Source organism: Triplophysa dalaica, chromosome 2 (assembly GCF_015846415.1).
Source record: "Triplophysa dalaica isolate WHDGS20190420 chromosome 2, ASM1584641v1, whole genome shotgun sequence".
NCBI lineage: Eukaryota > Metazoa > Chordata > Actinopteri > Cypriniformes > Nemacheilidae > Triplophysa > Triplophysa dalaica.
This window is the reverse complement of record NC_079543.1, coordinates 12596847-12668935: the sequence shown is the minus strand read 5'-3', so window position 1 is coordinate 12668935 and position 72089 is coordinate 12596847. Positions and strand designations below refer to the sequence as shown.

General features: G+C 38.7%; 1 protein-coding gene across 1 annotated transcript; it reads left to right on the top strand.

Annotated features, from left to right (window-relative positions):
- Positions 1 to 30586: 30586 nt before the first annotated feature.
- hhip (hedgehog interacting protein) lies at positions 30587 to 64395 on the top strand. The gene is made up of 13 exons (XM_056735695.1): positions 30587 to 31369; positions 33680 to 33872; positions 37186 to 37327; positions 38945 to 39146; positions 43965 to 44116; positions 44792 to 44965; positions 45153 to 45296; positions 45402 to 45523; positions 47166 to 47289; positions 47972 to 48102; positions 49062 to 49146; positions 61693 to 61841; positions 61964 to 64395. Exons 1-13 carry the CDS (start codon positions 31100 to 31102, stop codon positions 62158 to 62160), a joined length of 2085 nt encoding a protein of 694 aa, XP_056591673.1. The 5' UTR covers positions 30587 to 31099; the 3' UTR covers positions 62161 to 64395.
- The last annotated feature ends 7694 nt before the right edge of the window (positions 64396 to 72089 follow it).

Genomic DNA, 72089 nt, shown 5'->3' with positions numbered 1-72089 from the left:
TCAAAAATACATTACAATGCTTGCTTCATTAATTTTACCTCGAGTAGATGCAGAGGCATGTTGAATTAGCACTTTACAGCAAAAACAACAGCTTTAAACAGCAGTTCAAGTGCTACAATAGAAACTTAATTTGTACATGGCTCGTCGGAAGAGAGAGAGGGACTCACAAGCGCTTGCTGCTCCCGCTCTGTGTTTGAGCTGCCCCTCACGTGCCTGAGTTACATCGACCAATGTTAAATAAACAATAATTTAATTAGTCTTCAAATTGAAGTCTAGAATTGGAGATAAACTCTGTTAGACAGTGGCTCACTAGGACTTGGCCATACCAGACGTAGTGGGTATTACATTCTCATATCACCTATGAATCTGGTGGCATGCTAAACGACCAGTGCGGAAGCATATCCATAGTATCAACACCGTGATACAACATTATATTCCTTCTCTGAGACGTTCCTCAGCACAAAAATGCTGTCCAGAGGTATATAGCACTTTACAATATATTTTGTCATAATATTATATGTAATGTGTTCAGCTGTTCAGCTATTGCTCGGTGGCTTTTGGGTGGGGTCACTGAGTGCAGCTATGACATGTCAGAGGTGAACTGGCCCTCGCGGCTGAGCCTAGTTTCTCCCGAGTTTTTTTTCTCTATTAATCAATCATTGGAGCTTGGGTTCCTCGCCACAGCAGGGCAGTGTTGGCTTGCTCACCAGTAGACTGCATTTATTTATTTAACTAATTATTTATTAGACATGATTTACTAGAATGATCCTGCTTGTTCTATAAAACCATGCACTGTGCTGTGTTTTTCTGTTTTTCTTATTTAATCCTGTAAAGCTGCTTTTTAACAATGCACCTTGTGAAAAGCACTGAATAAAGTCGAATTGAATTGTTCACAATTCCAGTAAGATAAAAAGTATTTTGATGCTACCTTTCTATAGTATAATAAACTATACTTTTGATTGGTTTGCTTTGACACCTGTCTATGCTTGGAAGGAGCTGATTTACAGACATTCACTAAAAATTCTTAAGACAATATGGTTAAAAGTAATTCTGGAAAAAGTATCAGTTGTTTGCAGATGCCACTTGTTTTATTATTTAATATCTAATGCAATAACTTTCTAGGGTGACATCGTTATTCAAAAACTTTGTGGGATGCTGTAAGCAAAAACATGGCAACCTTGCCATTAAACTTTATTTATTGGTATATTCAGAAATAGTTCAGTGAATAGTTTGTGTCTACATTAAAATATTTTAGCCTCTTAAATATTAACATATCGATTTCACAAGAAACTTGTTGCATATTGGAGTCAGTGGGGTCTACAATTCATGTTTTAACTAAAAGCTGTGACTACGCTAGATATTAAATTGTTACTCCACATTCTGTAACTGGCAGCCAGTATCTCTGCTGAACACTGACGATAAGTTCATTCATTAAGATTGAAAGTCTAAAAAAGTTATTTGGTCTCAAAGGGAGTCCACCTGCTGAAAAACACACACACAGACTGAGATCCACAGGAGGTACACAGATGTTGCACAAGCTTTTTAATGTGAGGTTGGTCTTGGACTTGCATATGGCACTAATGCTGCAACCTGACATCATTTCCAGTCTGAAATATGTGTGGCCAGAGGAAGGAGACAGGTCGATTTGTCAAAAACAAGAATCCAACTCACCACTGAATCTTTGAAAACTCTGCCTAAAATGCGCTTTGTGCACACAAAAATATGTATATGTTTTGTGCACAGCGTATTTTTTTGTGTGTCTCAGTGTTTACTATGTCTTCTGTACCAAATTCAACTTTGAACAGTCATGTCTGATAATCCTTGTCGATAATCCCAATAAAATGATATGTGTATGTCTGGAAAATCAAACATTTCTCAAAGACAATTGTTTGGGGCTTTGTTTGTCTTGAGCAGAAGAAGAGTGGTGGGTCATGCCATGTGGGGTGGATTGGCTGTGTGAATGTGTGTGTAATGTTTTTGTTATGACAAAACTTTCTAATGACCAACTCACTCTTGCAGCCGATGCAGGGTTGAACTTTGATTGGTTAGTAACTGGTTGTTTGTTATGTTAATTCCTCGTTCATCAGTCGGAATGAGTATATAAATTGTGGCCTAAGAACAGAAGCAACGTTTTTGCTTTTGTGCTCTTCTAACCTTTATTCTACCTCTTATGTGTTCTGTTGTCTTCAAGTATCAAGTTATCAAATGTATAACTTAACCAATACATGATTTATAAAGAATGTACTATTGACTCCCGGAGAATAATTGGAAACACTTCTTATAATGACCAAATTTTTTTAACACAATTTTTTCTTTTTTTAAAGTTTCGTATTCAAAGGCAGTTCAAGTACAGTAGTTAAAGCAATATGTAGCGTGAACTCATTGTATGTATGTCTAAAACCTTGTTACCCAATAATGTGTTGTTAATTCCTACTATAAACTTTTAAACGAGTCTGAAGGAGATAATGTGTCAAATACCGTAAAGAATAGAACACAGCAGTGCAAGCAAAGGCACTTTGCCACCACGTCATCGGTTCCTTGAGTCCTGTGATCTCTAAGATAAGTGCCATACCTAATCAATTTAAAGCACCGCATGCCACAGAGGAAGGAAATTCCACTCATAATGGCAACGTATCTGTTCCGCTGTTATGCGTCACATTCCTTGGGCTAATTAGGAGTAAATATCTGACCCAAGGACCGTCCGCATTATCTCCCACCAGTGTGGTCCATCTGTTCCACTCGCTTAGTTTTTTTCCGCTCCTAATTTGCAACACAGATGACACAAAACATAAGGAAGCTCTCCATGGATTGATCTCTCTCTCTCTCTCTGTACCTCCCTTCTTTTCCATAACGTTTATTCGCTTTCATGCTGGCCTCTTATTCTTCACAGCTTTTTTCATTCTATGATATCAGTCTCATCACTTCAGTCTATAATTTATTATTTAACTCCAATAATCTACTACCATTTACCCAAAGTTTCAGTTTAGTATGTGGGCCAAAATACATTTTACATCCTGCAACATATTTGGGATCAGTGACTCATTATTATATACAATATATATTATTTTAGTAGAATATCCCCATAATAACGGTATTGTGGATTTTTGCCACGGTAATCATGCATTGAAGGTCTGATATTGTGACAGCCCCAATCTAAACCAAACCACGACCCAAAACTGATATTTAATGTTTTTTTTTTTTTTTTTTAATTGTAATTATTTTAAGGTATGAAACATTGTTATACATACATAATAGCTGGTCCACACAAAAGCAGAATAATCTGATTATGTTCCTCTAGTTTTAGAGGACTTGCCATTGTTCAGGTCATTATTTAGTCATTGAAAGTTATGATATTGTACAGTAGTACTGTCAAAAATTAAAATCACATTAGAACGTCTTAAAAAAAACTTCATCTTATATTGTGACATCATATTGCGTAACGCACAGTCCAACTGTAAAGCTTTATTCTAGTGTTTTCTGATTAAGCTCAGTACCAAAGCATAACTGCTTATGAAAATTGTAAGCAAAATTCAAGTTTGCTGAATCAATTCATTTTTATAATTTATCATGACGCGTGTGGAAAAACATAAGCGTTCTCCCATAATCCCATTTTACTTTAAGGTTAGTCAAATGTCTTTTCAGTGTATTCTGGTTTCATTCTACTAGCCCTACAAAGATTAATCATAAGAACAATGTCTTATACAAAAAGACTGAAAATAATGCATCTATATGTGTTTAAAACGGTTTACACTTTGTAAAAGAGGCCGCAATGTCACAGTGGCTAATGATTCCGACCTGTATACTGGTAGATATCAATAATGTTTTTCCAGTTGGATCCTGCTCAAGACCAACACTATTTGAGGCTTGGACCGTGACTCAAAGAGTGCAATTGAGGCAAAGTGGGCAGTAAGGATGAATGGAGGCAGGCTTATGTAAAATGAATTCACCGCACAATGATTTGTTACCCTGTATTTATGAAGCAGTCATAATTTATGTGGCATTCCTAATACTGCTGCAGTAGACTTTTTGACAGCTGGCTGTGTATGAGTGATGGACCTGGTGAGAGCTGAATGTTACATCATGCAATATACCGCTTCATGGGAAATCTTAAGAACCGTGGTAAGAAGTTCAAAGTATGCAATAAATTATATTGAGCTGGATGCTGTGGATGCCTCTTTAACTTCTACAGTATAATTTATTTTCAGTGAAGGAAACAGAATGGACATCACTTGTAAGTATGAAATCAATCAATGCTTCTTAAAAGAGGAGTTTGAGCACCTCTTAAAGAGCTAAAGAAGTGTATGGTCATTGGATCATAAATAAAATGGCAACGATCCATCTTGAATATACAGTTATTTCTAAATAAGTATATTTGGTTGCAGCTCGGCCAGTCTTTTAATCTGTGTTCAGATATTTGATCATGAAAATGTATTTTTATATATACAGATCAAGAAACATCTATTTGAAAATGTTGTAATTTAAATAAAGTATAAATATTAATTGGGATTTAGAATATTTTGAGAAACATATTTTAAATTTCTCTATTTAATATATTATCCTATAATATAATCTTAAAATTTGATATTACTTTGAATATTTGGACATTCAGACACCTAATTTTGAATTAATGGCTTGGCTCTTTAGTCGATGTGTGTGGGCAGTGCTGCTAGTCTTTATCTTCTGAATATGCTCTTGACTTGTAAATAGGGGAATGCTCCTGCATGGAACATTTTCGTTCTGTTTCTATTTAGGACATCAAAAATGTGTTGAACACAGGCCAAAAGAACACACAAGGCTGACAATCAGGCTGTAGCAGTTATGCTGGCATTCCTATCAAAATCAGTAAAGCCATGTTTATTAATTTATGAATAATTATATTGTAATCATTTAAAAATATACATATATAAATGTTGATGTATAAATGTCAAGTAGCTGCTGCATGCAAGACCTTCATATGTCCTGGATTTTTTACAAGTCTTACAATAACGCAGAAGTGCTGAAAAAGTGCGTCACTCATCTAAATAACATTCCCACTGATATCTTCATAACCTTGCTGACATTATTAGTTTCCCAGTAGGTCCCCGTGCATCAAAATTGCCACCATCATTGCGGAACGGCACAGGCAACATGCCTGAATGAATATTGCCCTTTTGCACTCACCCCTGCCACAGTGAAGTGCCTCAAGCAGCAGGTCATGACCCACATCAAGACTTCCATCCCACCCACATTGGACCCCTTATTCACAATGAAGTTTGCTTACAGGCAAACCATCCCACAATGGATGCCATGTCATTGGTCACACGCTTGGCTGTCTCCTGTCCATATAATTTGAAACACTAACGTTGGAATGCATTAGTGTAGTTTCAGTTTAGCATTCAACATTACCTCACCAAGGACGCTTACTAACAAAGCAAATGTTTTTGGACTGTGCACCAAACTTTGCAACAAGATCCTTTACTTCCTGACTAACAAACCTCAGGCAGTAGGGATCTATGACCAGACCTCCCAGACCATCGTCAAGATACAGGTGTCCCCCAGGGCTCCTTCCTTAGCCATCTACTGTTCAAACTGCAGACACACAACTGTTGCCAGGGACCTTGAAAACCATATCATCAGGTTCAGTGATGTCATCGCAGTGGCAGGGCTCATCAATGATAATGATGAAATAGTGGACATAGAGGAGGTACTTAAAGAAATTTGAACTCCATTTATGACAACAAGACAAAAGAGATAATAGCTGACTCCAGGATATCTCCCCTCTGAATGTCACCAGGGCAAAGGTGAAAGAAGCCCACCATCAAGTTTTCACCTCAAAGTCTTTTAGATGCTGGGATGATTTCAACCAAAATCCTTAAAGAGATAGTTCGGCCATCACTGAACCATCTGAATTGAGATTATTTTCTGCATGAAAGACGAAAAGTAAATTTTGTATGGTTTTGAGAAGGATGTGGGTGTTATGAACATTCGTGTAATTGCTTAGAAAAAATACATTTGTTTCTACGTCAATATCAGTTACGCTTTATTGATTTGTGGCGTAATGTTGAACACAAAGGGAACCAAAAAAATCTCCCTTTGTGTGTAATGGAAAACAGAAAGAGACACATTGGTTTGGAACAATGAAGACATTATGGTTTTAAAAGCATTTCCAAAAGACAAAAACAGAGATGAATTTGAATAAGTTGATAAAAATAAGTGACAATTAAGAATAAATACATTTTATAACCTCCATTCTTCCTGTCACGTAATTGTCTCTATGTATGACTTAGTCAACCTGAATCTTTTTCAAGTTGTCCTTACTGGAATCAAAAGGTTTTCAATGTAAACTGAGTGTACCTAAACAGACCTTTGGAAATAATCATCACCCTAACAGTATGAAGTGTTGCGCACACAGGAAACTGCCCTGTGGTACCGAGTGAGGCATGAAGAGCAGCGGTGTGAGGAAACGTAAAGAAGGAGGGCTTGGGGGCATTGATCTGTGACTGCAGATAGCAGAGGGGCTGTGAGGGGTCAAGCAGCCTGCCAGCCGGATGACACCCACTGCATTCATCCAACACACACAAACCTGCCCACTGCAGACATGGGTCAATGGCAGGAGCACATCTACTCATTATAGGGTGGTTTGTTTGACTGATACACCCGGCGAGTGTGTCAGTTAGTTTGTGTGTGTAAGAGTGATTGTGTGTGAGAGTTATGCATGTTGTGTGTGGTTGTCGGTAGTGTGTATATGAACATGATGTGTGGCCCTGTGTATTAATGTGGGTAATGTGAAAGGAAAAAGTGTGTGCACAGAGTTCAGATTTGGCTGTACTTCAATGGGTACCTTTCAAATACTCATAAACTGCCCAAATCATGTTTTACTGTCAACAAGTTTGTCTTATCTCAGTATTAGAGTTATCTTAGTCTGAAGATAATTGCACCTATGAGAGGGCCTCACTAACATGGCTTCAAAGTTGAGTGTGAGCTTGTGTATGCGAAACATGGTACTCCACAGGGAGATAAGCATCCCAGGTGGTCCGGTGTGGGCTGAAACATGAACGTCCCCAGTGTCAGTGGCATACCTGTGAAGCATAGCCCTTAGACTGGCAGTCTCCATGTTGAGAGGAAACTCTACACTTCACACCCAGTGCTTGCAGCTGGTCCTGTACTCCCATAGGAGCTCTGTCTGTCTTTACATGCTCTCTGCTTCTTTACCCAACACGAGCAATGTTAATACCATCACAACCTTTCCGGATCCCCCTTTTCTGTCTAGGTGGTACAAGGATGGATGGATGAATTTGGCAAACTTTGCCCTATTGTGTGTCACAACCCAATCTGTTTCATCCCTTGACCTCATCCCCACAGACATAATGGTTTATGGGTGAGTGCATCACAGTAGTGTTGTTTTAACTAGTGTTGCACGGCACGTAGCTAATAACAGATTTATTTTCTACTATATTTCTTCTTAGTGAATGCTTATTGTAAAGTAGGCACACAATGCAACATACAGCTGAATAATATGCTATGCTTAAAATTAATTCATCTTATTATTTTCATTTAGCTTACTGCATTTTCTGAAGAATTTACAAATTGTTTTGCTTCGATCACAAGATGTTTAATGAGTAAAAGAGGGGCAATGATAAGCCAGATGCTAAAGCAGGGGAGATGTGTTCACGCGCAATAAAATATGTTCCTGCATTACACTTGAAGGGATAGGTTACCCAAAAATGAAAATTCTGTCAACATTTACTCGCCCTCTTGTCAATTCAAACCTGTATGACTCACCTTTTCCGAAAGAACAAAAAAGAATGTTGGTAACAGAACAACAGCTGTACTGATTGACTTGCATTGGTTTTGTGTCCATACAATAGAAGTCAATGGGTGCCACCCTTGTTCAGTTACCAACATTCTTTAAAATATCTTCTTTTGGGTTCTACGGGAAAAATTAAAGTCATACAGGTTTGAAATGACAAATAGGTAAATAAATATTGAGTTAATTTCATTTTTGGGTGAACTATCCCTTTAACAGAGAGAATAACAGGTTAAAAATACTTCATAAAAAGTAAAATATTCATATTTATTAATCCATCTATTCTTTAAACATTGCCAATAAACCTAACACTGAAGAGAGCTAGACATTAAACTGTGAATGAGATTGGTGGCAACAGCAATACTAAAAGCCGGATGTGCTCAAAAATTCCATGCAGACATAAAGCTCTTATGGGATATGCATGTACACGGGTGGAATGAAAACTAGAAGAGGATGCTGACATACATCATCATAAGGTCCAAAAGAGTGCTGTTAGTATACTGAAACTGATTCAACAGCACCAGCACAAGATGATTTAATTACAGATAACCAGTACAGGGGCACTGAAAGCTGAATGCATTACAGATTTTACTAACTGATGAGTGAGATGACAAGAAAAAGAACAACAATAGAATGAAATGAAAACCGAGATAGCATTAAAGGTATAGTTTACCTAACAATGTCAGTTCTGTCATCATTTACTCACCCTCATGTTGTTAACACAAAAGGTACATTTTTGAAAAGTATCCTTGCCAGTCTTCTCTCTAAAATGAAAGTATGTGAGGACTAGTCTTGTTGAGAGCCAAAATGACAAAAGAAATGCCATAATAGTATTATAAATGTGAAGCACATACGCCACTATGTATGGATCATTATGTTTAATATATAAAGGTGCTGAGTATAATTTTTTGGAGGATCTATTGTCAGAAAGTGCTATATAATATACATAACAGTCTTAAGAGGTGTATAAAGACCTTACACAATGAAGCATTATGTTTTTATTACCTTAAAATTTGCTATTTCTATCAACATACACTGTGGATCCCCTTACGTTGAATTCGCCATGTTGTTTCTACAATAGCCCTAAATGCACAACTTGCTCTACAGAGCACGTTTCGTAAATGAATTATCTCCTTCGTCAAAGAAGTGAAGATGTCTCACTTCAATGTCAGCGCTTCGAAAGGGAGGGGTGGAGTGAGCAGTTGGTTGCAATTCATTTACATTTATGCATTTGGCAGACGCTTTTATCACAAGCGAATTACATTGCATTATCCTATATATTTATACATAGGTATGTGCAATACCCTGGGATTGAACCCACAACCTTGCGCAATGCTCTTACCACTGAGCTAAAGGAAAGCACAATCTCACCGCTAGATGCCGCAACATTTTACATTGGAGATTTAATGAAAAATAGGCCAGATGTTAAGATCTTTAGTGAATACCAAATTATGTTTTTTGTATGGCTTCTCAACACTTTAATGATATTGCTCATATCCTTCTGAAACATTGGATCTCCATATTTCGTGATTTTTATTTCTTGCGATTATTCATTATTGTAAGTCACCATTTACTTTTGTCACTGCAGGTTTTGCAAATGTCTAACCAATAAAAGGTATTAAAAAAGTACTTGTCAATTTAGATTAAAGACTATGTATTCATTTTAAAACACAGTATTTCATCCATTTCCTAAAATACAGCTAATTTTGAAATCTGAGGTTTTAGAAGGACAGTGGCGATATATCATCGCCTTGGAATTATAAGGTTCTATCTGCGGTCTGAGTAGTTTCGAGATATTGAACTTTAAAGTTTTTGTTGTAAATGTATTCCATCAACATTTTCTGAAATTTGTAAATGTTTTTTTTTGGAACGGGTCAAACTCAGATAGAAACTTCTGATTCTTAAAAATCACCTTCGGTTTAGAATTATAAGGTTCTACCTGCAAAACATTCATTAAATAAATACATTTTCAAGCAACACAAACAATTTACATTGAACTCTTGTTAAAACATGAAATCAAATCAAATCACTTTTATTGTCACATTACCACAGGGCAAGTGCCTTGGTGAGTGAAATTCTTGTGAGCGTGCTCCAGAAAGTGAAGAAATAATTTACATATGGACAGTACTATTTATATACGTACAGACTTATACAGATGACAGTGTGCAATGTACACATACATATACTCAATACACACTGTGTACTATTAGACATACTTACAGTTATCAATACACATTATACACCATATGTAGACATTCTGCATTATGTACACACAATAACATACGAAGGTGCAGCAGATTATACATAAACTGGATATGCATTGGATGGTATTCAGTGGTACCAGATAGATTGTTTTATTAGTACATGTGTACGTGTAGTCCAATTTGAACAGTGCTAAGAGTTAAAGTGCAGTGTGTGGCATACCGTAAAGAGGGAGTGTGCTGTAGGGTGTGTTAGTTCTGACTGTTAATTAGCCAAATTAGTGTATAATAATGTATAAAAAAGGAACATTTACATGGTTTTTATAACACTTATTTCATATTTTAGGATGCTTTTTTTCTTATTCAAGTTAAGCATAAAAGGTTGTGCTAATTATTGTATCGGTGTTTTATCCACAGATGGTGCGACCGATGTAATTACTTTTTAGAGATGAGTATGGTTGAAATAACATAATAATGTTTATTGTTGTGGTCAAGACTATTGACGTTGTTGACTTTTTTGCATTAACTGCATTATGAGAGTCTATGTAAACACAGGTAATAAGAAGCTAGCGCTGCTGGCTAGTGTTTTGTATATAAATATAAATAAATTATAAATAATCTCCTCAACAAAACCTAAAACAAAACAAAAAATACTGTCATGTGTCGTTTGAGCTGCTTTCATTGACTAGAGTATCAATAAAACAGTCAACCTTGAGGTTCCTTTTAAACATTGTTTTATGTTGCACTGTTCCATCAGATATTGCCCTGTCACTGAGGAGTCAGGCTACATGACAAAGAAAGCTGATCCTGATTGGTCCTCTTGAGCGCATTCAAAGTCCTGATTGGCTCTTGCAGATAGAACCTCATGGCACCAAAAAAAGGCATGACATAATGTAAATAAATGGTCAAAGAATATGTTCATAAAAAAAAGCTTTATAATTCTAAGGCGATGATATTTGTAGTGTTTTTTTTTTGTCATTTTGGATCTTGGCAGTCCCAGTAGTTATTTCTATTCATTTTTTGAAAAGGAGTGGTTAGGAAATTCTTCAAAAACTGCCTTTGGAAGGAAGAAGTCATATGGGAACATGTGAGTAAACAATGACAGAATTCTCATTTTTAGGTAAACTGTTCCTTTAAGGGCATCACATCAAACAGCAATCATTGCATGCTGTAGCGGTCCAGACTTGTTCAGACATCATTAGGACACATACTTTCCCCTTTCAGCATCCAATCTTTGTGTTTAGAAAACATACACTGCGAAATATACAGCAGTTGCTTTTCATTTGTTTACCCAGTAACCAAGACACATTCACATCACACGTTTCTGACAGGGAGGATTGAAGACGAACCACCCAACCAGCAACTGAAAATCTGAGGACGTTTCATAAATTATGACCTCAGAAGCCAACATTTAATTTTCAAAACAATTTTAAAACAAACATTTTTGTTTTAATAGCAACAAGCGAAAAGCATGGTGTCAACTATTTACTGCATGCTGTGAGGTTGTCAAGATTCCATGATGCAGGGCCAAGCTTAAATAAAGCAACTTTCAGGTTGTTCCTCAGAAATGTATTTCTCCAATTTCTCCATATTTAAAAGTAGGAACTGGCCAAAGCTCTGTGTTCCATGTCATTATCTCTTTGTTTAGAAGCATCCATTTTGTTCTTGATTATATCTTAGCACAAAAGTAATCATATGTTATCTTAATAAAGTAGAACTTTGTGCACTGCTGCTATACCTACAACCCTGACTCTATGTTGGGCCACATACAGAGAAATACCCAATCATTACTGTGCAAAATTAGGGAATACAGCACTAGTACAACATGTGTTTAATTTGGACATGAGCACAATTGCCAAGTGGCCTCCAAGGTCAAAGCCAGGCATTTACTATTTATAGACATGTTTTATGTAAAATGGTCCTTTTATTTAACTACTAACAATATATATCCCAATGTTTCAAGTAAATATATTGTTTCTATTTGCATTTATTTGCAGAGAATGAAAACTGGAGAAATAGGGCAAAATAACAGAAATTATGGTCTGTGTTTCAGACCTTAAATTGCCTACTTGTTCTTGTAATAACTTGTTCTTAAAAATGCTTACAAAATATTCAGGTTGATGTTGCCAAATAGTTAGGTTGAATCTTTCATATAATTTAAATATATAAAATTATATTTTTGACAAAATCTGCAGACTATTTATTTAATGACATAATCTGTTAAAGAAAGATCAAGCTTTCATATAAGTCCACTATACCTTCCTCTAGATATTGCAAAAACAGCAATATCTGTCACTTCCATTCTAATAAAAAACTCCACTCTCCAAAGCACACATAGAGTGTTAGCACCTCATCTTTCCTCCCTGTTTCATCCCCTCTCTCACTCTTGCTTTTTTCTCTTTCTTTTTCTCTGCCCTGAGAAGTTATTAATGCTGAGGGTTCATTACAGCTGTTCAAACATGGGGTCAGCAAATGACCCATGGTTTAGGAAAACACAGTGATTTACTCGGCAGTGTGTGCTAAAATAATCTAAAGGGGAGCGTAATAACATTTGTCATTACTCACAAGACGCCACAGCTCACAGAGGAGAGGAAGGGAAAGCGAGAGAGAGTGAGTTGTAGCAACTGCGCTGAGGGCTCCGAGGGGTGTGGAGGGCAGTAAGCACAGGCATAAAGACGATGACCCAAAATCCCATTACGGATTTAGGCACACAGAGCAGGATGTGATTGAACCCAGAAGGGTGTTTCTCCAAATCCTGTTGCCTTCATCTTCCGAGGAGGTCTGAGCTTTCCAAAAAGATCATGGTAGTACATCACCTGTTAAAGACCAAAGACAGAACCTGCGTCGCTCCCGCCCCCACATACGCATGTTTCATAGCAATTAGCATAAAACTCCACATGGTTCCAATGGGCCTCGGTGCCCAAACAAACTCTCTCTCTCTCTCTTAGGAGGGACAAATGGGTATGTGTCACAGTTGGAAGCCAGTGCTGGCATTACCAATCTCTTCCAGTGAGTAAGAAAGCAAGAAAGAAGTAAAGGGAAAAGCTTAAATGAGAGCAGGAAGAGATCGGGAGCTGAGCTGTCTTGCATTAGTAGTGTTGGGCCGCTGTTTATATTTCTGTTGTATTTTCTAGGCTTTAATTGAAGGAGGTTAAAAAAGTCGAATTTAGGTTACTCTGGTGTTTCTTTGTTTTTGTTTTTGTTAATGTCCAGTGCTCCGACGATGGCGATCCACCATTACGATCATACACACGACACCACAAGAAGCTCTCTGAGTTTGAGGAACGGGCCCCTTGACGTTATATAAGGCTGTCCACAAGTTGATGAATTCAACTCCATTTTCTTCCACAAACAAAACGCTCGATGCACATATCATCAAAAGCTCTCTTACACAAACAAATGCTTTCATCAGCTGCGCATGTTTTGCTTTACCTAATACTCACTGTTAAAATAAAATGGCTTTTCTTGAAAGAGGAGTTGGGCGGTTAAACTAATTCATACGTGCGGTGGTTAGGATAATGTTGCGGTGTAGTGTAATGTTTGTGGATGAGGTGCAAGTTCCAGTGTTTGAAATTTGAAATGTTGAAGAAAATACTCAGACAGTATTTATGTACATCACCCACATAGATAAATGACATTTATTTTACACCGTTGGATAATTTATTTACGATTTGTGTAATATAATTTATGCTATAAAATAGAACAATATAAACAGAACAATGTTTTTTTTTATTATTAGATGAACTTTTAAGATTTGATGGAGTGACACGAGAAGAACAACATAGTTATTCAATTGGCATGGTGTATTGTTCCATCATATTATAATTATGTACAGTTATATACAGTTACAGAGTGGGTAGTAAAATTGCAAAGGATTCATAAATGCACTGAACAAAATTTTTTTTTTTCATTATGTTACAACCAACCATCAATCTCATTGCAATTTTTAACTACAGTTGAAAGAAAAAGTATGTGAACCCTTTGGGCTTACTTGGACTTCTTCATAAATTGGTCATAAAATGTGTTCTGATCTTCATCTAAGTCACAACAATAGAGAAACACAGTCTGCTTAAACTAATACCGCACAAACATTATACGTTTTCATGTTTTTATTGAACACAACATGTAAACATTCATAGTGCAGGGTGGAAAAAGTATGTGAACCTTTGGGTTTAATAACTGGTTGACCCTCCTTTGGGAGCAATAACCTCAACCAAACGTTTCCTATAGTTGCAGATCAGACCTGCACAACGGTCAGGAGAAATTTTGGACCATTCCTGTTTACAAAAGTGTTTCAGTTAAGCAATATTCTTGGGATGTCTGGTGTGAATCGCTCTCTTGAGGTCATGCCACAGCATCTCAATCGGGTTGAGGTCAGGACTCTGACTGGGCCACTCCAGAAGTCGTATTTTCTTCTGTTGAAGCCATTCTGTTGTTGATTTACTTCTATGCTTTGGGTCGTTGTCCTGTTGCATCGTCCATCCTCTGTTAAGCTTCAGTTGGCGGACAGATGGTCTTAAGTTTTCCTGCAAAATGTCTTGATAAACTTTGGAATTAATTTTTCCATCGATGACAGTAATCCATCCAGGGCCTGAGGCAGCAAAGCAGCCCCAAACCATGATGCCCCCTCCACCATATTTCACAGTTGGGATGAGGTTTTGATGTTGGTGTGCTGTGCCTTTTGTTCTCCACACATAGCGTTGTGTGTTCTTTCCAAACAACTCAATTTTGGTTTCATCTGTCAACAGAATGTTTTGCCAGTAGTACTGTGGAACATCCAGGTGCTATTTTGCAAACTTCAAACGTGCTGCAATGTTTTTTTTGGACAGCAGTGGCTTCCTCCGTGGTGTCCTCCCATGAAGTCCATTCTTGTTTAATGTTTTCCTTATTTTAGTTTTGTCAACAAAAATGTAAGCATGTGCCAGAGATTTCTGTAAGTGTTTAGCTGACACTCTAGGATTCTTCTTCACCTCATTGAGCATTCTGCGCTGTGCTCTTGCAGTCATCTTTACAGGACGACCCCGCCTAGGGAGTGTAGCAACAGTGCTGAACTTTCTCCATTTGTAGACAATCTGTCTTACCGTGGACACATGGACATCAAGGCTTTTAGATATACTTTTGTAGCCCTTTCCAGCTTTATGTAAGTCAACAATTCTTGATCGTAGGTCTTCTGAGAGCTCTTTTGTGCGAGGCATGGTTCACATCAGACAACGCTTCTTCAGAACAGCAAACTCAAAACTGGTGTGTGTTTTTTATTGGACAGGCCAGCTTTAATCAACACATCCAATCTCATCACATTGATTGGACCCCAGGTTGGCTGACTCCTGGCTCCAATTAGCTCTTGGAGAAGTCATTAGCCTAGGGTTTCACATACTTTTTCCAACCAGCACTATGAATGTTTACATGTTGTGTTCAATAAAAACATGGAAACGTATAATGTTTGTGTGGTATTAGTTTAAGCAGACTGTGTTTCTCTATTGTTGTGACTTAGATGAAGATCAGAACACATTTTATGACCAATTTATGAAGAAATCCAAGTAAGCCCAAAGGGTTCACATACTTTTTCTTTCAACTGTATTTTGCAAGGTGGCTAATTAATATGAATGTGTATTATCTAATTTGTACATTTTGGTGCATTCTGCCTTACACCGTGTCTACACTGGACACGGTGCGACACGACACATCACATCGCTTGTTCTGATAGGATTTTCGCGTTGTGCTGCGCTGCATCCAGTTTGGACAACATTTTTTATTATAATGGGTTCAAATGCATTTTACGAGTGTAGACATGGTTTGAAAGTGATAGTTCACCCAATAATGAAAATCTGTCACCATTTACTGACTCTCTTGTCATTTCAAACCGGTATGACTAACTTTCTTCTGCAGAACACATGATGAAAGATGAAAGTTGAAGACCGTCACCCATTCACTTCTATGGACACAAAACCAATGCAAGTGAATGGGTGCCAGTTAATAACATTCTTCAAAATATCTTGTTTTGTGTTCTGCGAAAGAAAGAATGTGGTACAGGTTTAAAATTATAAGAGGGTCAGTAAATAATGAAAGAATATACATTTTTAGGAGAACTATCACTTTATGTTTCAGGGAGGAGTTTTGTAATGTTTTTTTATCATACTTTTATGAACATGAAATAATTACAAAATTCTGTCAAAGATCATTGACTTAATCTTACAATCTTACAATAATTTCTACAATTTCTGTTTAAATTTAGTTTTTGCGGTTTCAACTTTTTTCATCCATCCTTAAATTCAAAGGGGTCAGTGTACCTATAACTGCAGGTCATCACTTTGATTTTTCCTAATTTAGGGCAACATTTGTACTCTTGCTCTGACTACTTACCTTCAAAGCTTAAGTGACATCACCTCCCTCTGTCAATTTCAGTTACAGTAACAGAAGAAAAAGCGAGAGAAAAGAAAGGGAAAGAAGAGTATCTACAGATAAATCAAATCCATCAGCACCAAATATACATGTGTTGAGTCTGCATACGTGTATGATGTTACGACCATTTTTTCTTATTTCCTCATGATGTCCATGTTGGGTATTGACCCGAGCACAGGCGCAAATCCGTCACCAAGTGGATGTGAGCGTTGCTGTACTGTATGACTCTCTCTCTCTTGCTCTCTCTCTCTCTGTCCCTGAAAGAGCGGCCCCAGTCATAGCAGACATTTTTGTGGTGAAATCATTAAACCCACGTGCGGAGCTCTCTCTGTGGTCACTGGGGGTCTTGCTCCTCTGCCTTTGGCTGAATAAATCATAAAGTTTGCTGGGAGACCACACAAGAAGCAGCAGCAGTGGAGGCAGGCAGGCAGACCCAGTGCTGAGCCGAGCGAGTAAAGCAAAGCACAGACACACATACACACAAACCTTTCCAGTCTGTACAACCCCAACCCCTCCCCCAGTACACCCCTCCTTTGCTTTTTTCAGAACTAGGGAGCAAAACAGCAAAGGAGAGAGGATGAGTGTTTTACGTGCGAGAGAAGAAATAATACCAACTGAAAGGAAATAAGAGAAAGCGGAAAACAACAAACAAAAAGGTTAGATGGGAGTAGTGCAAGTAAAACAAAAATAGACAAAACTGGCAAAATGATGGGCGAAGATAAGACGATGAAGATAAAGAAATCAATTCAAAATATCTGAAAGAAAAAAGTGTTACGAATCACTAATCTGTAAATCTTGTTTACAGGATAAAAGTCTTGCTTCAAGGAAAATGCATTTTGCATCTAGACCGGAAACCCAAGTGCTTGTCCGAGGGGCCACTTTTTTGCTAACTATACTACAAACTACAACTTAAAAAAGGCCTGGTCAATTTCAACACAGCGTCTGAAAATTTAACAGACCAACAGTAGCTGTTGGGTTATATTAACCTAAAAGATTTTTATATTTGACCCAACAATTGACTAAAACAACCCAGCATAGGCTAATTTACAACCCCACGGCTGGATTCGTCCCATTTTCCCCACAGTTCTTGAATATTTTCTATTCAACATGACTGACTTGTGTGCAAGTAAATCATTTTAACTGTAATTATAAATTCAATTAACACGATATTAGATATAGTATTTCATACTGCGTCCAAGATTAGGAACACAGAGCATCCAATATTTAAACCAATCAATTGGTTCTTAATAGATCAGTATTACCATGTTTCTGAACAATTACACTCTACTTCTGTGACTGTTACTCCATTCGCATCTTGTTTACTTTGTGTGCCCTCCCAGCCAATGAAATCGTGGCCGTCATACATGTCTCCATGAAAAATGGATAGAGCAAGGGTGAGATAGGAGAGAAGGAAAAAGGTAACTCTAGCCTGATGCTTAGAGAGGGGCAGAGCAGTTCTTGACCCAGGGGTTCAAACATTTTACGATGACATTTGACCTCACAGCAACACGGCTGGTGTTAGGTGGCTCAACCCCACCCATCTCATTACACAAGTAGGCCCTGAGCTTTGATTGTGGCAGGAGAGAGGTTATTATTTAGAGATGGTATCAGTGTCGCTAGTGTTTCCAAAGGTGAAACGTCACAGGTGGCCCCTGTGAAAGAGCTCCCATTAAAAAAGTCCTGGAGGCTTAGCTGGCAGGGATTGACGTCTGGAAAGCAGTTTTAGTATCCCAAATCAATAACAAAATGAGAACAAATAAAACAACTTGATGTTAAAGATTTCTTGAAAGCTAGCAATACAGTTTTGCGGCAAACTGAAATTAAGCTAAACCTTCATTTTTCTCAACTTTTTCTCGCAATAACTTTATAGATTCATTCTAAATCAAGACCCAGCAGGTGCCTTCTCTAATCTATGCCTCTGTTGTCCTGATGTTCTGTATTGGCATTGAATCTTCGTGCTATCTGCTACGTGGTCTATCGGTGGGAATAATGGGTGGAGTTTAGTGTGTGTGTGTGTGTAGCGAGGCCTTTTTTATTGCACAGATCACTCTTTATACTACTGTTTATTATGGTCAAGACAAAGTCATGCCTTGTGCACTGCACAAGAGCGGCAATATGTCAACATCTTGCTGGAGGTTCTCTCACTTCCAAACAACAGATAGGGTGCAGTGAACCTGCCATGTAAACTTTGGACAACACGTTTAGCAGAACTGTAATTATTTACAAATCATGGGATTTTTTCTTTTATTTCTTAGTAACGGTGGATATTAAAACTAATTATGACGCTCACCTACATTAATATTCAAGATGGCTATAATTTTGTAGTTAAAAATCAGGATTAGAACTGCAGAACATGTGTTTATTTATTCATAAGTGTTTATGTATCTGTGTTTAGTTGTTCAGTTGTTTGTTTCTCATTATAGTTCGCACCCTCAGTGCCTGATGAAAAGTTCCTACAAAATGTGCTTCATCTTTGTGGTGCATATGTGTGTGTTTGTTCGAGAGAGCTTGTTATTGGGGAGGATGTTTGTGAGCGCTCCTACAATGCCCCACCTGTGCCTGAGCCGTACCCCTCGGACCACCCACTTAGGGGAGAGACAGGCCAGTAGGAAAGGCCTATAACCTCTCTGGGTGGGCAATAAGACCTTGAACTCAAGTAGAATATTTCAGACAAGAGTTGAAAATCACAGAGAATCTGTCTGTTTGATCATTAAGGTTTTGATTGTAACGGCATGAATGGGATGCTTTCTACATGTTAAAAATAATAGAGCTGAAATAGTCTAGATTTGGAGTAAATTTAAGTATTTAAAAAATGTTAAGCTCCTCCCTCCTCAAAACAAAATCTCTCCACTTCCTGTCACGAGCAGTGGCGTGAGAGAAAAGCAATCAGAGACTATTCTGCCCGTGAAGAGGTCGCTATGATCAGCAATAAGCAATTGACAACAATCATTTTTTTGTAGAAGAGTGCTTGACTTTTTTATTGATTTTTTTTGCTTAGGGATTTTTAAGGTCTTACTCTGGTTTATGGAGTGTACAACAACAAGTTTATGTACAGAGAAGGTGTAAAAACACTATTATTTCGAAATAAAATGCAGTTATTCTTACCTTACTTCTTCACTGACTCTCAAATGGTTCGTTCCGCGGTTCATCTGTCTCACCCCCTCCTTTCTACTAGCCTAGTCTGATGTGATTTGTCAGATGGTCTAATCTGCTGTGATTGGTCTACCGAGAATGAGGCTCACGAGCTTCAGTGTTTGGGGGAGAAGACTGAAGTTTTCGTGGGCAGTCCTAGCAAAACGTAGGCGGGGACTAAATGTAGTGACTTAAATCCACTGCGTTCGCGAATCGGACTAGGGACGACTCATTTGCGTGATTCAGAGTCAACTCGCTTTATTCCAAGCCAATAACTTTGTTATTCATTCACCTTTGGATATACAACTTGGCAGACTGCTTACTTTCAAACACGGCAACATTACACACTGCATGAAATGTCATTTACATGATCTCATGTTATGTACTCTTTAAATTTCAGAAGCTATTTCACTTGGATGTATCATGGCCTTGGTCTTATAAGGTTCTATCAGATATTTTGTGAAAACTGAGTTGTCTGTTGTGAACAAATTTTTTGACTCTTTTCAACAAAAGGTTTATCTTTGTCAAATGGAAAGCATTAACTTTGAAGCTCAATATCTCAAAACTGTTCAGAATGCTGCTAGAACCTTATAATTCCAAGGTGACGATACGTTGCGATATGCAAAATAGGTCAGTTTTAAGCCGACTTTAAACCAACCTGGTTTGCAAGACAAAATCCCACTTACTTGCAGGCCTCACAAACAAACCAGCTACAATTGAATCTTCTGTGTTTTTATTTGCAGACAAAGGGTCAGAGAAGGGATTAACTATAAGACGGACATGCTCCATAAAAGGAGAGTTAAGCTTTTAGTCAATAGTGATTAGAGTGCTGTTTGTTTCTGGATTTTAAGAGGTCACCCGATGGAAACCGTAGTCCAAGATCCGCTTCCATGTGATTCTATGAGCTGTAATTGGAGTGATAAGGATTTCTGTATACTTGGGTAAGAGCAGAACAGATAGAATGATGAGCCACGATGGCCGAGAGGAAGAACCCTTCCACGGTGGTCTGAAGACACGCTGAACTTGCAGAGCCACAGTGAACTGGCTGCTACTGACCCCAATTACCTCAGCACTGACATGGAACCAATGCTCTTGCACTCTCTTTCTACACGATCCATCCAGAGGATTATTTGTACTTGTCACTATATTGCCATGACTTCAGGTCGAGTCGACCTTCTCCCTTACCTTCCAAAAGACACATTCTGGTTTCCTGCAGAAACTGACTTATATGTCTTTTGTTGTGGGACAAACATGGATTGGAAGATAAAACTAATTCAAGCGTACATCATGTGGTAAAATAAACACAGCAGTTGAATCAGGGGGCCAAGAAGAACAAACAGCATATTCACATACTGTTCAGCTCACATCAGCGTTAAAGTAAAATCAGCCCCAACCGTATAAGACAATCAAACACTGCTACTGACCATTGGCATGCCCAGGTTGGCTAGTTTATAACCGGCCCGCTGGCCACCCCCTTCGTTTTCCTCGACTCGCCAATCTTTGCCTTGACAGATAGATTGTATTGTTTGGCCTTGCTTCATTATTACTGGCTCTGTTGTACAGATTAACGCTTGAGATATACTTAGCAGATCCCAAACATGCCACGCATGGCCCTTGGGTCAATAACACTTCTATCAGTCTAGGGGCCTCTAAATAGTTAACAGGGTCAACTTCAACAGTGGTCCGCTCCTTGACTCCAGGTCCAAGCGCACATATTCAATGGAACAACAGACGCTTTTTCAGCTCTTATTTTTCACTGAACTGATAAATATTTAGTCAGTCCTAAAATGATGTGACAGATTGGTAGTCCAAACTATTCGTTAAACAATTGTCGAGACATGATCTGTATACTGTTCTGCCTCTTTGAGGCAAATGTTGAAAATAATATTCTAAACAGAGAGGCGCGTCTTCTCTTATCGCTACGGGACCATTAGATTTACTTAAAACGATACATTTAAGGTCATAGAAATTCGATTTGAATTTATAACAACGCTCCGGGTTTAACACGCATCCCAAGGAACCAGGACATACACACATTCCTGTGCAATGTGGGGTCTTTGAGGGGCTCTGCCAATAAGCAACTAATCCTTATATGGGATGTGCGGGGAAGGCCTCACCTGCCTTTCAGCATAGCATTTGACAATTGACATCATATCTTACTTGAGCTTTCAATGCATTCCATTCATAAAAAAAATGGAGAGAAAGAGAGGGTTGGGAATTTAGAAAAATAAGTTTAATGAGGTAACTGTTGTGAGCTGACTTGGCCTACGCCTACAACACCAGAGTTTGACTTGTTTGTACAATCTAACATCAAAGAGTAAGCCAAATTTATTGATGACACTCCTGGAATCTTATGTCAACAAAGATTGCGAGCTACAACAACAGAACACTTAATCTAATTTAATGGCCTTACTCTAATTGTCATAATTCTTGTTAAATGACCTATATTTACATCTTCTATAAATCTATAGCCATAATCTGTCTATAACTCCCGCATGTAATTTAAAGAGTTAATACTTTGAAAGCTCAAGTGTTTGGACACGACTCGTGGGCTGCAACCGCAACAGTACACTGTCCAATTGACCATACAAATATTTGGACTCTGCAAAGTGCTCATATTTGGCAGGCGACTATTCCTTAAAACGGCGTGGAAACCGCAGGTTCAGAGTGATAGAAAAAAGGCCCTCCCAAAGGAAAGACAAGTGTTGAAAGGTCTTTGAGAGTTCTGCTGCACACAGCAGTGATTGATCATCAATCAGCCGCTTTGTTGCTGCATCAAAACAGGCGTGCAAACTTAGCAATGCAGATTCGCTTAGAAAAGTCAGCAAACTTGGTGGGCCAAATGCATCCGATTGTAATGTCTCAGCTCATTAAACTTTTAATAAAAAACACACCTTGTGGCCTTGTTGCTTGGCACACAGAACAGCAGAGACGGCCTCAGTTTGGTTGGAATCAAAGGGCTTCATGCAAATGCGACAATGATTTGGAGATTGATTAGAAACACTGCAAGACTGCAAGGAAGTTTGGTAGGATGCACATGCACACACCAAGATTCATTGCAATTTACAAGATGAAGATTAGCTGTTTTTTGCCTCATTAGTTTAATATGATTTCCTATTCAGTAAAGGCTGTGCATTACAATGGAAAATTCCCATGTGTGGCACACAGTGGGTCTCAACTCAGTGGCACACAGTGGGTCTCAACAAATCTCATTTTACATACTGTTCTCCTAATGTGTTTGGGTTGAAATCCTAAGAGAAAACAGCACAGTCTGTGAAATGTTCCAAACGCACAGAGTAACGCCGGCTGACATTCATTCAGGTGACAAGAACATGTAATACGTTATGTCAAAACATATAAAACTCACTTGCCAAAATATGCACATACGTTATTCATGTGGTTTAACAGGGTATACTAGTTTCTGTCTCTTCAAGATATAGGGTAGGTCTCTTCTTTTAGAAGACAGAGAAAAGAACAAGACGCTGCAACAGAACACTGCTTGTGTCACAAAGCACAGATCTTACCGTCAATGCAGGAAATTAACAGCCAATAGTTTTTTTACATCTTATAAAGGGAGCTTTTCTCTTTGGTGGGCTCACGGTGCTATCAGCATCTGGCATGCTGCAAGTGCGGACCACAACTAGCCCAACCCCTATCATTGTGACTTTGCAATTAGCTGGTGTTAATTGGGCTTTTGCATTTTTACGTTTTTGTTGCGTAGGATATGTAAACACAATGAGACTTTTGGCTCAAAAGCTGTAGAACCAACACTCTAATAAAATGGTGCTAGATAGCCCTAAAAGTAGTTCTTGACGAAATCATAGGGGAACTACATTTAGTGCTATATAGCACCATATCTTGGTGCTTCAGTGGTTCTTCAGCGGTTCTTTGGCATGACTGAGGTGCTATATACTGTAGAACCAATCAGGGGTTCAACAGTTTCCTTATATGGAAACGGTGCTTTATAGCACCTTGGTCATCCCAAAGAATCGATAAAGAACAATCCAGCATTGGGTTAAAAAATTACACAGCAGTGTGTTCTGTCCAATATTTATCCAACCTGGGTCAAAAACAACCCAAAACTTTTTTGATTTTAATCCACATGCATTTTTAATAAAGTTTTATAATTAAGTGATTACAGTCTGAAAAATGCTGGTTCCGTAAAATATAGACGAACCCAAACATTTGGTTTAAAAAACTATGCTGGGTTGTTTCAAACCGAAATTCTGGGTGGTTGTCCTTATTTTACCCAACCACAGGTCGAAACAACTCAGTATTTCTTAGCGCGTATGGAAAAGGCTGGGGCAGAAATCCTTACACATTCCACCAAACTAGCTAACTTACTTATTTTATGTAAAGAACTGCTAAGTTATTAAAATGTGCCCCCCTCAACAAAATAACTACATGACGCCTTTGACTTCAGGGATGTTTTAGTACGTTGAAGGACGTCATCATAGCCCTGCTGAGGTTCAGCAGAACAGACTGTCCCATGGCTCTCACTGGCTCCATGACGCAGTTAAGGAATGAGAGAAGACGTGTGCTGTTAGACAGGGTGATGACCCCACTCCCTGCAAGGGTGAAGGCCCTGCTGGGAAAAGTCCGAGGCCCCGGCCTCACTAGCTCAATCACATTGGCCCAAGCCACCACTCACTAGGCGGACCTGAAGAAACACCCTGACACCCGCGTCACCCTTGAGGTAATGAGAACCTTCAGGCCGACCCATATGCTAACACCCATATGCATGAATAACCAGCGATTACTGGTAAAATAACAAATGATTCGAGTGTCAGCAACTTCTCAAAATATGCAAGAAAACATTTTGGACCAAATGAAGCGAAGCGACATGGGGGGCACAAAAGAAACTGTGAACGCTTGACTTGCGCTGTCTGTGTGGCATTAGAAACAGCAACCAAATACCCGCCGTGGACTGTTTCAGCAAATACAACGCTGACCACAGTTTGTGTTTCATTCAGGGTGGCAAGATGAAAAAATAGTCTCAAGCTGTTGTTCTGTGGTTTCTGTTGGACTTACCTTCTCCCTTAAAGAAAAAACTAATAACAAAAACATATGGACATTGAAAGCTGAGTTTACTAGCGGAATTATTCATTCCTGGTACTAACATGCATGTCAAAGGGAAGTTTTTACTTTGGATTTTGATATAAAAGAATGGCCAGAGGTCAGAGCTGGGAAATATTATGAGACCTCATACCCTTCTCTGGGACAATAAAACGTGGTGCAGTTACAGACACATGACCTTTTGAACTGAGATGAAAGTGAGAGCTCAACATGGAGCACACTGGACCAATCTATGCCTACCCACTGTGTATCTGAGCCAATCGGCACTATCAGATCTGGGCACCCGCTCTTACTGGAAAAAAATGGCAGACTGAGCCAACATTGTTTCCATGTCACATTTCGGATTCCTACACGCATTTTGGATCAGCATTATATGGTACTTAAGTCAGTTTGATCACAAACTTGTCCGCTTTGAAATCATGCTATATTCCTATATTCACATACGTGACGTTTTTTATGTATTCCTGGCTCACTTTGAAGTCAGAGCTGCTGATGGGCAGATCATTTGTTTGATTTTAACTTTTTGTTTGTATTGTATGATGTAAGTCACATTGATATCTCAGGAAAATGTCAGTGTATCCTGGTTGCACAAAACAGTCAAAGTCTTTCTGATAGGGATTCAAGGAGGCTGAGTCGGAACAGATGGGTCGAGCGTGGGGCACTGGTGGGATCATGTTGAAGGACCACCATCAATGCTGCTATGCACTGCACATCATGCTCAAAGCCCGTTCCTCCCTTTCAACTCATTTGCAGTAAAGTACAAGATGCAAAATCACAACAAAGCCCCATGACATATGGGAGGTAAATCTATGGGTCTACTTTGGGTAGTGCCTTTGGCCCCTACTGGAACCGTTTACAAATAATTAGCCTACGGACAGGAAAAAAGAACGAGAGAAAAGAAAATCCATCTGTGTGCTAACCCTGTTCTAACCTTTCAGTATGGGAAGCGTTCTGTGATCAGAATGAAATTTGGGAGTCCAAGCATAAAATGGACATAAATGATGTGGTTTATTTGACATTATCCAATCCACAGGAACTCATTGTGCGCGGTGCAGGTTCCTTCTGGTCTGCAAAGGAATCAGAAAGAGATGGTCATGGATGATGAAAGGCATGTGTGAGTGTGCGTGTGATAGGGTGTTGTTGCGTGGGGGGATTGCGGTATAAGTGTGTGTGGTAAATGAATGCCTCTATGATGAAAACCCAGCATGGCACACAGGTCAGGCAGCAGTTTTAGGTCATGGTTTGGCGGAGTCTCCTGAGACGCCTGTTTTTAGCATACCGATCACTAATCTGTGTTCTTTGTAGTTCCTGTGACAAGCTGCAATCCAACGCCACACCAATTCATTTCCATCCCTAAAGCGACTTCTACCACCTTGCTCCTAACAAGCATCATCACTCTTTGCCCCTTGTGGGTCATTTTTGTTAATTCCTTTATTTATTGACCATACACTGAAAACAAAACAACGACACATTTAAATGTAAGCCTTACATGAAACAACATCAGGCTGCAAAGAAAATGTCACATGGAACCATAGTAGCCTTAGAGAATGATTTCACTTTGGAATTTTTATTGAATCGGCACACAAACTTTGGAAAATGTGGAGAGCAGGTATAAAAGTTAGCAATGGATTAGGGTTGGGCGATGTTTACAAGCATCGAACGATGGCTACATTGAAACATTGCGATGGACCATGAAATCGCCCTATGGCGTTTTAAAGTTAGGCTCGTCTGGCAGTCTGGTCTGGTTTATTACCATTTTGTTGGGGCGATTAGGGACTGGTGGGGCTAGGAACCCTCCCTACCTCCGAAGTGGGGAATGGCAAAAAAGGTTTGAGAAACACTGCTTTACTGTAAGATGTCTGGTCCAATCTCAGAAGCTCTTAAGGATTTCAATAACTCAAGATCTGTCAGAAAGTAATATAAAGAAGGAGCAATAACTGGAAAGGAGGAAATTAGAAAATAGATACACAGATGAAAGCTTGAGATAATCGAGGGAGAGTATGACCTGAGTTTGGGAAATAAAAAGAGAGATATGGACCAAAGCAGGTAATCAAACTGAAGCAGAGCAAAGTGACAGGACTGAAGGAAACTTCGTGTGGTCCAATGGCAAAGGCCAGTGATTTAGAGGTTGTTGATCCTGGGCAGGCAGCCCAGCGGTTCAGCACAACCAGTGACTCACACACACTCACTGAGAGCTGTTGGCTCACTGTCTAAGTCACCGCACTTAAAACATCCTTATGTGTTTAGAGTCATTGAAGTGGAAACCAGGGCCTGCACCCATTGCTGGAAAGAGCTACCGAATCCCTGCCTCTCGCTCTCTCTCTTTCTCTACAGAATGTTCATAAACAGATGGCCAGACCTTATTAGCCATGTCACAACTACAGAGAACATCGAGAACACATTCCATTCCCTCTGAATATGAAAGGCTGTGCATACTGTAAAATGCTAGACAATTACCATTAGTGTTGAAAAGCAGGTCACATGTTTTGTCTCTCTTAAGCGGAGATGCGACAAGTTTTGAGAGTTAGACGGCAGTGTAAAATAACAGAGAGTTAATTTACTAATTGTTTTGTTTACATATGGCGAGATTGCAGGTTAGTCATGTGATTTAGGAATACCAGTGAAGAGGCGCCCAGATGATGTCACCTCCCTTTGATTTTTAGGACAGCGCACTTCTTGAGTCGTGCATGGTAGTAGGAGAATTTTCTATGGCATTATAGCTCTCTTACAACAGAGGGCTTGTTTCAAATTGAAATAAAAAGTCCTTACAAATGTAAATTTGCTACACTGTAAAAACTTTCTTTTTAGATTTTTTAATAGATTTTTGAAATACAGTAAGAACATCGAATTACAGAAAAAAATTCAATTGACAAGAAAAATGTGTTATTCTATGGTATCTTGCTTCCTAAAAGTACAATTTTGTTTTACTATGTAAGGTCACTATAGTCGTTTTTATGTTTGCATGATCCTGGGTTTTTATTTGCAATTTTCTCATTAAACCCGATGGGAATTTTTTGTACATTTCTTAATATGAAGTTTAATATGAAGGTTTGTAAGCTGCTATTTTGTCAAGGTAACATTCAAAACAAAGTGGTAGTGACGTAGTTCTTCTAGAGCATTCCAAACATGCATAAAATGCTTGGTTGCCCTTTGGTGTGAGGATCAATAATTCTTACTTTCAAATGGAATTTGCACCACTGTATGTGAAGTCTTAGACTCAGTGTTGACACAAGGTGCCTTGTTTTTCTCCTTTCTATAAAAAAATTACATTTTATTGCTGCAGTAGGCATATTTTAAGCTATATATTAGGATCAAAATTATAGTAGTAAAATTGGCAGTGGCATTTTCTGTGATTTGTTGTTTTCTACATACGATCATTCTACAAAATGTAAAGAACATTCTATGAAAATATAATCTTGATATTTTTAAGATTTAGTAAGGCCATGTCAAAGATTGTAATCATGATTAAATAAGTTATTAAAATTCAACTTTGATGCTTGTTAAGTAACAAACAGTGAGAAAAGGAACTTTTCCACTAATCCACTGATATAAGGTGTACTGACAGAACACATTTCTGACACATACACATTTTCAAAAGGCAGAAAAGTTATTTAATCAGTTCAAATGTCTGTATATGATAAAATCCAAACATGTAGTGAACTTTTGAGAACATTTGGATTGTTACAAACTGTACATCCAAGTATTTTGGATGTACAGTTTATTTAAGAAACACACTTACATGGCTGGCATGTTTCACATTGAGCTTCACAAAAGGTTTTACCCTAATTTTACTAAGTTCTTCCCACTTTGTTTGACATAACATATTACACACACATACAACTTCTCTTTATTTATTTCATTACATCTTATGTAAGATCATTAAATCAAAAATCAGTACGACCCTAGGATAAGTTTTAAGACTTTTACAGAAGGATGTTTGGCTTGCTGATCTTTTTTCAGTACAACAATAGTGTCATGGCAGCCAGCATGATTTTCTGTAAAGTAACATAAATATTTGTTTGTGATTGTAAAAAAATCTAGTAAAAAAAAATATTCCACCAGCTGGGGCACCAGAAACAAGACTGTAAAAATACATTTGTTTATGGTTTTCTTGTAAATTGAGAATAGTTTCTGTGATTTGACGGATTTTGAACGTATATTTGAAAAATATGTAAAAAATAACAGTAAATTCTGTATTTGACTATTTTTAATGTTAATGTGAGAAAAACGATTGGCGAGCTACACATACTTTTACTGACACTCTTGCTTGTTTTCTTAGACTTTAAAGTGAGTCAAAATTAACTGGCATTGTTTTGAATTTGCCCCAATGAATATTTATTAAATTCTAAAGGAGGGAAAAATCAAACAGGTATACAACAACATAAAGGTGAGTAAAAGATGACAGAATTTGTATTTTTTTAGAGTGAACTAATCGTTTAAGAACATTAACAAATAGGTGCAGACAAGCTTGTTGTCACCTTTTCTTATGCCTCTTAAGACATTTGCTTGAGTGTGGTTTGCCACTTCTGGTCTGTGATTTCAAGGCTGTTACTGGATTGTGTGTGGTCAGGGACTATCCACTCTCTGGTAGAGAGTATTTTTCTTCGAGGGTTATTGAACCAGAGTTGATCTTTATTATTGCTGAATGAGACAACACATCTAACCGGGGACTTTCCAAAATAATATTTTACAATTTTCAACCTCAGTTGATTACTTTATATTAGGCACTGGTTAAAGCATAACATAATATATAAAACCAAAGGAATAATGCATATTGTTATGTCCTCAGTCCTAAATCATAGCATATGTGAAATCTGGGTTTTCCTTGAAATCTTAATTTTAAGATTTTTCCCATTTCAAGAATGTCAGGGTCGTTTTGCCATCTGTTGTTTGTTGAAATGGAATCTGGAAATGGTTACATATTACTCGGAATGTCTTACTCAGAAAACTTAAATATTGGTAAATATGTTGCAATAGTCAGAGTGTGTTTGTTAAGGCAGCAGTGTTAAAAATGAACGCTGAATGCACACCTTACAAATTCAAAAATCAAAAAGAGCTGAACAGGTTGTTATCGTGTGACTAAAAGCTCTACTGTGTGTAAATACTCTCTGACATGAAATTGGTTAGTAGCAAAAATATCAATGCTCTGATGTGGATGCCAGTAGAGGAATACTGTAGCTTCTGTGCAATAGACTGGGTCATATCTCTCCAAGCAGATGTACTCCCAAACCAAAGCTTTGTATGTTTTCATGTCACTTGCCAATGCAGCATCACTGGACTGATCAGAAACCAGTCCAACCCATCCTAATCCAGAGTTTCAAGTTTTTATACCTCTGCAGTCTGCACCCTGCTCAATCTGAGTGGTTGGCCTTTTTATCATGCGAGAACATAGATCAAATATTTTGGAGCCGCCTCTGACTGGATATGGTGGCAGGCTGTTCAGTGCTTAGGGCCATTCCCATAATTACCCAACAGTTCAATCACAGTGGATTCCTACAACTGCTGATCTGTGCTGATAATCAGGCTGTGTTCTGGTCAGGGCTAGACCCCCAAGGACGAACAGGTGCGGTAATGCAACTAATGCAACTGAGGTCTGTTCAGAGACGATATTCCCCTGTGGACTTTCAATCTGTAGATCTCTCTAGATGAGAAGAAAAGAGGACTTGTCCTGCATTTGGCTCAGTCTTATCAGAAATCCTCTGAAGAGTAAGCATGCCAGACATTCTCACAACTCTGTTAACATAACACTGTTGGACATTCTAATCAACAGACTGTCCCTTTGTAGCAGTTTTTTCCAACTAATACAAACAAATAAAAAAAACTGAAATACTTACTTTATTATATTACTATTATCACATGTGTTGCATTCAGGTCATTCATTGACAGTTGCTGCCTCTAAATCCATATCCATGGAGAGCACAGCTGTTTATACTCACAGCACTACATTTTTACTTGCTGAATATTTTAATATTTGTACTATTGATCCTTAACACTTGTATCACTTGTATCCGAAGGTAGTTAATTACCTAACACCACGACGCGCGTTCCCATCTGCAAGGACGTCATCGTGCGCGTTCCCCTTCTCGCGCGCTGGTTAAAAAGAAGGTGGAAAGAGCTAAGAGAAACATGTGAGTGCACTGAAGAGCATGCAACAGACAACTTAGTGCAACTTTAGATCACACGCATCAACTTCTGTTGCACCGACGGGATTTAACATTTTGAACAAGGAAACTTACTACGCTTTCTGTGTATAACCTGATCATTTTTACTTTTCTAATTTCGCATTAATATACAAGATGCTTGTTCCACTGTAATAACATAATAACCAGCACTTGTCTTAATTTATTATTGTGATTTTTGTTATATATCTTCACTATTATTTAATCCTGACTACTTTATCAGTAAAGAATTGCTTAATTAATCTAAATTTACTTTTTTGACGTGTGGGGACTGTATTGCAGCAGCCCCGTAGGAGCGCGGCTGCCTTTCGCTTAATCCCTGTAAAATGAGGCATTTGAAATTTGTTCTCTTGTTGGCCATCGCGGCCAATTTTTGGGAATGCGGTGATGCGAAAATCGGCGAGAATGGAGAATTAAGTCCAAGGAGGAGGAGATGTTACGATGGAAGTCTGCCGAAACGCCTGAAGAAGAAGGAGCGAAAACTGTCACTGGAGGGAAGCGGTGGAGGGGAAGTTTGTCACAGGCTCTATCCTCGTGTGTCTTGCTGTCCGTCCAGGAGGGCTCCGTATCAGATACTCCACCGGAGAGATGCTCGGGTATGTTCCTGCAGTTTCGTATTTGCAAAAATCTATGCACTTTCTCTAATGAATACTTTGTACTTGCAATGAGTTTTTCGCTCTCATATAGCAAAGGATTTACAGCTTTATAGTAGAAAGGAAATGATACGAACGTCAGATGATAATTATGTGGATACTTATTGGCAAGGGAAATGCACACAGGAGCGAGCGAGTTACAGTGTTTCTATCGTGACCTACTCTTCTCAACACTCGCTACCTGTGTTGCTAAATACAGCACGAGGTGCGTGTATTTCTCTGTTGAGGGATTGTCTCCGAATGATTTGTACATCCAGAAGCGTGTTTTAACAACTTTTTTTATGTAAGTTGATTTTTCAATGACAGCGTGCTGTATGCGTGGTGATGGAGAGGATTTACATAAACCAGATGGGTAACATATCACGCACGCAAAATTATATGTTATACAGGCGCTCAATGGCTCGGTAGTTTTATGAATGAACACACTCTATGCCGATAAATATTTTCACATGTAAACAACCTCCGCACATCTCCATATGCGGCTGGGTGGCATAGCACTTCGGTTTGTGACAAAAAGCCATATTGCATCATTTAATTTGCTCAAGTCATGGAAATAAGAGCGAGGCTGAATGGAACAAAAAAAGAGTCGACATCTCCTCCTCCCCACTACACTGCCCACACACGGAGTCTTTTTGCTTATGGCAAAAGAATAACAACAACACCATTGTGTTTGTTAGTTTCACTAATGGGTGAAGCTGGAGAACATCATTCTCCCCCAGTCGTTGGCTCTGTCCAAGTGTTAATGCCTTTGAGGGAGTATTTGTCGTGCTCCCCACCCCCTCGCAAACTTACACCAATTCCCAGAGGGTCAAAATTGTTTCACTTAAGCTGTTTAATAGAACCTTTTGCGGGGAAGTTAGTAGCCTACACTTGTGGTTTTATTGCGGAGTTAAACTGTGGATCCTGTGAATGATCTAGAGGATTATTCATTCATAATTATAAATGTTTTAACTTAATTGATAATTGTTTTTTGAGGCCATGGCTTCTATCATTTCTGCAACCTCATATGTCCACTTTGTTATTATACACTAAATGATAAGTTGTTGTTTTCAAATAAGCCTGTATATGTTTGTTCAGTCAATTTTCAGGACATTGTGCATATACACAGTGCATTATCATAAAAGCGGCACAAATCACTACCTTACAAAATTTTTGTTGACTAATGTACCGTTTGGCTTAGACCTGTATATCTTTTATTTGCACTGGCACGTTTCAACAGGATTGTGTATGGCCTTAGAAGGCTATGATGTGTGATGTTCAGCTTTGACCAACTTTTGGCATTTTTTGTTGTTGTGAAAAATGCAAAAAACAAAGGTTCTCTTGTTGCTGGTGTGGATGATGGCAACATTGGAGCCCATCCCAGCAACATATGGGAAGAGCGCATGGTTGAGAGCACACAAATGCTTCTCTCCATGGACCATGTGCCAGTTCATGGCTCACTAAATCAATGGACAATTTAAAGCAGGAGAGTTGCCACTCAGAGAGCAGGGTAACACACCGACCACTGCCGGACTGAGATTAAAGAGAGCTGAAAATTCACATGCTCAATGAGAGAGGTGTTGCTACAACATTAACATTGAAATCTAAAATATCTGAACGAAGGGTTTCTGTGGAGTAGTAAGTGGGGGTGACGGTCGACACTCACTGCCGGCTGTGCTGTTCTAATTGACTTGGACAGACTGCTAATTTGTTGAGACCAGCACGGGAATGATGTGCCCGTCTATCTGTAAATTGGTGTTTACACATGGACCTCACACAGAGAGAGGGAGGTTTACCAGACTGCTGCGGCACAGGCGCATGTCTGGAGAACGGAGCAGATTACATTGTTGTTTTATTACAGCTAATTTGTTACATAAATAAGCCTGTTCATTTTCTCGGCCCTAATCTATTGTTTACTTTTGTTTAGTGACTTAAGAAACATTTTGAGTATCCTCATTTCGCTCTGTTCATTTCAGTATGAGTTCAGCTGCCATGCGAGGTGCAATTTTGGCTTAGCTGTTTGTGAGTCCAAATAAACAAATCAAGAGAAATCAAGTCCACATGGACGTGTGGTGTTTGTTAAGAGAGATGTTTAGAAAGCGAATGGCCTCCAATTACAGAGAAGACATTCTTCAAATTTATGTCAAACCACATCGCTTAATTCGAGGATATACACAGTCGTTAAATAAGAACAACTTTGGACCATAACATGCAAATTTGGATTAGCAATTATTTCCACAGTTCTGACTTTTGCCGCTTGCTGTTGCTCCTCAGATCTTCTCGACCAATAACACGGAGTGTTCTAGACTGCTGGAGGAGATTAAGTGTGCCCATTGTTCACCACATGCTCAGATGCTCTTCCACTCAACCAAACTTGAAAAAGCGCCACACAGAGCACAAGACCTACCCCGCTTATGCCACGACTACTGCCAAGAGTTCTACTACACCTGTCGGGGACATGTACCAGGTAAATAACACGATACATGCATAACTTAGGGCCTGAGCAAGATACCACAGGACTAGACTACAAATCAGACTCAAAATGAAATATGTATTGTGGATCTGGGCAAAATCACAAACAGACTGGTTCCTTTATTGAATGTTCAAGAACTCTATTCAGCAACCACTTGTTGCTCTTTCTTTCTACTTCTGCCTAGATCCCCCACATGCAAAAAATAATGGTCCTGGATATGCTAAGTAATTATTCCTAAATAATAAAAATGTTTGTCTTGATTGGCGCAAACATTTGCATTTGGTTAAATCATGTTAGTTTTTCAGGCTTGTTGAATATGAATGAATGCAAAAGCAACAGGATGGTTGTACTCATTAGACCTCCAAAAACATGGCTTATTATTTCAAGCACAAATCCCACCTTGAAACAATTTCATGAGACAATCATGAATAAATCAACGAACATGGTTAACTTTATTCATTCATTACGTAGCAAACTGGCAAATTGAGGTTCCATTCAGTTGTTTCATAATATTTCCCACATCATGAAGTAAGACTGCTAGCTTTTCAAACTCTATCATAATTGTTAAGCTCACATGTAAACAGACATCATACCCCAAACAAATGTAAGTTAATTATTTTATGACCTGTTTATTCCGTTTGCTTCTTTTGCAAGAATCTTATTTTACGCCAGGACGATCTACCAAGAAGTGCCTTGTGATTTTGTGGGTCTGTCTTTGGGTATGTGTGTGATTGGTCTGGCTTCGGTCTAGACATGACTGACACTCACACCTCACCGGCAGAAAACACATGCGCTTCACAGGATGCAGCGGAAAACAAGGCCTGTTCAAGGCAATGCTCACATAATCAGTTTGTTTTTCTTGGTGGTAGCTTTCGTTTAACGAAAAGACAAACATTGAGGCCTCCGTAACGTAAGGGCGAAAACAGATGGCAGTGGGGAGGAGTCCAAAGACCTGAAAAGCCACCATGAGGGTTGTATTTTCTCCAGAACATGAATGACATCAAGAGCTAACGTCCAATAGTTATACATGGGTGTAAGGCTGGATAGTGTTGCAACATTCACTGCATGATGCATTCCTTCGGATGGAATGGTATGCAAAAGCTGGCACCAGACCAAACCTTCTTCCTATCAGCACAGCCATAACAGATTAGATGAGGGCTGATATGCAAACAGGGAATGGACTCTAGTAAACGCAAGCCAAACACACATACACAACCACGGAAATTCAAATAGACCAACAAATCGAACACTGTATACATACAATTTACGCCTGGCCGTCCGCTATGATACAGGGTGCGCAATCTGCTACTCTTGGTAGAGATAGAAAAAAACGTGGTAAAGGCTCAGTCAAAGCAAGAGAACGGGAGCTGGGGCCAAAAGACTCTCCCTCCCCCCTCTCCCCCTCTCAAATCAGCATATGTGGTGACGAATGACACATTTATTTATCTACAAAGGTTGTGTATATGTAAAACTGCTGAAGTGCATCAAGATGTCAAGTACTTTGCGTGGCCACCCAGGTTGCTTTGGAAGATAACCAGATGGAAGTATAACTGTAGCGCTGAGGATGTGGAGTCTTTCTCTCTCTTGCTCTCGCTCTCGTCAGTACAATAAAACTTAAACGTATTGTGGAGGGGCTGACACACTGTTTGAGGCCACACAGTGATTTTGCATCTTTAGGGAAGTTATAAATTGGTCAAATTAGACAGTTCTCTAAGTACATAGAAATCGGTCTCATATACATGATTTGTATTCAGCAAAGCTGGGCAAGAAGACTGAAGCAAAACATACCTTCGCGGTATTTACTTTCAATCCCTCGAGGAAGATAGAAAAACATTTTCGGTCCACTCAATCATTGTTTGTTCGATGTATTTTATCATTAAGCTGTCAAATGTGATGGTTATCTTTAAAAATGCTTAGCTAACTTTTTAGATGAGGGAAATATTACAATTTATATTTATACATTTTAGAAGGGAAAATAGCACTTTCCTCAACAATGCTATAGCAATCTAAGTGAAGGTCAAGACTCGTACTTGACCTCTGCCTGTTGCCGAAAAAGCAGCCTTAAGAGTTTATATGAGACATCCACAACAGCACAGATTCTACAGTTTTTCCTGTGACCGGTTTTGACTAGAAGGGATACAGTTACCTCCACTTCAATACTTCATTTTTTTTTTTTCTTATTGCAAGGTTAGGGTTGGGGTAGGTTTAAGCGTTAGCTAACGTAATTTCTTGTAATTATATGGCGAGATTTTGCACCACTTCCGACCGTCGCTGTATCCCTTCTAGCAAGGACCCCTGTGACCCAACAGACCTAAGAGAGGGACATATAGATTGTGACCTTTTAAAGTATATACTGCTACCATTGACTCCCTTTACATCTCACACCAGCAGGACCAAGATAACCAATGTGTGGGTGGCATCACAGTGGGATTGGAGGTGGTGTATGTGTTTGATCTTACCATTTCACTGTTTTGTTTAGATGTTTAGGGATATCCTATCACCTCTGTTGTTGGTGCAGCCACCTCCCTCCCACATGCAGCCTCCTTCCCCAGGCAGCATAGGGGCTTGTTGAAGATGAAAGAAAGGAGTGTGTTTGTATTTTTATCACTGCTGTGTTTGCTCTTCTCTTACCCGTAAGAGGGTTTAGCTGAGGGTTAACCATATCAGCATGGTTGTTTTTAGGTCATGGTGAGGCTGCCAAACCGAGTGCTGTTTTCTCCCCCGTCAATCTAATAATGACAACTCAGTCAGGCAGATGGAAGGCTTCTCCGAGAAACCACTTACTGCCACAGTTTTTTAAAGATTTTTGTATCTTTTGACAGAAATGCAATACAATATACATAACTTTGTCTTCATAGGTGTATAAAGCGTCATTAATAATGAAGCGTTTTTATTACCTTAAAATTATTATCTACATTCAACGTGCGTCTCATTGCATGGAATTCATCATGTTGTTTCTACTACAGTGTGACAAATAGGTATACAGTGGGTCTAGATCAGCTTGAATGACTTAACCTGACATGCACTTGTGACATATGAGAGACAAAAACAAACATCTTGATTCAAAATCTGCTCATCAGTACTTCATGAATGCACCATAGACACGATCAGAATTATGTTTGTTACTGGAATAACCACCAAAACGCCCACACAATAAAGCATCTGATGGCTGAGGACATACTTGACTCGAGTACAGCTCTAACAGCATGGAAATCGCTTGGTTTGGAGGTGATTACATCATCCCGTGGACCCTCTATGGTGTCTATCTCAGGCTGAGACCAGTTGTCTGTCTGTCTGTGTTTTTCAGAACTGTTCCAAGCTGACGTGGATGAGTTCTGCCAGTATTATGGAAGGAGGGACGGAGGCCTGTGCTTTCCAGATTTTCAACGAAAGCAACTTGGCAGAGATTCCAACTACCTGTTAGATGAAAAAATAGAAGCAATAAACAGGTATACTTGATTTGTTTTTACACACACATTACATATTCATTAATCATCATATATACTTATAACAGTGTATATATATATATATATATATATATATATATCCTTTTAATTGGTCAGTGTCTCACAAAAACTAATACATATTTTAGAATGATGAGTTAAATGGACAAATCACAGTCTTCATTATTATTCTTATTATTCCTTCATTACTATTCATAATACATTGTTATTCTTTCATTGTTCCTTAAACAAAGCACCATTTGTGTTCCTCTTAATAAGTAAAGTCATACAGACTTGAAGGCGAGTAGTAAAGAACAGATTTAGTTTTTTTTGGTTATCTTTCCTTGAAGTTGACAATCCTCTGTGGAATTCTTGTTAAACTCCACCTGTTACTGCATTCATCATCAGATATGTTAAGACAAACTTTCACACTGTCATTTCTTTGTCAGTCATGCCCAGTATGTCTGACCTGCTGAGGTCATCTTGACAATCTCAACAAGGTCACTACAGACAAGATCCGCCTGACTAACCTTCTGTGTCACAACATTCCTCCATGTACTTGCTGACTGGTCCACTGCCCCTATCCAAGCCAAAGCTTTGTGTCCAGAGCAAGTTGAGCCAGCTTTAGGAACACAAAGAAAGTGCTTATACTGCATCAGCTCTGATCTACCGTCAACAGCCAGAGGACTTTGACCATTTGTGATGGAGCAAACTGAGATATGTCATTTGGGGATGGTTGTGATATAATTGGGCTCAAAGCTGAAGACTCATGTTTGGAAACTCAAAACGGTGTTAGAAAAAGCAGCACAGATTCATTATTCATTCTGCGCAACAAATAAGGATGCAGAGTGGAATATAATACCAGCATAGATGACACGTGTCATTCACAGTCTCACTTCACAAAGCGATCTGAATCCACGACACCCTTCAGTGAAGTGTGCCCTTCGTCTCCTCACTGACCTCACTTGAGTGTTAACAATGATAAATGCCTCACTTTTGTTTGACCTTCCAAGGTAAATAATGATGAGCTGTGAATCCACTGTGTGTTTTGAAAGGGCCCTGGGCTCTCAGTTGATACAAATGAACATCATGATTCTTAATCAGACCTCCCAGCGCGAAAGTCCTGTAAAGCAGCTGATCGAGGAAAATTAGCACGTCGGACTGGCGTTAATATACAGCTCAGGCACAAGATATCGGAGCCACATTTAGTCCCAGTGTATCCATATTAGAACTATGGAAAATCCCTCTGCTTGTTAAATGTCTGGTTGTTAACTGTAGCACTGATGTGTGTGATTTAGGGCATAATGTGTGTTAGCGTTTCCCCACATCAAATGTGAATTGTGGTTAATGGAGCACTTGTTTCACAGCTTGAGAGCCCCCAACATCTAACTATGTTAAATTAACTCCAGTGTGCCATTTTATTCAGTCTATTCCCAGAGTAATCCTTCAAAGAAAAGATAATGTCGCGTTTACAATTTGACTATATGCTGTTAACTACTTTTATTCACTTTATTCTGTGATCAACAGAAAAAAAATCTCTTGTAATGTTTGAGTTACGTAAAAAAATTAAAAAAATATGATGCATAAAGTAACCCAATTAACCTTCTGTTTCCTTTCATACAGAAAACACAAACACAACTGCTACTGTACTCAGGAGATCCTCGGTGGTCTTCGTCAACCTGTTGGTGTGGTGCATTGTGGGGATGGATCACAGCGCCTTTTTATTTTGGAGAAGGAAGGCTTTGTCCGGATACTAACAAATAACTTGGAGCTCCTAAAAGAGCCTTTTCTGGACATACACAAGCAAGTCCAAAGTGGTATAAAGGTACGAAATTTGATATACCTGTATGAGATATCTGTGTTGGCAATGGCTTTTCTTATATTTCTAAGTGATATTAATAAAATGTGCTGCCTTTCTTATTACAAATGCAGTGAATTCGTGAGGAGTTCATATAATTTCAGATTGAGCATTGTTTCAGTGGCTGAAAAATTGTGCTTTGAGTAAAAGACAAGTATTTAGTTGCTGGCATGCTCATAATGATGAGTTTTAGGTAAGCTTGGACCAGTTTCCAGTCCCGGCACTGTAATCCGTATTGCAGTTTAAGACGAACTAGAAAGCAGCGGGCATATATGAGCCTCCAATGAGAAAATAGCACCTATTTGATATTCATGCCGCCCGATTTCCCACCATCTGAGAAGTCTGTTTGACATATTTCAGGAGGCCTTGCTGAAACCTGAAGGATCTGTTGTTCATCAGTTGGTTTGGCACCTTCTCAGATGAAAGCTGAGGTGGGAAAAGCGAAGCCCCCTAACAGAACTGAATCCTAAGGAAGCACGATAACAACTTCCATGGATGTATTTGCATTTTTCCTTTCCTCCCACCACAAATGCAAACCTGAATGCAGGGCAATGCTAAAACCAGAAACAGCGTTGGCACAACAATTATATTATTATACAAATATATTCTGTATGTGGGCTTCGTTGTGTGTGGTTTGCTCGCTGTCAACCCGACTGCCAGCACTGTGTTTGGTTGCTGAGGATCAGTAAACGGCTGAAATGTTGCCAGCTGTAGCATTTGGTTACATGCATGTTTGTCAGAAGTAGTTTTGGCGTGTGTCACAACAGATGTTTATCTGCCCCCACAAGAACGGAGGCATTCTGAACATTTCGTTTAGGAAGTGTCCGGCGATGGAAGAAGAGACTTGCTTTCTGACAGGAAGTTTATGTAAGCGGCATACCTCTCATCGATTCTCTCTAAAAAGAGAGAAAGAGCAATTATGGATTCAACATGCAACAGCCCCACAGGAAAGGTCCCCAATGTGCCTTATCATCATTAAACATAATTGGTTGTGGATAAAACAATCATTATGACAATTAGAGTAAGCTCCAGCTCTTGCAAGAGTGCCCCGAGAGTGCTATTCTGTCAAGTTTGGCTGTTATCATTCCAAGTCAGCAGTGTTTACTTAGAGCATCAACAGGACATAGACTCTTTGTGCCAGTGGAAGGCCTCCCGGGACCCAACTTGGGCATGAAGGGGGATGATAGTGTTTTATCATGACTTTGATTCTAATGTTCTGAATATCCTTCATGCCTAATTCCCTGACTGCCAATTAAGCCAAACTGCTTGAAAACAATACTGCGCCTGCTTGAGGGACTCTCCCTGTGCACTGTGGGTGTTCTCTGATGAAACTCTATCTCTTCACTCACCGCCCCCAGCTCATACACAAACACCCACCAACGTTATCAAATATTCGGTGTGACTTATGCTTCTCAGATTGCTGCAAGAGGTCGTACTTTATGAAGCTCTACTTCTACCTCCACTCATCTTTGTGCAACTCTTCGACAACCATCATTCAGATGATAAGAGACTGGTAGATCCTAAATCCTTAGTGTTATCGGTTCCGGTGGAAAAGACTTGACTTTTGGTGCATACATCACAGAGGCTTAGGTGGATTGATGTGGCTGCTGTGGACTGGTGACGTTGAATTGTGGTCCTGTTTGATTTATTACAAACTACTTTATTACCCTCCCACATCTGTGGCTGGTCTTCAGGCTCAATGGCGCGCCAGCTTGCCAACCATGTATTGGTTTCGACAAAGCACAGTAATAGTGCTATCAGCAGAGATACTTAAATAGTTAACTACCAGTTAACTATTTTGGGATGTTTGCGAAATTGCGAACATCTTCCAGATGCCAAGAAGAAGTCCGGAGCACACAGTGACAAACAAAATCCTGAAGCATAGGATTTCAGCGCCCTGGTGTGATTATCTTATAAACTATTTGTGTGAAAGAGAAAAAGATTAAAAAACCGAGCTCTGATTTGTTCCATGTTGATGAAGTAGGTACACAAGTATGGTATTGCTATGTTGTTTTCCGTGCTAGACATAGCAATGAAGACATCTGCATGCAATGTGAGAGTAGTTCCATTGTGGTGTATCAGCTAACTCGAGGGGGTCCAGCTGCAAAAAACTATTTCTTGCTGAAACAAATAGATCACAGCGTGTTGTGCATTCTGTCACTTGACACGCACAGCTGTTGAGCTTTTTCAGTTAGATTAGCAGGAAGGCTTTCGGCCCTGTCCGAAATGAAGTGTCCTGCCTTTGACAAATTGACTTTTTCCTCTCTTCTCCTGTGACTCTTTAAACAGTTCTCTTTGAGAAACAGCTTCTCCTTTGCTGTCATCTCGCATAGCTTCCCTTCCACTGTATTGAGTTCCAAATTAAGGTTTAGACTTTTAGTGCACCTGTGATGGAGCCATTCAGATGATTTGTGGATTGCTACAGAGAGCTGCCGCTGTAATGAGTGAATGTTATCCTACGATTCGATCTGCTTTTTTCACTGCTTGAAAGTGAGCGATCCTCACTCAGAACCCCGGCGCTGTCACAGGATTAATGCGTGTGAACAGGTGGAGGAGGGGAATTTGACTTGGGTCTTGGGATTCATTGTGTTGAAGTAAATGGGGCTCTGAATTACTGTGAACGTTTCAGATTAGCTTTGAGATAGGCACGCATTGTTTTTCTCCAATCAGCTTGGGTGGAATGCCTCTTTATGTAGGATTGCCTGAGCCAATAAGGATCAAAAGGTGCTCAGAAACAATGTTCGAGCCAGGCCATGCATCAATCTGTGAAAGGCAAGCAGCTGCTTATGGGGCGAGGGGCAAGGTGGGGGCAGAAGTGTTGTTGTCTGCAAATGCATAATGCATAATGCATGCGTTTTCAGAAACATTCTTACAGAGATGATGTTGCAACCTAATCTTTCTCGAGGAGGAAGCGGGCTGTCAAAACAAAAGGCAATGCACATATCGTACATACATGTATTGCACAGAAATGTGAGGTTTCAGATAGATTAACCTTCTATGAAGAGATCAGCATGCTCCTGGAATGTTGCGATGAAAAGTCATTATTCTCTTGGCTGTTGTCAGATAGTGCTAACTGCTATAGAGCAATGTGTAATGGCATTCCAGCACAGGAAGCCTGTGTAGGTCTATTATGATGGATGGAGGGAGGCTATCTTGGAGTTTGTCTTTTCTTAATTACTTTATGTTTTCGGTAGAACCCAGAGGAATGGGCTTGAAAAAATAGAGGTACTTCCTACTGCCCTGTATTAATTTAGGGGTGTGTCTACTTGTTGAAAGAACGATCATTAGCAAAAGCTAATATTTGAGTTCATTTACGCTTGTTCTTTGGTGGTCCCTGGCCTGAGATCCTTCAATTTTCTGGAATTCTTAACTTGACCTGCTCCTTACGTGTTTGTTTTGGGATTCAGGTTGGTGCATCAGGAGTACAACATATGGGTGGTTTGATGGAAGTTCTAGGAAATGAAGAACGTTTTTATATGAAAGCACATTCTGAGGATAAATGAAATGAACCTGTTGTTAAATCAACCAAACTGTTTTTTGTTTGACCAATGCAGAACAGACATCTAATGGGCACCACAAAGTTTTGCTTGTATGAACTTGGTCAATAGGTCATCATTCAGCTGTGTACCTTTCTTGACTCTTCTGCTTTCTTGACTGGTCTCTTGAGAGTTTTGTGCATTCCTACAGTTCCAAGCAATCTTACTCGGAGCATTGTAGACTGTCTGAACTGGATTATTACAGCACAGCCCAACAGAGCTGCTCTGACCAATTTATGATCTGTGTGTTTTGGCTTGTTCTATGAGTTGAACCACACCGTAAACTTCAGCAAATCCCAGAAGACCAATCTTTACTGAATTCTTGTGAGATATCCCAAAAGAATATCGTGGAGATGGGACAGACCACAAAATCAATTTAGACTGTTTTTTTCACTTAGTTTGCTACAGTATTACATTATAATAATTTTTCATCCATTCATACAAACCTTAAAACGCGGCTGTCTGTCGATTAATTTATTTTAGTTTTTTACCAGAAGGAAAACCAATCTGGGAAAATGAAAGAGGTTAAAACCCAACATTACTTGTTTCTACAGGATCTGAAGCAATATAGCCTCTTATTACAATGCACTATGACGAGTGGACCACCAGAGTAGTGACAATTCATGTAGTAGCCTCTAGGATGAGGGGTTTTACCTATTACACAAGCAATTTCAATGTTTTATAACATGTTGCCAAGACAGTGGGAGCTGGCAGTTCAGTCCTCGTTTTTGCACGGATTTAAAAGTAAGAAAGAGAGAGAGGGGAAGAGGGTTGGGGGTGCTAAAGGATTCCTGGACTTTTGTGCTCTCTATGAACTGCGAGTGAGCTAATGAATTGTTTCAGCCACTCAACACTGCATTCACGGATATCCCCTAAAGATTACACACACAAATCACTTGCACAATGGAGGCCGTAAGGAGGCCCTGGGCATCCCAGAGGAGCCAGGCCCCAAATACAAGCGCCTATAACCAAGATGGGGTTGGTGAAAAGGTGGGTGGGGAGGGGGGCTTGCTTGAAGTCAAATGTTTTATAATCGTTTGTAATGCAGTAGTCAAGGAGAGCGTAGGAAAAAAAAGCAAGGGGCCAGAGGGCATGTGGTAACTGGCCCCCATATGGAGAGAGATAGAGATAGAAAAAGAGGAATGGGAACTCGGGGAGGCCTGTCTTTAACTTTTTGCAGCCCGTCCTGTTCTAAAAAAGGGATATAATTAACTTCTAGATTCTTTGTGCTTTCCCATCTGACTTGCAGGGCGGAGATGAAAGGGGCTTGCTAAGCCTTGCATTCCACCCCAATTATAAGAAAAATGGAAAGCTCTACATCTCCTACACAACCAACCAGGAGCGCTGGTCTATCGGGCCACACGACCACATTCTACGAGTGGTGGAGTACACAGTGTCCAGGTAATGGGCAACCAGCAATATACAGTAGTACTTCAGCCTAAATTTGACGAGGACCATTCGTAACTCTCATCATGATGGGTATAAAAAAAGTCTATTCACATATAGGTGAATAAAAAGTATCAGAATTCTTAACAGAATTCCCCCCAAAAAAATTTAAACGAGGAACGAAATTCTTTGGTGAGGACAAACCTCCACCCTACCCACACATTTAGTCCCCTCAACGTCAATATGTGGTTATGGCCCTGGATCAAACATTTTACACAAGGACATGCATGCACAATGTTTGTTTTCCGTGCGGTTTTGGATCTGTCTTCTAAACTTCTCATGCAATGCTTTTACTGATGGTGATGGATGTTTTATAGAGATATGTAATCAAAACACATAAATACCACAAGAGCTGAAATCTATTCTGATTGTCTTTCAATTCCCAACTGCGATTCAAAACAAGCTGAAGTTTATATTTCACCCTAATCACACTGTATATTAGCTTTTCAGATGACATCTGGGTGGAAACTAGAAATAAGTAATGCAGCTGTTAAATTAAACTTATAATATTAAAAGACATTTTGGAGACAAAAATCACTACTAATCAAATAGACCAGTCTGGTAGCTTATATTTGAATTTATTTTTAATATGAAATAGTGTTTTATACACATTTTAATGTTCTACTTTAGGAAAAATACCAACCAGGTGGACACAAGGACTACCCGTGTTTTAATGGAAGTAGCAGAGCTCCATCGGAAGCATCTGGGAGGGCAGCTCCTTTTCGGGCCTGATGGGCTTCTGCACATCTTTTTAGGTGATGGCATGATCACTTTGGACGATATGGAGGAGATGGATGGCCTGAGGTATATCACACATTTTAATTCAAGATTAAAAGTGCTAAGAATCAATATATTGGGGTGACCAGGGCTAGATGTCATCATGAATCTTACTGAAATAATGTTCATTAAAAGTGTGACAACTAGCCCCAATGCCTCCTATGCTACTAATTCGTTTTCAGAGATGTTCAATGGAATGTTTTCTGCACTTTAGTGATTTCACAGGATCTGTCCTAAGGGTGGATGTGGATACAGATTTTTGCAACACTCCTTACTCTATACCCAGAAACAACCCCTATTTTAACAGCACCAACCAGCCCCCAGAAATATTTGCTCATGGACTACATGATCCAGGGAGGTAGGTCCAAAATGTACCGACTTTCTAAAAAATGCTTCATTATGAAAATCCTACATGCATTCCTAAATTGCCTTCAAAAGACACTCCAACCACTTCCTGTTGTAGGTGTGCAGTGGATAAGGTCCGCATGGACATCAATGGAAGTCTGATGATCCTATGCACAGATACAGTTGGCAAAAATACAACAACAGGCAGAATCCTGCAGGTCATCAAAGGGAAAGACTACGGTATGTCTTTTAGAGGTGGCTGGTTACTCAAAACATGATAGATTACTGTACAAGCAGAAAGGCTTTTGAACAAGCCAAGCGGTTGTTTCAGCCAGGCAACCACTCAAGAAGCAACCCCTCAAGAAGTAATTGTTTAGCATTTCTCAAACCATAAATTATTGTCTCACTCTGTGCTTGGCTATGAAGTAATGTTAGGCTTTATGTTAAGAACAGAATGTCTGAGCTGACAAAAACTTTCTTGAGAAACACATTAACAATGTATTAAGGCATACTAATACAATTTAAAACAATACACGTTTTCTTTATAATGTTCGAAGACACTCCAAATTTAAAAACAGTTCTATTTATTCCTGGGAGAAACTGCCTGTGGTGATTTAAGTCCAAGAGCATTTGGTACGTTGTTGGAACTTACATTGACCAACATGGCAATTCATCTCGGACAACTGAGACCCCAGATCAGTACCAGAAGTTAATACATATAATTTCCTGTGGTCTGAATATTGGATTAGCTTACTTGTACACATTGGCAACAAACAAAGATGGCTTTCTCCCAAACAATGCATTAAAACCCCCCAAACGATTCTGTGCCAGATTCCCCCAAACACCAGGCCATTTACGATGTTAAAGCAACACCACAGTGAATGCGTTTGTTAATTAAATCACATTTTATTGTTTTACGGGATTCTGACTGTAATGCTAAAATACTTGCCATTCCCTGTTGGTGTAATCTTTGTGGACATACAAAGATTTACACACATTTACACAAACACTCAATAGTAATTGTGGGATTACCTCACCCTTTCTCTGTACAACTCTTGTCCATTTCTCAATCTATTGGGCAATAATATGAATTTAATGAGAATGTTAATGAGGACGTTTAGTGAAACAAACCCATTCCACAATATAAAGTGTTTTATGACCGTCTGGGGAGTAGCTAATTAAAATCACCCTGTGTGAAGAGCTATTGGTCTTTTGACAGATGTGGTAAGCAAGGATATCTCTTACACAAAGAAAACTGTTGTTATGGGGATAAATCAACCTTGCTCACGTAATGAATTGGGATTCAAGGGATAAATCTCTTTAGTTGTTTAGTTTGTGAACTGTTTACAAAACAAGAAAGCATTATTAATTTCATTGATTCGCATAAGCAAGACAATTCACAAGTATATCGTCACTGTCCATTTGAAACCTTGTATATATCCGCATTCAGATTTTCAGGAATTGGAATAAACGCAGTACTTTTTAAATGATTACATACTGGGTTGTCAAAGTTGACAAACTCTTTTTTGCGCTCGTAACACCTGATCCCCATCATCTTGGACATTATAAATGAATCCCCATCACCTGTCTTACCCTCGTTTTCTGTACTATTTAAGTTCTCTCCTTAGTTCAGTTATTTGTCTGGTATTGTTTATGTATATGGTGGTGTGCTTGTCTGTGTCGTCGGCATCCTGGATAATATTAAAAGTATATTGGATTATCTGCATCTCTCGAGTGTTCTCTGCATGAACTGTTATAATACAACGTTTCCGAAGGACAGAAGCGATATATGGACTTTGAATTCTTTATTATTTCTTCAATGTTAATTTTTCCTTACACCAATTTTCAGTTTTGAGTTTAGTTATTTTCTGTTTCCTTTTAGAAAATGAGCCATCAACGTTTGACTTTGGGTCAAATGGAGGCGCCATTCCAGTCGGTGGTTTCATCTATAGGGGATGTCAGTCAAGACGACTTTATGGAAGTTACGTATTTGGAGACAAAAATGGGTATGTGTTATCATTTTATTTTCAAATAACCACCCATCAGCAGAGTTGCAGGAGCCTATATTATCAGATAGGATCAAATAGAATCGATCTTCAATTAAACAGTCAAAGAATAAAATATATATTTCAAGGAAATTTTAAATCAGATATTTAGCTTGCATTTGATAGGGCTCTGGACTGTTAAGCTTTAGTGGTAATGTAAGTGGAAACTGGAGTCTATTTTTCTTTCTTTTTATTGGGGACTGTGCCAACACAAACTCACCATACACCACAATAAGATTTTTTCAGTGTAAATTAAAAGCAGATTCTCTGCCATGTCAATTGGCAGTTACTATACATTTCTACACGCAGGTTTGAAATGTATCCTTTTTTTGCTATGAACCAGACTTTTTATCCAAAAGTAACGATAAACCTTGCACCACTGTGACAACAAAAATTGTTTGTCAAACCGAAGCTGTGAAATACTCTGTTTGCTTTGTCATGTTATGATTGTATATGCTAAGCAAAAAGAAAATAAATCCTGCACACTACCAGTGTTTGCAAAGAGGTCAATTAGGTTAGTATAAAAACGTTTCGGTCTCATGACCTTCATCAGTCATATACAAAACATGATCGTTTATGATGAAATCAAGCAATTATAATGAATTCAGTTCATAAATATTGTGTGTTTATGGTTTTGTTTCAGAAACTTCAGAATTCTCCAGAGATCTTTAGAAGATAGGCCGTGGCAGGAGAAGCCTTTTTGTCTTGGTAGCAGCAGTCCCTGTGGTTCCTCGCTGGTAGGCAACATCCTGGGGTTTGGCGAAGATGAATTAGGTTCGTAAGGTCTCCACAACCTTAAACAAGGCACCGAGGGTGTGCATTTAATATCAAATTCAGTCAACATAAAAAAATCATGCTTTGTCATAGTTTGATTATAAATGACACTCAAAAAAAAAATTATGTTCAAGGTTTTCTCAATAAGAACTGTAGTCTGGTTGGTTTTGACTTCATTTGATGCTGAAATTATCATTTTACTAATAAAATCCATGCCATTTTGTCACAGAAAAAAAATCAACAAAGTGATAAAGAACAGAATAGGTCACCGGGGTCACCATGGAAATCCATGCTCTCAGACCCCAAATATCTTTTTTCCAATAAACATTTTAGCCCGAAACTATATTCGTACTATTCCGCTTTTTACCACTGATTAGGTCAGGACAATTTGTCAGCACATAGGGTTTACATCTGAAATCTCCTGCGTTTCCTTACGGTCACATTTGAAATTGGTTACAGTTGATTTTTGGCTCACTGCTGTTGCAGTGGGATCATTTATTTGAACCGCCTGCCAACTCTCTGACACTGCAGGAACCACAAAGCAATGCCCACTCAATGCATGGTTGTAATCTCTGTTACAATGTAATTTTCCCACAGCACTGTGCATCACAAGCAACTAACTCTTGAATCCAAACACCAGGTCAAGTGAGACAAAGGATAAATCTCTCACGATGTGCCAAGCCTGGGCCTCTGTGAGGGAGAGATAGCATTTGTTGCTGATTTGTATGAGGGATTCATTGGAAGGATGCATTGGAGAGCCACATGGCAGCCTTCTGACACATGTTTACAATCTGCGCACAGTTCTGCAACACAGTACAGCTCCTCATTAAATTACTTACATGAGGTTTTAATGACCCCCTCATGAAACCCTCGCATGCACCAGTGTCAAGTGCAGCAAGAAGTAAGGTGAGAGAAGTTAAATGAAATCCCTCAAGGAAATATGTTTTTTTTCTGTGCAGGTGAAGTCTACATACTTGCTTCAAGCAAAAGCATGGCAACCCAATCACACAGTGGAAAGCTCTACAAGTTGGTGGACCCCAAGAGGTACATTGAGCTCCATATATACGAAGGAACATATTGTATACAATTCATGCAACAATCTTGTCTCTCTGTAGTTCAGTCTTGATGGCTCTTCTCATGTGAAATATATGACGTTACTGCTAAACAATGCTAATATTGAAATTTACGTAATTAATTCCACTTTACAACCCCCCGGTGACCGCCTAACGTGCTATGGCTTGAACATCTGTAGTCGGTTCATATCAAGACACAGAAGATGTTTTCCTAGAGAATCATAAATAAATAAATTAAATAAATTACCTCACCTCCTCCCATCTCTTTTCATGTGGTGCATTCGCACGGGATTAATGAAGGATGTGATGTCACGGCTATGCATATAGTTTGTATAGCCTATAGTTGTATGGTGTTTTATGACATCCGTACCTGTGAGCATTTGAGACCTGTGATTGCGAACCGGACAGAAGATCACCGCGACGCAGGTCTCAAATGTTAAGAGAGTTTCCATGATAAAAAAAATGGGCGACTCCCGGTCACTTATGGATTTGACCCAGCACCCGAAATTATACCAAAACTCTTCGAAACAGGCTCCATGATTCACAAACGGTGGACAAAACCTTGAAATATCACAGATGTCGATTCCTACTAATATTATCGGATTAATATTATCACAGGACCTCGTTGTTCGTCAAAATATGGTAATTTGTGGAGGAATTTTTACTTTACAAATTGCAGACATGGCCGATTCCCGTGGAATTAAGATCACAGACAACCAAAGTATTACAATTGACTAAAGGTCCTCAGGTAATACTAATCCCGTGTGAATAGGGCTCAGGGCATATCAAGCGATCTATAACAAAGCAATAGTGACGCAAAGTACAAAAATGTTGTACATACATAAAATTACTGCACCATTCCTATCGGATCCAATATTGACTGCACAGCACTGCTTTTTAATTCCTGTGCTCCTGTGTCTCCTGTGCCAACCTGTGCCTTATTCACAAAGGAATCCGATGTATTGTTTTACCCATGTAAACTGGAATGTCTTAAGTAATGCGTGGTTGAAGTTGACTTTTTATGTCAGAATCTGAAGGAAGGCTATGCAGCGACTGTGTTCTTCCACAACCAGGCACTGATTGCACAGTATTTTGTGATCTTAAATGGCAGGTTTACAGCTTGCTCGCTCTATCTGGTTCCGCGCAATTTATGTTACTTCAGTACTGTCATCTGCGAACCAGTGGGCGGGGCTAGAAAAGTAGTCGTTGATATTCTTCTGTGGAGGCGGTGTTCAACCTATCAATGATGTCATAGATAGGTGCAGTCCAGGACTTTATATTGGCTGGGCCTGGTGTCGAGAACCGTTGTAATTTCAGTAACAAGGGCGTTTTCAGTTCTGACACTTACAGGATGTTTGCTTAAACACGATTCCCTCTTATGTAACAAAAGCACGGGTTAAAATTTATGTCTTAATTCATCCCTCCTTTAAACAAGTCATCACACAACTGCCGCTCTTAGCCAACACAAACCACCATAATTGGAGAGCAATCAAACCATTCCCAAATGTTAGTGTAACGTGTTTCTAACACCAACACACTCAAGGTGGCTCGGACAGCACCGGTTAACTAGGGATTCTGTGTGGTCGGTTGAGTGTTTTCCATGCTTCGACAGGACTCGAACACCTGTCTTCAACAGAGGAAATGTTTTCCTTGAAAACTTTGAGTGCATTCATATGTTGGCAAATCTGCAGAGCAGAAATGATCCAGTTGACATACAAGTGCACGTGTTTGTGGAGTTATGGTGAGAAATTCAACACATGAGTGAGGAAGGTTAAAAGATTTAATCATTTATGGGTGCTTGCAAACCTGTATGGCGTAATTTAACCTGTGTGTTTTATTCCACTAAATCCCATTTTGCTATAAAAATATGCCATTTTCACCAAGCCAAGAACATATGAAAGACATGTCATCTATATGAAATGAGCATATGAATTTCTACTCAACAAGTGCCAACATTTTTTTTGGGGGAAAAAAGACATTACAATAGGCGCAGGCAGGCAGATCTGTCAAGTCTCTAATTCAAACCAATCGCTCATGAAACTTGTTTTTGTTCTGTCTTCCCCATTCCAAATCCTTTAATTGGAACTTCTCAACAAAGGGAACGGTATAAATTAGCCTCAATTATCAGTTGACGGGATTGGAAACCTCAGTATAATCTCATTGTAATGTTATATCCGTAATCAACTATTTTATTATAATTATTTCAGGAAAAATATTGCAATGTAACATTCGGTGAAGTACAATGCCAATACATACATTTTCGGGTTGAAATTCAACTATTGTAATCAGTAGATTAAAAAAACTTCTCTTCTTAGAATACCCTGATTCACAATGGTAAAATCATAATTAATGATTTCTAATCTAGCGGGTCAACATTAGCATGAAATGAAACTTCAACATCATGACACATGAAGATAAATTTGTAAAGTAACGTGCATTTTTATGTTTCAAACAGAGATGGCAATATAGAGGCAAATGTTACTGACTGCAGATTGCAGAACCCATTTTCATTCAGATCTGCCATTGTCGTGCAAGTCCTGTGAAAGAGTAAAGTATACAAAACAGAATTTAAAGGGATAGTTAACCCAAAAATGAAAATTCTGTAATCATTTTCTCCCCCTCAAGCTGTTCCAAACCATTAATTTTGCTGTTCGGTTGAACACACAAAAAAAGGGTTACAAACATTCCATAAATATATTTTGTTAACAACCCTTGGGGAATATTGATTACCATAGTAGGAAAACTATAACTATGGAAGTCAATAGTGCCCCAGAACGGTTTGGTTTTCTACATTCTTCAAAATATTTTCTTTTCTGTACAAAAAATCTGAGACATGTATACAGGTTTGGAACAAAATGAATGACAGAGTTTTCATTTTTGGATTAAGTGTCAAATGGTCACTGTTCACTTATCTAGCAGTGAAGCCCACCCATACACTGCCTCTCAAAACTCCACACGAACTAGAAGGATCACTTTGAAGCTGCACAGGAGATGCAGAGTATCTGAGAACCAGTCATTTGTAAGATAAGAAATCTTTGGACACTTATAGGGGACCACGAGACCGCACGTCTGAAATTTGGCTTGTAAAAGCATAGTAGTGGCAATGTTGGAAAAAAGTTGTGGTCCGATAAGACCAGGATTCAAAGCAACACACGTGGTGCACATCTAACACTGCCCACATCTCGAAGTACACCATACCTGCAGTGAAGTTTGCTGGTGAAGCATCATGCTGGGAGGTCGTGTACTAACAGCAGAGACTGGACATCTTGTTACAATAAAACACAATTGACGTAGATCAGTCTGCAAAACATTTGAGTGAAGTTCTGTAGTAAGAGTGGAGTGGCTCACAAACCCAAAAGGTCAGTGTCGTGCAATGCCCTGAAGCAAAATTTTATTTATAATAGTAAGCATTGAACGAGAATTGGTTTTGAATTGGTCTGAATATTTTGCAAGGCACTGTATACCTAAGTGACGACAGTGCCACCCAAGTCTAATGCTATTAATTACCGCAGATGTTTCCAGGAGTCTCCTAAACAAGGCCCCTCAAACTCTTTATTTATGTTTTCTGGCATTGGCGCATTTTTTCCAAAGAACAATTCTTTCCACCATTGATTGGAGTTGTTTAGTCTGTCAGGCCTGCGGTGTTGGGTTCACTGTTTTACACATCTTGTCAGATTTTGTGATCTAATTACCAAATAAAGGAGGTGATATGACAATTCAGAGTTGACTAGCACCGTCTAGTAGGGTGGTCCAGCATTTACATTTCATGGACTTGCATTTACAACTTTCCTGCACCTCTAAGTTTCTTAGCGTTTGTAATGGCTCTTGTGTTCTGGCTGGAGTCGAGGACTTGAAAATACCCACACTATATTTTGATTTTGATCTGCCCCATTGCATTTTTAGGTTGTAGAACTGTGGGTTGAAGTATATTGTATCATGTCAAGGCAGATGTTTGAGATTGTTGCTGTGTTTCTTTCTATAAACACCACTCGCAACATAACAAATAGGCCACCACGCACTGAAATGTGTATATGTGCATAAGGGAGAGATTGTTGCATTGTTTATTGGTTAGTGACGATCGATGAGAAGATGATGGGATATGTAGGATTCAGAAACCCTTGTTTTTAGTGACATCAGTGGCCGTTAAGTGAACTGCAGCCAGATCACAATCTTACATATTTAGTCTTTTTCCATCTTTTAAATTGGGCCAGTGTAAATACTAACTGAACTGTAAAATTCTCAGTTTAATGCAAATGAAAACAAGGCTGTTATGACAGATGTACATTACATCCAGTTTGTTCAGCCTCATGTCATTCTAAACCTGCAAAATAGAAAAGATATTTTGAGAAAACGGTTTTGCGTCCATACAATGAAAGTCAATGGGAGCCAATGTTGTTTGGTTACCCCACTGTTCTCCAAAATATATTTTATGTTCTCCAGAAGAAAAAAAATCATAAAGGTGTGGAATGACATGAGGGTGAGAAAATTATGAAACAATTTTCATTTTTGACCTTCCTTTAAAGATTAGGTTACACACGCAATTTCTGCAAATCTCATATTAATCTTGAGTACCCAAACAGTAGTATTTTATACGTCATATCTTCGAAGAGTATTTAGTTTGATCACATTTATAAAAGAGACATACAGCTGTACAATTATTTCCAGATAAGCACAAGCTGCTGGAGGCAGGAAACTAGAGCACAATATCATTACATCATCGAATTAATCCCTTCATGTTTTTTTACATTATGCATGTAACGTTACGCTTCCATTACTATTTTAAGCAACTATTTAAAGATTTGCCAGCACAGTTAACATTTACAACCCAATGAACAAACCAAGTGTCTATCTCTCACATCCTTGTTTTATTAGTAGAAAAAATATTGTATACTCTAACACAACAGCGTTTTAGTAATTTATCAGACTTTTTCGCTTGAAGTTCATCCCATGAGCCATATAAGGTTATGTAATAGAGGTTTTCATTTCCTTTATTGGAATTGGAATATACATATCCATCTTCTTGGAAGATTGTTCAAACAGTGCCATTACTAAAAACACAAATATATGGAAGCCGAAAGAGTTTAAGCATGTCAGAAACATCTCAATACTCTAGTTAAAACAGACAAGGATTTATTCATTTGCCAACTTTTTAATGTAAAAATATCTATATCTATGAATTTGCTTAGTGGTGTTAAAAATTCCTCCAGGCCTGTTTCCGAAAATGTTTGTATTTGCCAAGACATAATTAATACTTGATACAGAAATGGTCTCATGCTGTCTTTTACTATTTCCCTAGTTACTAGTTTTAGACGAAACATCTTATAATACTTACATGAAACATAGCTCCACTGTGAAAAGCAATCATTAAGCATAGAAAGTTCCTTTGAGTACATGAATTTTATAAAGTGCTCGCACTTCTTGGTTGCAGTCCCTATTTTTCACCCAAAAGGTCCTTTATTTCACGGTCTGTCCTAAATCTCTCCCACTCACAACTGTGTTCCTCCTCTTGACAAAGACCCTTAGGGCTCTTACTGAATGGCCTACCGCTACAATACACAGTAAATTTTTTGATACAATGTAATCACAAAGAGGTGCTTACAAAAGCGAGAGATGACAAAAACGTAGGAGTCACACGGAGCGCCTCTATGAAGTTTCTTTTTTTTTGTCATGCTTGTTGCAATACCACTTTTCCTTCAGAGTTCTCAGTGCTCTCTCTCTTTTATTGGATAACTTGGATGATTTTACTATCAATTCAAAAAGAGATTACTTTAACTGTCTCTATGAGAAGCTCTCGCAGTTATTCATAACTCATTGCCTTTACTTATAGGAGCTATGTGGAGATTTTGGCGGCATCTGATGGTGAGGTTACGAATTGCAACCAACGGCTCATTCCTCCCCCCTCATTTTCAAATCACTAGGGTGGCTGACAGAGGACTAAGATATCGTCACATTTTCGCTTCTATGCTGAAAGAGATAACCTATTTACGAAACGCACTCTGTAGAGCAATTTGTCCATTTATAAGGCTCCGCAGTGTATGTAGATAGAAATAGCTTGTTCTAAGATAAATAAAACCACTTCATTACATAATAGCTATATATATACCTCTGAAGACATAGTTATGTATATTATACTGCATTTCTGTCAATAGATCATCCTACATATTACACACAGCACCTTTAAGTGAACAGAAATCTGCATGCGCGAACAAAACTAGAACACTCAATCACAAATCTGTCATTGATAGATATTTATTAAATAAAAACATTTCGTCCAATTCTTTCAGCGATTAATTATAATACTTGGGTCCAAATAACACATTTTTCAATATCATAATTGTTTCCCTTTAAATCTGTGACTATTGTGATGTACGTGTGATCCAAACCAAAGAAATGGACCTTTGAGGAATGAATGAGATCAGTAAAAGTGTCAGCGTAAATGATCAAATCTGTTTCAATCTAGGTAACTAGATAATGCTGAATACTGAGACAAATGTCTAACCTTTTTTTAACAGAAAAAGTGTTTGGGCAGTGGTTAACCTCCCAGAAATCTGCAAGCTTCAGAAGGGTTATTCTTTAACTAATAAGCCTCGGTGTCGTTATAATTTATCAGTCTGTGTTTTATGCAAGTTGCCTCAGAGTCTATGCATTCCCACAGTGCCTGTTGACCCAGCTGTCTTTGTCAAGTGCCACTGCAGCAGGTGTTGTTTTCACGGCCACCCTGCAAGTAATGCAAACTGTTTAGTAGCGTCGCTGACCCCGCCGTCATTAACAGTGTTATACCAATCCTCCAGGGAGCGTCTTTTTCCCTCGCTCTCTTTATTTCTTATGCACTATCCATCTCTGTTTCTCTCTCTCTCTCATCTTTTCTGTCGCTCTCTTTTTTTAACAACGTAACAGCCTGTCACAACAACACACAAAAAAAAAAGTATGGACGAGAGAAAGGGGAGACCTGATATGGGTGCTGAAAGCAGTAGAGGGGAGCATGGGAACCGCTCCCCCACTGGACCCCCCAGTGCATCCTGCCAGAATTCCCTTGTTACCACCCTTCCCCAGCCATCATTCACTAAAGCTGTCAGGGCAACTTCGATGTCCAACATCCCACTCTTTCACATAGACACTCGTATATATACTCCCTGTTGCTACCCCTGGCATCCACAAACAACGCCCAGATATTGCCTGTGTACCCTAATGATGATGTTTGTGTCTGGGGCAAAGTAGGTTGAAGTTTATCATTATAAAGTGCTTCTAAATAAATGGCGTCAATAAATGTCAGAACACGCTTGTCAGCTCAAACGGACTCAGATTAATTCTGTACCACTAATGAACCAAATTAATTTCCTAAAATAATCATGAACAGGGTTCTCATTTATAAATCTGTGCGTAGGATCCTTGCTAAAAGTGTACGTGTGCCCGAAAGCCCTAAATAACGTGCAGCAAAAAAAAATAAAGACATATAAAACCGTGCGTACGCACACCTGTAGGCAATATTTGCTTTATAAATCATAGATCAGCTGTAAGTGTGCGTACGTGAATCCGCCTCATATCCCGCCCTGTACACGCTCATTTTTACCCATAAATAGTCAATGCAAAGCACTTCATGAATGCTGATTTGTATATAAATAAGCCTGGCATCCAATCCGCTTGTTAAGCCTGATGTCACGCACCATAATTGACGTATATGTGACCCTGGACAACAAAACCAGTCATATGGGTCAATTTCTCGTAATTGAGATTTTAAAATTATCGGAAACCTGAAAAATAAAGCTTTCCACCAATGTATGGGATGTTACGATATGACAATTAATGGCTGAGATACAACCGTTTAAAACTCTGGAATCTGAGAGTACGAAAAATCGAAATATTCAGAAAATGGCCTTTAAAATTGTTGGTCAGAGGCACTGTAGCAGGCCATTCAACCACAAAAGTAAAGTTTTTATATATTTAGGAAAGGAAATTTTACAAATATCTTCATGAAACATGATCTTTACTTTGAAAAATCAATAATTTTGACCCACACAATGTATTTTTGGCTTTTACCTAAAATGTTACCGTGCTACTTATGACTGGTTTTGTGATCCAGGGTCACATATCGTTTTCGGGACCAACCACTATCAGATGCCATAGAAATATAAAAAAATTATGTAAAACTGCAAGTATTCTTAGTATTTATTTACACTGTGTTCTGCAGTTATCGTATTTCCTGAAATCCATGCAGTCGGATAATCTCCTCATGAGCTCATAGTGTGATGGAGTGACAGCGTGATACAAATATTTAGATTGAATTTTTATTTAAGATTTGAGTTGGATTTTACAAGAAGGTCCATGAAACAAGTACCACTCAATACAAGGCCAAATAACTGCAGATTTAATCTTTGTGATGATGTCTAGACTATTTAATCGATCGTGAATTCTATAGTATACAAACAATAATAAACTTCGTTATAGTCAAGTACACTCCATTTACTGTATTAAATGCCATATTATACTAAAATAATTACTGTATATCTTAATTGTGTGTATCTTTGGGTAGTTTACAAAATAAAAACATCACTGAAATCATAATAGTTTTTTATAACATTGTTCTTCACAGGGATGTCATAGAATATATATTTTTTTTAATTCCACAAATAATGATTTAGTCAAAGGTTGAAGCTGAAGAGTTTGGTTCCAAAATGAGATAATTCTGTGTAAAAAATCATTAAAATCATGTTCTTTATTAATTGATCATTTTGATTAATTGATCATGTATTTTTTTTAGTTATTATGGCTCGAATCAAAACAAACCAACTGCAGGTTGATTGATATTAATTGGAATGCACTATAAAAAAACATGATTTTTAATTTATTTTTTAAACGGAGTTATCATTTGGAACCAAACTCTTCATCTATTTCTTACCTTTTTATAATCTAAAGAGCCTTTTTTCACCACAAAGAACCTTACATGAAACTAAAGAGATCTCAATTTTGTGTTTATTGTCTCATTTCTGCGCTTCTTCCCTGATACCTACAACCCTCATCATTAAACCTCCTAATACATCACCACTCTCAACCTCAACTTTCCCATATACCAACTGAAGTGAGAAACACAGGATGTGAACTCACTAAGAGCTCTCCAGCCTGTTTCCCATACAGTTACTGCTTCACTAGAGTCCAATTACATTGTGTCTGTGATTGTGTGTCCCCGCCCGTTGGGTATGTCAACAGCCCTGCTGGTCACTAATAGATAGCCTTGAAGAGATTTACTTGGCTCATTAAGCAGTATGTTTAGCTAAGTGAAGTATAAGAATGTTTGGAGAGCTGAACTTCAGACAGGTTCATCACAAGCCACTTTGCGTGACACTGAGGTTGTAAATTCAAAATCCGTTGAGCACAAGAGCCTTATTGTTTCCAGACATTGACATGTTAAAACAGCATGACATCATCCCATTACAGGATGGTTCAGTTGTTTCTAAATATCAGTTTTTCATATGTATGTTTATGTATGTGGCAAGGATGGCACTTTAACAAATCACAAAGGGAAGGTCAAATCCTACTGCATTATAAAACCAGTGACTATGCCCAGGGGTGCCGCCAGAAATTCTGGGCCCTATGGAAACCAAAATTTCTGGGCCCCCTACATTTTTACAGATAAAATTGAACCCAATAAACATGCCCTGTCTACTTAAAAAAAGATACTTAGCATATTGCATAGTTAAAATGTCTAAAGATGAGTACAGAGCCTACAAAAACAAGAAAAAATATAGAAATATGTACTTGTTTACATAAAAGGGATAACATTTATTATCTCAATTGCAAGCATAACAGAACATTATGTACACAAAACTATTAATTTAAAATTTAAATATCTATTTTGTAAACTCCTTATAGCCAATGGTTACTACAGACATGTTTTATTAAATTTTATATTTTTTTCTGGGGCATTTTATTCATATTAAGAACGTCAAGTTTGACAGCATCGATCGTAGCAGCAGCATTGTCACTTCACAGAACACACGACACACATGATACGGCAAGCTGATTTTGTAATTTTTGAAGCGTGTAGATTACTTTTTGTTTTGCAAAGTTATCATCATGTGGCGAACACAGTAGATAAGACGTGTTTAGAGGCTTCAATCTTCGCGAAGTTTCGCGCTCAGGCTCACCTTGTTCGGCTGAGACGGGGGACGTGGGGGAAGGAGGACGTGTGTGTGCAGCAGCTGCTGAATCTGTGTCTACGAGACATGATAACGTCCAGGAGACAGCAGAGATTTTATTATTGTTGGATGTAAATCATAATTCAGTAATTATTTTACTAAGCTAGGCTAGCTAGATAAAAGCAGGCCATGCAGCAACAAAAATAAGTTTTGGAATACAAGAATAGGGCACGCAACCTTTCTTTATGAAAAACTGTGTGACATAATGTCGACTTTGGCGTTCTCTGTCTTCTCCTTCCTTCTTTTCTTTCCGTTTTTGATGCCCTGACTTTTGATGTTACATGTCTGTGTGTGTCACTGTCTGCGCTGCATCATAGCAAGTCCAATAAGCAAGAGACGCTACACTAGCAATCGTAGCTCGGACAGCGCAGGTGGAATGAACCATTGTGAGAGGGAGGGGTGTGACTGAAACAGTAAATACAATATTTGTCTTTTAAATATTAAATCTATGGTCAAAACGGACAAAATACACATTTAGTGCACGAGGGGCCCTAGCACATTTAATGTATGTATAAAAAAGAGAAAAGAAATAGGAAAATAAAAAGGGGATCTGCTCTTCTGGGCCCTAAATCAGCCTGGGCCCTTAGAATCGTTCTTACCTTCCACCCCTTTACGGCGCCCATGACTATGCCAACCAGGTTAAGTACCTGGGAAATACAAATACATGACACAGGTTCGAGTTTCTTTTGACCACCAACAGGATCATGAGACATGGATATGAAGAATACAAAGTTGTATTAAATGACCATAAAAAGTTAAGACAAGGGTCAATTAACCAAAAAAAGCTCAGTGTGATCAATAGAGAGCAGTGGCAGTTGAAACTGCATAAAGACCAATGAGCGACTTTGCCCAAAAGCTAAATGTATCTGTACCAAGCTAAGAAACTGGGGCTCATCAGCAGTATGGTAGCAGTATTCTCTCTCCCAACAGGGACCGGAGGGGCTTCGAGAATGGCCCCGGGGGAAACAGGTGTGCTTATCGAAAACAATGTGTTTGGTGTTTAAAGACGTAAACTTGTTTCTCATTCGCTTTATGTGACCATACTTAATTGTTTTGTCGCTAGAAGCACAGGCTCACACAAGCCTGTCTCTGCTGAAAAGGGGGCGGAGACTAGCAGCTCTCTTGCATTTAAAGAGACACACACAAAAACAGTGTGTTTCTCCTCACATACAAAAGTGGGCATGTAGCGAATGGTATATTAAAAGATCTGTGGTGTTTTTTTTAGCTAAAACTTCACAAACACACTCTGGGGACACAAGAGACTTATTTAACATCTAGTGAAACCATTCGAAAATCTCTCCTTTAAAGGAACCAAAATTCACAATAAAAATTCAATAAATGCCAAACACTAAAACATGAGCACACTCCAACCTATTCAGCCACCACAATTAGATTACGCCCCCCTTGGTTGTATACATCACTTCTTAAAGCAATATGCGGTACAACTGTGTACCACAGGAACACAGTTCTCGTGTTTTACCAGGAATAAACAAAACAACAAACAAACAAAACAAACCGAAGTGGCAGGTCAGACACCAGCAACACCACACTACCCCCAAAAGCAAGCAATAAGGGAGGGAGCAACAGATAGAAAGCAAAAAAGGCCAAATCAAAATGGCAACGTTGAAGCGTCAGGCCATGCAACGACTGAACAAGATAATGCACTATGCTTTGGCCTTAAGAGTGGGTTTTACATACCAACATGCAGGAAACACGTCACCTACGCAGTACAGCTGAGCAAAGATAATTAAAAACAGGATTACTTTCCACTAAATACACAGGATATTCTAAGATAACCAACCATTACCTACCGAGCAGGAAGACAGCAGTCATACACGTACTCAGCAATGCACGCAGCAATGTAACCAAAGGGATTATATGCAGCAAAACATCATATTGAAGAGGCAACAGCCACTCTACACTGCAAAAAGGGAGCACCAAACAAACACCATTCTTCCAGGAAAATGGCATAATTAGACCAAATAATTGAGAATATAAACCAGCTGACACATAACTTCAACACCAGGCAACCAAACAACAAAAACGAAAGCCTGCTACACCAGTGATGCAACATCACGTATCCCTGGCAACCACAATATATAAATTAATACGTGTTTATATGTTTGCCGAGTTGAAAGGAAAACAGTTACACAAGTCCCATACTTTTTTCCTAAACATTTAAATAAAGTTTAATTTACTCTTGATCAGGTTTTGTTTTTGGCGCATCTTCATCCAAGGGCAGAGAGCACTTTGTTTTTACTATCAGTTTTCCTTTGTGACTAAGTTCTTCGCAGTTGACCATTAATGTTATGTGTCTTGTGCAGGCCACAGGTCCCTAAAGAGTGCAGACGTCCAGTAGAGGATCCAGAGATGCTTAGCACCACTTGTTCCAGAGAATGCAAGAATGGACACTGTACACCGACTGGCAAGTGCTGCTGCAGCCCTGGCTGGGATGACCCTTTCTGCTTACGAGGTATGTGGGACCACACAAGATCTTTTACCCTTTGTTCCTTAAAACTTTTGTCGCCTTCTCCACCTAACGGTACTGGTGCTGGTGCACAAAAAAAATATACTGTTTTCTCGTGTTCCTTACAGCCAAGTGTGAACCAAATTGTCGCAATGGCGGGGTCTGCGTGGAACCCAACAAATGTCTCTGCAAAGAAGGCTTCTCGGGGGCTCAGTGCGAGAAAGGGGAGCGTGGCGTGCGAGGGGACGGTGAGAAAGACAGCATACTGGAGCAAATCATTGACATGACCTCCTACCTACTGGACCTCACCAGTTTTATTGTATAAAGAGAAGGTCAGGGTGATAACGTTCAGTCTGCCAACAGCAGAAGAGCGCTTTAAGGAGGCCTTTCAGAGTTCGCCTTCAAGACACCATCCCTTATCTCCACCTGATCCTCCTCTCCCAGCACTGTTCTGTTTCATGAGCCACAGGCTTCTGATTTTCAAGCTCCCCTATGCCATCTGCAGCCCTATGCACAAATAACTGTCAAACAATAACAGGGTGGCCAATAGGACCTCGCCACACGTAGCTGAATGAGGTCACATGTTGGAGGTACCACGCCGGACTCAAGGGTATTATAGAGGTCGTCCTGTTGGCTGACCAAGTCTGGTCCACTTTAAAGTCAATCATCCCTGCAACAATAACAGGTTCTGTTATCTGGACGCTGGACGCCTTATATGAGACCAACGTGAATACTTGGCCCAACCGCAACATGGGCACTTGTACTACAGGAATCGGAACACCAATTGGGATTTTTGGGACAGAAGTATAACAAACAACTATTTTAGGGAAGTCAAATGGACAGTATAAGAAACTGGACTGTACCATAGAAAATAATCATTGCTTTGGGATTCACAGGTGCTTAAAGAACTAGGGAAAACCAGTAGATGCTGACAATGCGACACGCCAGAAACTAACAGGCTGTTATCTAACTTGTCTGTGTATAACTGGACAATCATTGGATGGGACTTGATGCCAGTTTACCATACATGCAGTTTCAATAAACAGATCTGCTTAAATGTCATTGATCTATAAAATGATCAGAATAGATCCTGCAAAGTCCAACCTCTGTCCCATTGAGTGAAGTGAAATCTAAATCTTAAGAAGGTTCTTACAGTCACTTTTTCATTTAAAGCAATTCATTTAAATGAATACACATACAAAGTTGGAGATTGTTTGCAGGATAACCAAAAACAGGATCCTGCTTTGGTTAAAGCTACAGAATACTATTTTCCTATAGTTGTCCATGATCATGCACGCTGCTTTCATTGCAAATTGTATATCTTATCATATTGTAATATGTTCATGTATCTAGTTTTTGTGTGATGTCATGCACAGGAACCCTTTTTTATATGAAAGATCCTTGTAAGAAGATTTAAACAAATAACATTACTACATTTACTTTCAATACTGTTTTGTCAGTCACAGTGGGCATGTTTCACCTGCAGTTTCTGCTTTTTATAAACCCCAAACCGTTATCCGTTTTCGTCATTTAAAAAGGGAACAAGGCTGGTGACTGGTGTAAATTTCATATACAGTAGTACTGTAGTTGAATGGGTAGTTAGGTTTCCATTATTTGATAGAAGAAGGTTTATTTTGAAGGAATAATATATGGGAGAGGGGAATAATAGCAGCGTGTAAATTCATGATTTAATGTAGGGATAAATGCTAAGACAGTTCCAACAAGGAAATACACCTATAAAAATCTAATTTATAGAAGTAACATTCTCTTCCCATCAAGAATACTTTGACAGACTTAATTTAAACAGTTCTTTTTACTTTTCCATGCTTTTTTTCTTACACGCTAAATCTATCATTTTAGATTCAGCCTGCAGCTCATGAATGAATAGGTTACAGTGACACTATTATACTTTATGATGGCATCACCAACCCTGAAAAATGGTTCTGAAAGTGAGCTTATATTTTTGTTTACATACATACTTCACCATATTGCCTCATTAAAGCATAAGCTGTTTTTTGTTTTTGTAATTACTGAATAAAAATGACTGAAACAGTAAATTCTGTATATCAGCTTTAGACTATTTTGTAACCAGTCAGGTCATCACTATTTCACCTAATGTTTGATTCACCCCACCAATTTGTATGTGCTTCTTAAAATTAGTAAATCGGTTTACACTCGCCTTGAATAGTTCATTGTATTCTGTGTTATTAGTGTAACTGTTCATTTCTCCCAAAGAGAGGTATACCAACAAAAAACCATAAGTGTTTATTACTTTATATTCAGTGCATTTTTAGAATTCTTGGATCATGCTGTAGATCTCCTCGATAATTTTAGCACTTAATGTGAAACCTGCATTGGAGCTGCTGGGAAGGTGTCGTGTGAATAGAATAACCCTGTTTCTTTTATTATTTAAGTAGTTACACCGTAAAGTTATTTAAGTTGTCTACATTGTTTTTACTGTTGTATGTGAAGAAATATGATCATTTATTGTAAATAAAAGTAGGGTTATCTTGGGTTCTTCTCAGAAATATCAATATGTTTAATAAAGTCTATAGCATGACGAGAACATGAAAGACTCTTTTAATTTTTTTCTGTAATATCTGATCATGTGATATATATATGTGATGCTACTCACCTGGGATTCATGCTTCTTGTCCCAAAGTAAAATCTTTCCATATTTTCTATCAAGAGATGGAGTCCAAGAAGATGCCAATGAGTTCAACGTGGCTCATAGTGAGTTGCTATCTTACACTTCGGTTGTATATGACACAACATATTAAAATGAGGGCACAATGTCATACAACGACACAGAAGGGCTTTTGACACTGCTCTTAACCCCGGGTTATCTTCATTCTAAACCCCGCTTTTAAACCCGGGTAAACAAGTGTTTCACACTTCTCTGAAGCAAGGTTAACCATGCATTGCAGGGCGTAATGTGTGCAGTGTGAAACAAATGATACGTTGAACATATACATAGAATGACACGACCAGATGCTTAGAAACAGACACAAAAATTTTACAGCGCTTACCTCATTTCACAGAAGCTGTGCATCGAAAAAATCCTTTGTTTTTTTTTATTCATTTAAGTAACGTCTTAGCATGCTTAAAACAGCCAAAAAGGATTTGCGTGGCGTATTTCTTTCTTAGAGGTATTTGGTTATTTAAATTGACCACACACTTTTTTTATTCAGTCAGTTTGACGCTGTAGTATTTGTCCAATCATGACTCTTGATACGCAAGTAAGAATGTTAACCCATAGTTTAGTGATGCACATTGTGAAAGGTTATGAATACTCAGGGTTATCAGCAATTATACACAGTGTGAAACAGAAAACCCAGGATTCTGTTTACCTGCGGTTTAGAATAACCCTGGGTTAACGATTTCAAGTCTGAAAAGCCCTAGAATGTTTCGTGCTGACTTCTGCAAAGCTTTACTGGAAGCTTAACAAACAAAGCAGTACATGTTGAGTTTAGGTTGATAACGTTATTATATTCCACCTCCAAACATCAATCTGCTTGAATGGTCGTTATAATAATGAATGAGGACCACCCACGTCACTAAAGTATCCTCAGTGTATTTAGAGTAACGCAATACGACGTTGCCTGCGTGCCGATCAGAGCCAATCAAAATTGCGCTAGGGACTGGGGCTGATCGGCTTGTATTTTACTTTATATACTATCTGTGGCATGAATCATTACTTTTCATTTGGAATGGGTTTCTTTTACTTCCCCAAAAGGCTTTGCCTGGCTATATTTCATAAACAGTGTAACCCTGCACTCAGCATAAACACGACAAGTCTGTATACCAAATATTTGCGAAACTTAGATAGTTGGAAAATGCACTTTATTATATCCTAAACACGGAATGACTTCTGATAGGTAATGGGTTTGGATAGGAGAATGAAAAGAGATAAATAGATCATATGGATATGTATTGCGTAATTTCCAGGAACCAAATTATTGTATTTAACAGAACGCACATCTACTTTTATCACATCCCTGCTTTAGCAGAGTATTCTTTTACCTCATATATTTATGTGACTGAGTCATTGAGAACTACGGCTGAAGTGTGTGTGGCCATGACCAAGGCAGTCTCAATCTCCTTAGAGAGACTCAGGAGAAGCGGAGGATCCACAAAATTAAAGCAAATGTGCATTGGAAGTCTGATTTCATCCCCTATCTACCACCACCTCATTAAAAATGAAACCCAGCGTGGAAGTTTGTGTTCAACAGGTCCGTGCTATCAGTCACGCTTTACCTTCACTTATACAACTAATCGCTCTTTGTCAAGCATTCTAGCACATTGCATATGGCAGATTAGCGGAAAAGAGACTCTCTCCAAGGCCCTGGATCTTCACTGCTGACTCGCATCCATGAAATGATGCAATTATGGTTCCTACTGGGGCCCAATCTGTCATGTAAACATACGCACGGCCCTGTCCAAGGGCAAGGAGTGGAGATTGGCAGGAGACAGGTAGATGTCAGGATGACAATGATAGAAAGATGGGGTTGGATGTGCAAGACTTCTTATGCCAGTTTGGATGAAGGGTTTGCGTGTGGTATTTTAGATTCAGGATTACGCCATAAAAGTGGGCAAGCGTGTGTGGCACTCGTGCTGACGTGCAGTTGTGCAATGAGATACTTTGTCTTTTGTCCATCTTTCTGTACTGTGATCCTTAGCAGGGCTTAATAAACAAACGGTATCAACAGAATGGGACCACCTAGGTAAAGTTTCCATGTTGAGGCATTTTTTCAAACCATGGCTGTAAATGTTTTATGATGGTACTTGCATAGTGTATTGTTATATTAACCTGTGCAAACGGTCATCCATCTTGGCAAAGTTGCTGTATTTGTGCTCGTCTGAGGTCTATGAGATTACCTTTTGATCAAGAAAGATGAGCTTTGACTTCAGAATTTGCTTCATCTTTACATATTCTGCCGCAGTGACAATACTAAAAACATAAATATAAGAAGAGCAAGGAATGTTCTGTAATGCATACATAAAATGCTATTCGGATACCTATATTCTTCATAATATCTTCTTTTGTGTTTGAAATGACAAGTAAATGATGACAGGATTTACATTTTTGGTGGCCTACCACTTTAAACCAAAAGTATTGTTGGTTTATTTAGTTAGTACCAGCAGGTAGATGGAATAAATACACAATTCTGTGGGCTCATAGTTGCCATATTGACTGCTGTGTATGTATGTAGCAGATCTTATTGAGTCAGGGTTTAATCCAATTTAATGTTGGATATATATTTTTTGGTACTAAACAATGAAATCAAGAAGAGAATGGTTCTGTAATGGTCCTCTGTCTGTGTCTCCTTTGTTGTAGTGTGCCATGTCATTCCTACTGTTTCTGTCTAGCTCTGCCCCCTGTTAGTTACCTTGGACTTTTATCACGGACCATACCCATCTCATCCGTTACCATAGTTATTTATTGATTCATTGCCCCTTTCCCTGTGTATTTATACCTCTGTGTTTTGACATTGTATATGGTCAATTATTTTATGTACTTGTGTTCTGTTTTTCCATGTCATGCCCATTATTCTGTCTTTTGTTTTGGACTTAATCACCTCAAAACTGAAGACTAAAGAGCACAAATCAATCAACATAGTATGATAAGTGTGTTTACATTGAAAATTCTAAAAGTCTTTTGTGTATCGGTTTGTTTAATGAGGACAAGCATAGCTGGAACATGATGTGCGTGATGTGAACTTTGTTTTCCACTTGCCCTTGTTTAAATTGTCTGTTGGTTCTTTGAGCTGGAGATGATTGATTCTGGTGTGATTCTGGAGTTTAGCTGCATTTTGATTTTGAAAGGAATAACAGTCAAAATTGTCAGCTCACATACTTCGCTAATAAAAAAGTTCTTCAGCATGTGGTATAATATACAAACATACACTTTACTAATGGAAAACATCATGATCTAACTCTGGTGTTGTGATATGCTTTATCGTCTGAACCAGATGTGTCTTTTGAAAATAAATGACAAATCTTTAAATAATATGATTCAAATAATATTATAATAATTAACAATTTGTCTATATTTTTCCAAAATATCTGAAGGCGATGAGGCAGTAATACCCTTTCTATGCGTCAGGGGATTTAGATCTCTTTAAAACTCTGGAATCTGAGAGTGCAAAAAAAATAAAAATATTTTGAAAATTGCATAAGAAGTTTTTAATCAGAGGTACTGTAGCAGGTCATCCACTCACAACAATAAAGTTTTTACATATTTAGGGTAGGAAATTTACAAAATATCTTCATGGAACATGATCTTTACTTATTATTCTAATGATTTTTTTGGTATAAAAGAAAAATCTATAATTTTGACCAATACTGTACAATGTATTTTTGGCTCTTACTAAAAATGTTCCCATGCTATAAGATCCAGGAAAATTCTGATTTTTTTATTCTTTTGATTTTTTTATTAGATTGGGTAGTGAAATTTGATATCTAAAATCTTTTCTATGGACTTCATGGTCTTCATGCAATCCAAAACAGCTCTCTAAGTCACATATTTGAGTAAGTGTTGATGTAACAATGAGTGTTTCATAGACCAAGATAAAGGCTCCCTCTGGTGAACGTCTTGTTTTCTTAATATGAAGGGCTTATTATTGTACTTATCTCTTTTTATAACATCTAAATGGTCTGCGTGGCATATGGCTGGCAAAATAAATGCAGCATGTCAGAAGAATTTATTTGTGTAAGCATCATGGACGGCTGGAATGTCGGACTTGCTTTCATCATAATAAAGCAGTGCTAAAAGGCCAACAAATATGAATATTAGCTACATTTTATAAAAATAAGGAATCACCACCATAGAAACTGTATTAGCAAAGGTGTCATATAGAATGATATGTACAAAGAGATGAATAACAAAGAGCCGTCCTGACGTGGAGTTGTCTTGACCTACCCAAGAACTCATCTTTTTCGGACCCCGACCTCAGTTTTGTCAAACATGTCACAAAAATATGCATCATTGCTGCCCCCTTGCAGGTGTCTTGGAACACCCTCGAACCTCATGACTTGACCCATGACCTCCAACACCTGGGAGAAGCACAGTCCCTTACAACCTTTGACCCTGCTGTTTTAAGCAGCGCTTAACACCTGTTGAACACATCAGAGAATTTGCAATTCACACATGAGACTTTCAATGTGAGTTCAGCGGGCTGGGAGTAAAATAATGTTTGGTTCAGGTCTTTTGTAAACGCAGAGGTGGGTAGAAACGCACTACATTTACTTTGTTACATTTACTTGGGTAACATTTTGGAAAACATGTTCTTTTAAAGTGGGTACTTTTACTATCATTTAATCACCCTCTTCTCTTTTCAAACCTTAATGACTTTCTTTAATCGAAGAACACAAAAGAAGATATTCTTCAAAATGTGTTTTTTTGGTGTTCTGGGGACGAAAGAAAGTCATTCAGGTTTGAAAAGACATGAGGGTAAGTAAATAATGACAGCATTTTTATGTTTGGGAGAACTATCACTCCTATCACTCTTAATCATGAAAGAAATCATTGTGAAGACAAGAAAATGTGCTGAATTTGGAGACATAAGGGCCACATATGCATTCACGTTAACCTGAGGCTTTGGGAACACCTTAATGATTTGTCTGAAGCATGTGTATAACCACACAAGTTTCATTGGCCATGCAGTGCTCAAGCACGTGGCCTGTGTCTGTTGCGTCATCAGCACCATTTGCATCATTTCTTCACCTGATTTCTTTGAGAAAGACAAAGCATGGCATGACACAAAATATGTCAATGGTACACAGTGTTGTTCCCCAAACTGGGAATCAGGGTACATACATACCTGAGACACACCCTACCCTGCATTGTATGCTTTAGGGAAAGAATATCAACTGCCATACTATGGAATGACTGAGAAAGGGGTGTTCTCAAGAGGACCAAAGTTCATGCCCAGTGTGTCCAAAGTGTCTGCTGCAAGAGAAATACCTTAAGGGTCAGAAATTCATCTAAAGTTCAATCCAAAGGGTTCAGATGGGGAGCCTGAGGACCCTTCCAGGACCATGGACAGGTCCCAGGAAAGAACTCTTGCAGCACTTTAAGGGCTCTTGTCCAAACTTAAAACTAAATAATATTTAGTCTATGACACATCATCAATAAGCGTATACTCAGCTGCAATGCCAACCATGCACACCTTAAGTGCCATAACAGCTAAGTTGAAAACAATTTATGTATGTATCATCCAAACCACCAGATGTTACTTTTAATTATGTCTTTTATCTGATTTGCATAAATTAAAATTATGATTTGTATTTTGTGTTGTGTTGACAATCTCACCTTGATGATGAAATAAAATGCACACTCTTGCAAAGGGATGGTGTTAGAAAACCTCCTTTGAACCAGTGGGATTTTTGGAGAGAGGTGGAGCAGCCCATGCCAAGAGATTTCACTTTGGCATTCACTGAGAACAGGTGGGCAGACAGCTTCCCATGCAGCATAGAGGACATTTCAGAAACACCACATAGCAAACCAATGGCTCTTGCCTACACAGCGATGAAGTCTGTCATTATCCATATTGTCATGGTCCAAACCTTAAGCCTACAGTATATTTTTCCCTGTGTTTCCCCAGCCATTAACTTTCAATCCCTGGACTCTATAAAATGATAGGTTATTTTTATAGCTCATGGTTGGGTCAAAAAGGGCCAAATCCAACTGTTGGTTTAAATTAGCCTATTAATTGTCCCTGTGGTTTTAAATAACCTAGCATTCATGACTAAAGCCAGCAAGGGGTTAATTTTTAACCCAATGGTTTGCCTTGTTTTAGAGTGTATTTTTAGATTGTGATAAGAAGATCAGTCACGATTCCAGATTGTTTTCCCTTGTCTTGTAGACTTTTAGTTTGTATTTCATGGTTCATTTCTTGGTCTTATTGTCTATTGTTGTTTCTTTTGTCTATTGGTCCTCTGTTAATTGTTTCCCAGGTATGTTTAGTTAACCTTCATTAGTCTGTGAATTTATACCCCTAGTGTTTAATTTGTCTTTTGTCAGTTGTTTGTTTATAGTCATGTTTTACAGTTTTGGGTTTCTGGGATTTATCTTTGTTCCTGCTATTGTCCCTTGGCTTTATATTATTCAGTTCTTTAAACTTCATGTGGATCTGCGCCCCTGCCTGGATTACTCTTGTTACAGTTCCAAAACTTTATTTATCTGGGGACCCCAAATTGGGTTTAGTTTTCAACCAGTGCAGGGAACCACTATTGAGATGTCCTCATGAAACCAAGAACGTGAGGATAAGACAGATCAGTATTAATTTAAGTGCATATGAGCACTTTTATCATAAATGATACTTACCAAAGCCATTCTTAAATGCCATGTTGCCTCCTCTGCCTGGCACCCCGGATCTCTTCGACGGCTGTTTTTAAATCTACCGTGCCTGCATTTGGATTCTTGTCTCATTTCTCATTTCTGACCTTGTGAGAAACCAGACTCAGCTGAGAGGGCCAGTTCTTCTCTGCACGTTTGATTAAAACTGTTGATTCTGTTTTGGGGAATGTGTCAGGTGACTGTGGAATGCTATAAACAGGGATGGTTAATGATTGCAGCTATAACATCAAACTGCTGTGAATAAATACTGTAGGTGACCAGTCAGATAGGCAGACAAATAGATTAAGGTATAATTAATATTGAAATCTGTATCATATTATTCCCATGGCTTATGGTACTGGTGTAGCATTAGCTGGCACGAGAATGAGCATCTGGCTGCAGCTTGGGCAGAAGGAGAAAAGACAGACCAGGCCTAGTACTGGTCTGTCATGACTAGAGCAATCATATATTCTGGTTGGGCAGATAAATAATTATAGTTCATTGCATGCATCATTTTATATTTTTCTGTGATTAAAGGAGTAGTTCAATTCACTCACCCAAATCATACTGTGTGTTTATTTATTCGGTAAAATTGATGCTTTTGAGGAAAGGTTTTCAGGGTTCTTATCCAAAAAATGCATCTAAACGGGGGGCTGTTGGTTAAGGTCCAAATTTCTCTTCCATTGCGGCTTTCAAAAGGTTCTAAACGACACCAGCCGATGAATAAGGGTAAGGAAATGAGGAAACTAAAAAATGATATACTTTTTAAACATAAATATACGGATTGCTCTGCCTCTGAGATCATTTTTTTACAGATAATACAAGTAATACGTATTCAATTTTATTTTTTTATTGTCAGTTGCACTGAAAAAAAAAACTTAAGCACTATTCACACGGGATTAGTATTACCTTGT

Coding starts and splice junctions, on each gene's coding strand:
- hhip (XM_056735695.1), top strand. CDS start 31,100: ATGAGGCATTTGAAATTTGTTCTCTTGTTGGCCATCGCGGCCAATTTT. Junction 39,147..43,964: donor AAGTCCAAAGTGGTATAAAG/GTACGAAATTTG, acceptor TCTGACTTGCAG/GGCGGAGATGAAAGGGGCTT. Junction 49,147..61,692: donor AAGTTGGTGGACCCCAAGAG/GTACATTGAGCT, acceptor TGTCTTGTGCAG/GCCACAGGTCCCTAAAGAGT.